Here is a 72,089-nt window from a genome sequence, read left to right as displayed (position 1 = left end):
AAAGTTTTCAAAATCCAATGACGTAAAACATGTACCTCTGTCGCTTACAATGCGCCTTGGACGATTATAATAACTAAAATATTTATCTAAAGCAGCAGTAACTTCTTTACTACTTGTTGAATTTGTCGGATAAAGTTTAACGAATTTTGTAAAAGCATCAATCACGACTAACAAGTGTTTCCGTTTAGAATTGTGTCAAATGGTTCAGGTTTTTTAGGTATATTAAACAAATTTCGTTCATTTACTCGAACGGGCTCTGCATAAATAATACACTTGAGACAGTTTTGTATAAATTTTTCAACTTTTTGTTTCATTTTCGGAAACGAATAATGTAAACATAACGTCATCACGGTTATTTTTTCTTGTATCAGTCTTATAATATTGTCCTCCATTTCTTTTGGCACATAAAGTGCTACTTTTCCTTCTCCGTTGTCTCTATAAATTAAACCATTTGAAAATTTAAAGTCTATTATTTCCTCTTATTCCATGCGTTCTTTTAAAGCTCTTATTTCATTGTCACGTTCTTGGGCTAGCTGTATTTGAAATTCAGCTTCACTAGTATCTATGCTACCAACTTGACATCGACTTAACGCATCAACATGTCCCATGGATGCACCAATTCTATGTTGAATAGTATAGTTAAAACTTTTAAGTTCTAATCCCCATCTTGGAATACGAGCTTTGTTTCTTCCCTAAAGTCAATGCAAGTGAATTGCAATCTGTAACAATTTTAAATGGAATACCTTCAAGATATACTCTAAATCTTTTCAACGCATAAATTATTGCTAGAGTTTCAAGTTCGAAACTATGGTATCTGCTTTCAGCACTTGTAGCAGTTTTTGAAAAATAAGAAACTGGATGAAATTTACCATCATCTTGATGCTGCAATAAAACTGCTCCGAACCCCAATGAACTTGCATCACATTGTAGTTATGTTTCTTTTAAAGGATTATAAATAGCTAACACTGGACTTTCAGTAAATTTAGTTTTAAGTTCCTGAAATGCACTAACACACTGTTCCTTAAAATCAAAGCTTACATTTTGTTTAAGCAGTTGTTGTAATGGGTTCACAATGCGAGAAAATGATGGTACAAAGCGTCGAAAAAAGGAAAAGAGTCCTATGCAAGAGTGTAATTCTTTTTGGTTTCTTGGTATAGGATAATCTTTTATTGCCTTCAAATGAGTATCTGTAAGTGAAATGCCTTTAGAAGTTACTAAATATCCTCAATATTCAATTTCGTGATAGCCAAATTTACATTTGTTACTTTAGGCCTTTTTCTGAAATACGTTTTAAAACTAAATCTAATAATTCTTTATGTTCCTCAAAATTTCGCGAAGCTATTATTATATCATCCATTAATATAATTAGTTGTTTTGAATCAATGAAGTCTTTTAAAATCATATTTATAAATCTTTGGAATACAGCAGGTGCATTTTTTAATCCAAATGGCATTCTTAAATACTCATATTGCCCATTCGTTACAAAAGCAGTATATTGAACAGATTCTGGAGAGATCTTGACTTGATGAAATCCGCTTTTTAAGTCTAATACTGTAAATATATTTTTCCCTTCTAAATATTCAATGCAGTCATCTATTAAAGGTAGCGGGTAATTATCCCTAACAGTTAATTTATTTAAACCTCTGTAATCTATACACATTCGCATTTTACCTTTTCTTTTAACTAAAACTATTGCTGAAGCATATGGTGAGTTACTAGGTCTAATGATCCCTTCCTTGATCAGCTCATCAATAGTAGTTTGTACCTCAGTTTTTTCTAAATAAGATAAGCGTCGCGGAGTGCAATAAAACGGGGTTTCGGTTGTCAAATGAATTTTCATTTCATAATCGAGCGGACAAACAGTTATATCCTTTGGTTTAAGGTAGGATTTTGTTATTATATCATGCAAAATTAATTTCTTAGTTTTATCTAATTTAAGGTTTATATCTGGTTCTGGCAAATCGGAAAAATATCAATGCAAAATATATCATTAGTATCTGCACTTTCATTATGACATCCGTTTACTAGAGATAAAGTAGGCTTCGAACAATCATTGATCGTATCTGCTGACATTATGAGTTAAATTTTTTTCATTTACAATACCACAAATTTTCCTTATTTGTATAAATTTTTCCTTGGAATATTTTAGTTTAAGTTTTTTGAAACAAATATTAAATTTAGACAGGAAATCTCGCCCCAAAATTACTGGCATGATCAAACATTCATCCGATAGCATGAAAAATTAATTGTTTTTATTTAATTTTCAAAATTTACTAAACAATCTAATTCATTTTTATACTCAGTTGAGCAGAGCTCACAAAGTATATTAACTTTGATTGGATAACGTGATTCCATAGTATTTTGATTGGATTCTAGTGTGACCCCTGGTCCACCTTTATGGTGATATCTCGAAAAGGCGTCCACCTATGGAACTAAGGCCCACTTGCTTTTAAAATACTCATTAACACCTTTCATTTGATACCCATATCGTACAAACAAATTCTAGAGTCACCCCTGGTCCAATTTTATGGCGATATCTCGAAAAGCCGTCCGCCTATAGAACTAAGGCCCACTCCCTTTTAAAATACTCATTAACACCTTTCATTTGATACCCATATCGTACAAACAAATTCTAGAGTCACCCCTGGTCCACCTTTATGGCGATATCTCGAAAAGGCGTCCACCTATAGAACTGAGGCCAACGCCCTTTTAAAAAACTCATTAACACCTTTCTTTTCATACCCATATCGTACAAACAAATTCTAAAGTCACCCCTGGTCCACCTTTATGGCGATATCTCGAAAAGGCGTCCACCTATAGAACTAAGGCCCACGCCCTTTTAAAATATTCATTAACACCTTTTATTTGATACCCATATCGTACAAACAACACATTCCAGGGTTACCCTAGGTTCATTTTCCTACATGGAGATTTTCCCTTATTTTGTCTCCATAGCTCTCAACTAAGTATGTAATGTTCGGTTACACCCGAAATTAGCCTTCCTTACTTGTTAATTGATAATTTATTTCCTCCAACACCAATAAAATTTGAATTTCCTGGACGTCTGCTTGCTCTTGTCAGCTCAACTGGAACATCAGATTCACGAATCAAACTAACCGGACTACCGGTATCAAAGAGAGAAATATACTTATTAGAAACTCCTTTTTCATTATTATGGAACTTAATACATACTTCATTGAAAGCGTATACTACTTCATAACGGTCTACATTTTCGAAATCGTTATTTGCAGCTACTTGTTGCTTAACTAGCTTGTGTAGGGATTTGGGATTTGAACATAAACGATTCTCATGACCCATTTCCCAGCATCGGAAACAAGATCGTTTTGCTCTCATAGGGTATGGACAGTTGGGCTTTATATGTCCTGCTTGTGAGCAATTAAAACAGATATTTGTGTGCACTTTATTTTCAACTTTGCTTTCCTTGAACGGTAGCTTAGAGATTTCTTCGCTTTCACGGCTCAAATATTTCCTTTCATACCGGGACACCAACATCTTTAACTCATTGAATGTTCGAGCACTTAAAAGAAGGGTTATATTGGAAACATTATTCTCCAAACTATCAATAATAAATTCAATCACTTCTGATTCAGTGATATCAGAACGTCTTGCAATTGATTGCATGCACACAATATAGCAATGAAGAGATTCATTCTTCTTCTGCCAACGATCAAAATGATATGGGTGAAAAAAGAAATTCATTTAGCCATGTCCGTCCGTCCGTCCGTAAACACGATAACTTCAGTAAATTTTGAGGTATCTTGATGAAGGTAGGTTCCTGATCACTCATCTCAGATCGCTATTTAAAATGAACGAAATCGGACCATAACCACGCCCACTTTTTCGATATCGAAAATTTCGAAAAACCGAAAAGGTGCAATAATTCATTTCCAAAGACGGCTAAAGCGATGAAACTTGGTAGGTGCGTTGAACTTATGACGCAGAATAAAAAATTAGTAAAATTTTGGAAAATGGGAGTGGCACCGCCCACTTTTAAAAGAAGGTAATTTCAAAGTTTTGCAAGCTGTAATTTGGCAGTCGTTGAAGATATCATGATGGCGACAAGCCTGCTTTCAAGAGGCAGAAAGGACCCAGTCCTAGAGCCGCGAGGCAGGGCAGTCGCACAGACAAGACAAGTAGGCCCAAAGCTGTAAGACAGATGGGATTCAATAGCGAGGTAGCAACTACCTCGAAAGCTGCGAGTCAGAGGGAAGTTCCAATTAAGGAAGTAGGAGATAAGCCAAAGGGAGATAACGCTAAGACTCCGGTTTTCTCAGAGGCGCTAAAGGGGGTTAACGCTAAGACTCCGGCTTTCTCGGAGGTACCAAAGGGGGATAACACTAAGACTCCTGCTTTTCCCGAGAAGATGAGTGATGTGGCAAAGCAGTCACTGACTGCGGCGCTGGTTGATCGTAGCAGTCCTTTCGGACAAATGACTACTGAAAGGTGGAGATCTGTGGAATGGGAGCTTATTAGCTTAATGCTTAAGATGATGCGGGAACAACCAAGTAAGCCCCTTCCAACCTTTGATTCGGGGGGATGGTATAATGGTGTGAAGATGATAGCGTGCGACAACATCGCGAGCTTTCGGTGGCTGGAGGCAGTGGTTCCAAACCTCCAAAGGCAAGACACGAACGCGCGGTTTGAGATGGTGGATAAAGCGCAAATCCCCACGGTACCAAAAGTTAAGGTATGGATACCATGCGTGATGAAGTCGGAGGATACACTGCGACTTCTGCAGAATCAGAATCCGAACATACCGACACAGGGTTGGAAGGTACTTACCGTATCTCGGCCTACCGAGGATGGTCAGTTCTACATCTTCCAAATAAACAAGCAGGCGGAAGATATTTTGTACACGCAGATTGGCAAAATGTCCTTTGGCACTGGCAAAATTTACATGCGACTCAGGAAAAGAAGTCCCGAGGATAAAAACCCTAACACGCTAGAGGTGGGCGAAGTCGAAAAGGACCTCAAAAGCCTAAGGGAAAAAAGACAGTTGGAGGTCCCCGACGTCACCACGAACGTGCTAGAAGAGGACCAACCGCTAAATGGTGCTGTGACTCGCACAGAAGAACACCCGGCACAACAGTCACGAGAGGCTGAAGGGGGCCTCGAATACTCTAAACCAAAAGGGCAAGGGGATGACGATGACGACAAGACGAAGGTGCTGGAGGGGGACAAACAGCCCAATGGTGCTGCGAGTCCTACAGATAAAGCTCCAACACAGTAAAGTGGCGTCGAGCGAACTCATCGGGAGGAAAGGTTTCTGGACTTAGCGCGTGCGGGTTTGGCGTTTACTTGGCGCAAACGGAAGGACGGGTGCGAGCTGTAGTAATGGTAAGGAAACAGCTGCATTCATATATGCTGCCTAATTATACCACTTAGGATCTCGTAGCGGTGGCCGTTGAGCAAAAGAATAAGCAGGCATTTATCCTGGGGTCCTGCTACATGGCCCATGCTGCGGAGTTTCCACCGATGGAGTGCAAAAGGCTAGTGCAGGAGGAAGGGCGCAAAGGGGAGTTGGTCATAGGCGCAGATGCAAATGCGCACCACAATGCGTGGGGAGGAGCAGATACGAACGAGAGAGACGAATCTCTTTTTTTTTTACATCCTGCAAACCAATTTGCAGATAGCCAACAGAGGAAATGTCCCTACATATATTGGTCCAACATCCAGCAATGTTCTGGATATTACATTGAGCTCCGAGCGTGATATATCAAGGTATGATTGGATGGTTCTTGATAGACCATCCTTCTCCGACCATGCGTATATCAGCTTCAGCATCCCCCTAAAGAGGGTAGAGAAGGGAGGAACCTTTAGAAACCCTAGGTCAACGAACTGGACTAAATTCCAGAAACATGTAGAAACAAAACTGGGAAGACCCAAAGGGGTTGCTAATGTAGAGGAACTGCAGGAGTCGAATGAATTCCTAACAAGGACGCTTATGACTGCGTATAACAAAGCTTGCCCTCTAAGAAGATTCAGAGGAAAAGCAAAGCCGCCATGGTGGAGCAATGAGCTGAGTCTTCTAAGAAGACAGGTAAAAGAAATGTTTAAGCTCGCAAAGACCGCGGAAAGCGAAGCGTGTCGGGACGAGTACAGGGATCTACTGAGGATCTACAAGCGTGAAATTACCAGGGCGAAGAGAAACTCATGGAAAGTTTCTGTACGGACATAGAGTGCTCCAGCGAAACAGCACGGTTGAAAAAAGTCCTAGCAAAGGGAAACATAGTCCAGGGACCAATAAAAAAAGAGAACCTGGAATGGTCACGTAATAGTGAGGAATCCCTTGAGGTGCTTCTCGATACACATTTCCCATCGGGAGACGGTTTAGAAGAGCCAGCAGACATCACTCACACTTCGATCACGGAGCTAGTAGTGCCGGGCTTGGTGACCGATACCAAGATCGAGTGGGAAGTGAAGACGTTTTCTAAGTTTTAATCGCCGGGCCCAGATGGTATATTCCCGGCCATGCTACAAGTCTCAAGTAGGGCGGTCGTGGAATGGCTTAAACTAATATTCGATGGGAGCATAAGACTGAATCATGCACCGCACTCTTGGAGAGCTGCTCGTGTAGTTTTTCTACCAAAGGCGGGGAAGATCGGTCACGTGTATCCCAATGACTATAGACCCATTATCTTAACATCATTTCTGCTCAAAACCTTTGAGAGGCTGATAGATGTGTACATAAAGTCCAACGTGGATGAAAAGCTGCTCTCCACAACACAGCATGCGTACACCAAAGGCAAGTCGGTAGACACCGCATTGCATAGGGTGGTAATAAGCATAGAGAAATCCCTGGAATATAAGGAGTATGCTCTGGGAGTCTTCTTGGACATTGCCGGGGCTTTCAATAATGTTGCAAAATGTGCGATTATGTATGGTCTTAATTACATTAAAGTACATCCTGCCTTAATCAGATGGATCGGCTGCATGTTAAATTGCAGAAAGATTACATCACAATGGGGATTGTACGAGGCCTCGAAATCAGTGGGCAGGGGCACGCCTCAGGGAGGGGTGCTCTCACCTCTGCTGTGGACGCTGGTCATCAATAAACTGCCCAGGCAATTCGATGAGGGACCAGTAAAACTTACGACTTACGCAGATGTCGTTGCAATTGTCATAAGTGGAAAGTGCCTTCCAACGATTATAAATAAATTAGCGGTACCCGACTTATGATGTTCTGGATCACCCTGGTCTACATTTTGGTCGATATCTCGAAAACGTCTGCACATATACAACTAAGGGCCACTCCCTTTTAAAGCCCTCATAAGTACCTTTAATTTGATACCCATATCGTACAAACACGTTATCGACTGGTCCACCCCTATGGCGATATCTCGAAAAGCCGTCCACCTATAGAACTAAGGGCCACTCCCTTTTAAATAAACATTAACACCTTTCATTTGATACCCATATCGTACAAACGCATTCTAGAGTCACCTCTGGTCCACCTTTATGGCGATATATCGAAAACGCTTCCGCCTATAGAACTAAGGACCACTTCCTTTTAAAATACGAATTAACACCTTTAATTTGATACCCATATCGTACAAACGCATTCTAGAGTCACCCCTGGTCTGCTTTTATGTCGATATCTCGAAAGGGCGACCACCTATAGAACTAAGGCCCACTCCCTTTTAAAATACTCATTAAAACCTTTCATTTGGTACCCATATCGTACAAAAAAATTCTAGAGTCATCCCTGGTCCACCTTTATGGCGATATCTCGAAAAGGCGTCCACCTATAGAACTAAGGCCCACTCCCTTTTAAAATACTAATTAACACCTTTCATTTGATACCCATATCGTACAAACGCATTCTAGAGTCACTCCTGGTCCACGTTTATGGCGACATCCCGAAATCGCGTCCACCTATAGAACTAGGGCCCGATCCCTTTTAAAATACTCTTTAATACATTCCAAATCATCAAACCCATGTGATACAAACACATTCCAGAGTTACCCTAGGTTCATTTTCCTACATGGTGATTTTCCCTTATTTTGTCTCCAAAGCTCTCAGCTGAGTATGTAATGTTCGGTTACACCCGAACTTAGCCTTCCTTACTTGTTTTAAATAAGTTAGTTCTTCGTCTACAGAACGAACGTTAGTATTAATAGCACTGCCTGTTTCCATGCTATTATAAACACAGTGACTTATTTGTCTATCAGAATCAGCTCCATACATACGATTCAAACTAACCTCGAGATACGTTAGGGATAGCACCAGCAACAGTAGAAATATTAGTAACAGAGACGGCAGGAGCGGAAATATCATTGATAGAGGTACTAATAGCGGAAAAATTACTGGCAGAGACACCATTAGTGGATACATCACCACTAGATTATTAAGTATAAAAACATATTTCACATAAATTACATAGTTATTTAAAAGTTGACAATGCTCAAGTGTATATTGTGCTTTACACTTGCATCGTTTTCACGAGCAAATACGAGGGCCGTGTGGAGTATCCATCAGCTGCCTTCTGCTCGAGCAATATTGGTACAGCAATCATTCCGTGAGTACCTTTTTAGCTGCAAACATCCCTTACCTTTCCCCCTCCCCTTCCAAACCACGTTCTCACTTCCGCTCCCACTCCCACTTCCACTCCATCCTCGTCTCCTCTTTTCACTTGCACTTCCACTCTCACTCCCACTGCCGATTGAAAATAAGCTAATCCCAAACCCACTTCCGCACTTACTACTCCCATTAGCATTCACACCACCACTCCTGGACCCAGTACGGCTCCCTCTCACACTCCCAGTTCCATTACTCTCCGTCTCTACCTCTCTCACTTCAACTCCTCAGGTATAAAGTCTCTATACCAAACTTCAATTTCCTTGATTTTATAAACGTCTACAAAACTATATGAAACTAACGCAGGTTATCAACTTTATATATAAGATATAGATATGCAGCTGAGACGTTGTCCTGCTGAATGACCATATTCCTCCCTGTGAAGTATCTACAGAAGCTATTGTAATACAGTTGCTTCTTCAACTTCTTCAAAAAAAAAAAAAAAAAACAAGTTTGTTTCTTCTTACCTCTCCCTACGACTCTCCCCGTTTGATGCCTCTCTCTCTTGAGTTTCTTGTCCATTCCACTTTTTCTTTTCTACTCCCACTAATTTTCTCTCCCTCAAACTTCTTATATTTTTCTTCCCTCTCCTTCCCTTCTCAAGTTTTCTCTCCTTTCTGTCATCCTCTCGCAATTTTTCCATTTTTATCACCATTTTCTAATCAAACATCTTTCCGTTCCCTCACCCAATTTTTATTTTTCTCACCGTCACCTTTCTCTTGTTCCACGTCAAAATCCCACTCTTATCTTTTATTTTCCCTTTTCTCTTTTTCAGCATATGGCTTTTTGTAGAACTCTCTCTTCTTTCTAGCTTTTCTTCTTAACCACCGCCCCTTTTTAAAACTTGCATATGTGAGTGTAAACACTCACTGGGATCACCCTGGTCTACATTTTGGTCAATATGGGTCCACATATGGAACTAAAGCCCACTTACAAACCATCTACGATACCTTACCAAACGAACGCAGCTATGATTTTTAAAATTGCTTCATTCAATCTTCAGCTACCAACAGATTTTGCATTATATTTTTTATATCAGGTTGACCTATTCGATTGTGTTTACGGATGGTATCAAATTAATGAAAGGGATCGGATCTGCTGTTTGTGAATAAAAGCGCGTTGCTGCAAAATTTCTAAGATCATGTGCAAAGCCTACGATATTAGTCTCACAAAATGGCTCATATCTATGAAGAGAGAAGACTTAAGGTCACTGCCTTCTAGCGTCACATTCTTATAAGTTAGGCGTCGTCAGTAACAGAAGGTGTAGGAAGTGCGAGCTGCAGGAAGAAACGGTTGAACACATTCTGTGTTCATGCTCTGCGCTCGCCAGATCAAGGCTCTAGCTATTAGGGGCGGCATTGTTGCTAGATCTCGAGGCAGCAATTAATCTAGGTCTTAGAAAACTTCTAGTATTTGCCAAGAGGACGGAGTTATTCTATAACATAAGTCTTAGCATCTGATTGGGGATCATTCATTTGGTCGCCAAACAAATTCTGGTAACACTATAAACACATTCAGTCTATGTGAGGTCTTTATTGACCGACCAATTCAACCTAACCTAACCTATTCGAAAGGCTGCCCTAATAAAACATTTCAAACAAATCGAACCATCCTGGTACAATTTCCGGAAATAAAAAGCGTAAACTTCACGGAGATCAAGCGCTGTACCAAATCTCAAGCAAATTGCATCACAAATTAGATTTTTTTTGGGAATAGGTCGGTGCATGGTGCCTGAAAGAAGAGTTTCTTATATGTTAACTTGGTCAAAGAGGTAGCCCCAGTAGCGTAGCTACCTTGGGTGGCACCCAGTGCTAAAGTTGGTGGTGTCACCCCATCGAAAGTAAAAAGCAATAAATTGTATACGATAAAGGTCATGGATCATTTATTATTTATAATATTTAAGAAATAACAAAATACAATAATAACTAAGACAGAAAAGAAATTGTTTACAATTGCTTTCACAGCTGCAAACTCAGCAATTACTTCATCGAAATTTTGTACTGCCTCGTATTCGATGGCTAATATACCAAGATTGCTATGCCGCGATTGGAAGCTACGAACACGCAAACCGTCATGAACAATTCATAAAATGAGGAAGAGATTCTGTAAAATCCCATTCTTATTCTTGATAGAACGTTAATGAATTCATTCTGTATATCTGGTGACAAATATGATACTTTTGAAGTTTTATATTCCCCCAATTTCATCATGTGTTCTTTCAACATTACATAATACTTTGACATAAGTTTTATTAATCTAAAAAATTGCTTTTATTTTCAGAGTCTTGTCCTTCATCATGTCCACGAAACGCCAAGTTTTGTTTAGCCAGAAATAAAGTTATATCAAGTAATCTTTTCAAAAGATGCTTCCACTTCTGCTTTTCTATATCCATCAATTGCAAAGCTGCATCATCTATTCTTTTATTCAATTTTAGTCTCATTCCTAAAGTTTTTTATTTCTCAAGAATTTCTAGATGTTCATTTGAACATTCGTGGTCAGCTACTTTCCGATTTAATTTCCACCATTTTTGAAATCCAGTCGTAAATGTTCCCGCATTGGTATTATTGGCCATAGGAAATAAACGACAGCAGAAACAGTACAGGTTATTAGAGTTGATGGAATAAACCATCCATGGCCGTAGATTTTTCACCATTAGGCATAACTTTATAAAACAAATCTTTTTAGAGATCACGAGCGTCACCTTTTATTTTGGTTCCGTTTCTAGAAACAGTAGGTTAGGTTAGGTTAGAGTGGCTGCCTCCGCTGTCCGAGCGGAGACTCACGCAGGCCGTTGTGGCCCGTTGTGCTACCACGCGGGGGCCCCTATTTCCTATTACCCTACTTTCGAAGAAGAGGAGGGTTTAGACCCCAGTGAGGCTAAACCAGCGCGTTTGCCTAATGAAACGCAAGATATCGTTTGGGTTTATAGATTCAAGCTCCGCAAGGCACCCAAAAGAGTGTCTGTGGAGGCATTGGTACCTGGTTTTTGACAGTGCGGGACAGTGGCACAGATAGTGCTCAACGCTTTCTATCTCCTCCTCGTCCCTACAGCTGCGGCAGAAGTCATTTGTCTGCAGGCCCATATAGGCACCGTGAGTGCCCATGAGACAGTGACCTGTAAGAAGGCCCACTAGTGGGCTTATAGAGATACGGTTTAATAATATCACCGATCGCGATCTCTTTTCATCCAGCTTAAGCCAGATTTGCTTGGATATACTACATGTAGGTTCCCTCGCCCATCTGTCGTTTGCCTGATCCGTGAAAAGAGATCGCAGGTGGTATTTGCAAGTGTTTAGAGGAGGGCTGGCCCAATCAGCGGAGGTTGTTGTTTGCAAGTTGGTGCCTTCCCTAGCTAGCTCATCCGCAGCGCAGTTTCCTGAGATGTCACAGTGGCCAGGAACCCATATTATGCTTAGGTTGCAATTTTCAGCTAGTTTGTTGAGGGTTTCTCTGCACTTCAATGCCACTAGTGACGAGGTGTTACTGCATTGCAGGGATTTTATTGCAGCTTGGCTGTCAGAGAAAATTGAAATAGAATTGGTTACCTGCAGGTTAGCCAGATAGCGGGCTGCTTCCCAGATAGCTATGAGTTCAGCCTGAAAAACACTGCAGTGATCAGGTAGGCGAAAGCTCTCGCTTAGATTGAGCTTCTCCGAGAATATCCCGCTGCCGACTCTGTTGTTTAGTTTAGAGCCATCTGTAAAAACGGAGATTTCGTGTGATCCCGGCTCCACGCCGTTTGCCCACTCGTTCCTCTCTGGGATTCTTGTGGAAAATTTGTTGTCCCAGCAAGGGGGCGATGTTGTATGATCCAATTTCAAGAAGGTTTCAGGGACTTGCTTCAGGATCCGGGTGTGACCAAACCTGCAATCCCTCCAGGGTTCGATAGCGTTGAGCCTCGTCGCATTGCAGGAGGCACGGTATCTGCCATATAGATCAGTCGGATTCCAGCAAAAGCTGCTCGTCCATGCCCGTAAAGAACTGGCCCGCAAACTCAGATACCGAGAGTGTATCGCTCTCGGCATCCGGAGTGCTGCGTGCCAGTTCGATATCGGCCCCATGTCCACTCAAGGTGTTGCATGGGTCCGTGAGATTCAATGTGGCGATTGCGGGTTCGCTCGAGGCGGTATCCCCGATCACCAGATCCTCCGGAGCGGTGGCGGTCCCTTCCGCAGTGCCATGGGCAGCAGATCCACTCGGGGTGTTTCTGTCTGACCCCTCGCCTTGCGGTACAGGCTCACCCTCGTCCGGTGTTTCCTCCTTCGCACCATCCCGTCGAATTTTCAACGTGATGGAGTAGAAGCCGTAGCTTAATACTCCACCACATTCGTCAAGCCAAGGGAGAGAAGCCTCGTTTATGATGAAACCAACATAACGCTGCTTCGCCCTTGTCTCGCCGACCCGGACTATCCTCCAATCGCTCGAAGGTAGCCCCGGATTCGACTCCGCGATGGTATCAAGGATCTCGCCAGGATCCGCTATGCCGTCTGGGACCCAGGCCCAGGCTCTCGGTCTGTTCGGAATTTCTTCCACACCGACCGCATCCAACCTGGCCCCAGGCCACAGCTGTCCCAGCAAAGCTATGGCGAGTTTGTAGAGCTTGCACGAGCGCTCATCGGCGCAGGAAACAAGCTTGACCCTACCCTGGTACCAGCCGGCATCACGGATAGTAGGAGCCGGCCCCGGATGCTTGGTCATCTGTCCTTAAAGATCTTGAGAAGGCCGTTAAGGACATCCTTCCAGTTATACGGGGTCATGTTCCCGTCCGGGTGACCGGACGTTCCACAATTAGATTTTATGAAGTAGATCGCTTCTTGGTCCACTTCCGGTACTCCTATGCCAAATTTTAAACAAACCGCAACATAAATAAAAAATGTTAGATTAGGTCAGCCTCTGGTCGGCCACTGCACCTAATTTCAAGGAGATCGCAATATCAATTTTTCTTTTATTTTAGAACAGGTCGGTCCTGGTTCACTTCCCGAAAAAAAGGAAAGAAAGCGGACCCAATAGTGAATCTGAAGCATTCCCAAGTCCCCATGAACACATACACAAAATCTGACCAAAATCGGTCCAGTCGTTTAGGAGGAGTTCAGTCACAAACACACGCACAGAAGAAATATATATATTAACATATTAAAAACTACATTAATAAAGACATATAAAATAATTGTATTTGCTGTCGTTATATAACAACATAAACAAGTAAGGACGGGATTGTCTTCGGCTGTGCCGAAAACTTCATACCTTTCATGAATGGGACTGAACAATAATCTTATCCCATTCGTAATATCCAAATAATGCGCTGTATAAGATAAGAAATATATAGTGAACAGAGTACACACCTAAACGATTTTAAGATAAATATAAAAAAAATGGCAAAAAACCCCCTTATCTGAACGATCGGTTGTATGGGATATATCTCCACATATAATAAAATTGTAACAGGTTTATGTCTGTACATTGAAGATATTCAAGAAAAACTGAGAGAAGAGGTTGTTATTGGACCAACGGAACCCAAATCTACAATTTTTAAAATTTTTGTCTGTCTGTCTGGCTGTCTGTCTGTATGATTGTCCGGGCATCACGTAAAAACTACTGGTTAGAATTGCATGAAACTTCACCATTCTATCACATGACGTCTAACTTAAAACTTAGGATAACCTTCATTTGGATATCTCACCCAGTTCCCGAGTTATTGCCCAAAATATGGACCCATGGTGACCAAGAAATGTTGTTTTTTACCTTTATTCCCACTACACACAAAAACTACTCCATTGATGAAACCTGAATGAAACCTTCACTATTATATTACTAGACGTCTATCCTAAAACTTAAGACATCTTTCATCAGGATATCTTATCCGGTTCCAGAGTTATTGACCCAAATGTGACCCAAAATTAGTTTTTCCAACATGTGTGTCAAACGAAAGGTAGAAATGAGTACTACATTGTGATGTGAGATCTATTTCAATATCTCAAATTATTTCGGAGATTTCGCACAAAATGTGAAGAGGGACAGTCGTAAAACTCATTTGTAAACTATGCCTATCAAACGCAAGGTACTGGGACTGGGATTAGGACTAGGACTGGGACTGTGACTGAGACTGAGGCTCGGAGTGGGACTGGGACTGAGACTCGGAATGGGACTGGAAGAAAATACATACCACCCTCTGGGACTGGCAATAAGATACGAAGAAGAATGAGAAAAACTTGAGAGAAGAGAAAAGAGAGAAGGAGACTGAGAAAGAGGTAGAATGAAAGGAAGATGGAGATAGATGAAGCGAAAAATACGGAGAGAGGTGTGAATACAAAGATTAGGAAAAAGTAGAGGGGCGAGGGCAGAGTTAGACGGAATAAGCTTATTAAAACGTATGCAGATAGACCAAATTTAGGGCAGAACAACGTCTGCCGGGCCTGCTAGTATTATATATAGCTCCGATCGAAATGATTTTTACAGGATATCTTCTATGATATATTAGAATATATATCACCAAGTTTCACGTGTTTATATTGGAAACTAAGGGAGAAATGGCCAAAAATCTTTCTATCTGAACGGTCGGTTGAATGGGATATAACTATATATAGCTCCGGTCAAAGTGATTTTTTCAGGATATCTTCTATGATATATTAGAATATATATCACCGAGTTTCACGTTTATACTTTCTAAATTGCGGCAGGAATGCCCAAAATCGTCTTATCTGAACGATGGGTTGTATGGGAGATATATGTTATAGTGGTCCGATCCTACCAGATCCGACAAATGTCTAATATAATACAAAAATACATCCTTGTGCCAAATTTCATTGAGATATCTCAAAATTTGAGGGACTAGTTTGCGTTCAAACAGACAGACGGACGGACAGACGGACAGACGGACATTGCTATATCAACTCAGTTCGTCGCCCTGATCAATTCGGTATACTTAATGGTGAGTCTATCTTCTATATTTCTCAACGTTACAAACATCGGACCAAAGTTAATATACCATTTCATGTTCATGAAAGTTATAAAAAGTGAGCATACCACATTCATTGTGATTCAGGATATACTAAATGAAATTTGACTAATACAAATAACCTGCATTAAGGCCGAGCCACAATAAGCTTTTTCATATAGATGCGTTCAACGCAATCTGATGCATACCATTAACATCGCCACAATCATGCAAGATGTTGCGTTTGAAAAACATAAAGAAGCTTCATACTTTGCAACTGAAGTTTATTTCGCTTGCCCATTTACATACAAAATACGTGGTAGCATATTTTGTCTCCTATTCATTTGTGAAATTGCAGTTTTTAACAGTGAAAAAGGTTAGAAGAGTACCAACGAGTGGGAAAAATAATTTCACTTGCAAAGTGTGAAAGCAAATGCCGAATTTTTTTTCCTACGCTTTGCTTGCAACAAAAGTTCGAAGTTGGCTACATTTTTATGGCAGATGGCGCCAGTGTCGTTCTATCTGCCGTTTACCATAAAAATACGCGCAATCTACTTATCATGTATAAGATTGCGTTAAACACATCTATATGAAAAACTGCATATGTGACGGTGCTTTTATTATTAAGTTTAGACAAACTGTCAGCTGATTTTCCAAAAACAGGAACTACTCTATGAATTTGCCGGCAAGCGCACAAAACAAGTTGACAACGCGACATGCAAGTATGCGCATATTTTAGCTGCCGGATGCTATAAAAAAGGATTTAAAAATAAGTTTTTGTATTGTTCAACTTGACTTTGACTTTGGCTGGAAATGTCATTGGCGGAAAGCAATTTAAAAATAGGAAATTAATATAGTGAAAGAAAGAAATGTGACGGGTAGTTAGACAATTAAATGAACAGCATTAATCTTAGAGTGAAATATATCACGTTCGTTGGCCTTTAATAAAATTTTTTATAGTTTGGTTGTAAAAAATGTTTTGGTTTTTATTGAACAGTAAAATTTTCTTCATATCATAGCGGCTCACAAGAAAGTAACACTTGTTAGCAAGTCTTATTTCAGCTGGACTTAAAATTATTTGCATACAAAAGCCCACAATGTCCTGGCTTCCCATGTAAACTGAATTTTTATTAGCTTTTTGTTCTGACTGCATTCACTACCAAATTCTTTATCAAGGCAAAGCAGAACTTGTTTAAAGGCGGCAATATTATTTTTGCAGCTTTACTTTGTAGTCTTTGTGGGGATTAGCTACAAAGTATCGTATAACGTCGATCTGCGATCGTGATATTGGACTAATTTTTGTCCTTCAGTACTCAACAAAGAGAAGTATTCTTTATTCAGTAACATGTTGCAATAACCCTTTTCTTGTAAAATTTTCACATATTATTTCCATCAGCCAACATGTCAAGGCACCTCTTCGCACTACGACAACTACCATCAACGCGCTTTGCGCCTATACAGAACGTGAAGTTATTTGTAGAGCCCTTCTTCTTCGAGGAGGTGCGACAGTTCATATGCTGTAGGTGTATTCGCTTCTTCTATGTTTCGGAGAGTATTGCTGAAGTTGTAGTCCTTGACAGGATATTAGCCAGTTTCCTACTGACTCCAGTACTATTCCGACAGTTGTGTTGTTTTGACCACGTCGAATATTTTAGGCACAGCTGGGACCTAGTCAAATCGTTACGCTAGAATAACAATATTACCATGGAAACGATTTTATTCGTCTACTAAAATTTTAGGTCCCTCTATATCCTTTGTACCCTCTTCTTCCAAAAAGCATCTTTGGTGGAGACAACCGTAAAAAAACTTATGTAGTAAAACCGGTACGTTTTGGGTACCAGCAATTTCAGGTATTAAATCGCCTGCAGCTCTTAACTTGTCTACTTTCTTCAAGTAATAAAAAACTAAACCGCACGCGATAGTACAGAAACTTTTTTATAGTTGACTTTCATGGATTCTGTATTAGCTGCATACCTTAACGAGTGGAAGTTCGCTCGGCTCCAATTTAATGCGTTGCAGGTTTATCTGCAAGCCTCTCAGTATCATTGCGATGTTTGTCCGCATTCAAAATTGTTTGCCTCTAATTTAAGGTTCTCAAACTCCGTTTCTACCTACTTTGTTTCTGGCACATTACGCTGTGCAACAGCCGGCTGGGTATTGGACCAAACCCACTTTTTTGTAGAGATTGAGGCTGACAAAGTAATGTCTCCGTTTTTCGAAGTTGGCCTCCAAAAAATAGATATCGGCTTTCGAAGTTCGAAATTCTACATTTCGAAATTTTTTTTTTGTCAACGCGTTCAGCAAATTAAAAAATTAAAAATGTGGCCGCGGACCGCCTTTTTCTTTTATTTGAATGGCTGCATTGTTTTTTTGAAAAATTACAGTACGAGCAATTCCAGTGCAGAGTATGTGCAGACATGAAATTAGTAGCCACTATCATGGGACTATCTGACTTTTCACCTCGTATAACAGCTGTTATACTAAATTTCTCAAAAAAAGAATGCAACCCTACAAATAAGGGAATACGGCGGACCACGACCACGTTTTTACTTTTTTAATTTGCTGAATGCAGTATTATATTAAATTTCGAAATGTAGAATTTCGAATTTCGAAAGCCGATATCTATTTTTTGGAAACCAACTTCGAAAAACGGTGATAGTACTTTTTATACTTAAGCCTCAATCTCCTGAAAAAAGTTGGTTTAGTCCAATACCCAGAAAAAAAGTTGATTATGTTGCATAGTGTTTTTTCATTGCAGTCCTTAGAACTTCTCTTGCTGAAGTGCGGATAAATACTGCCTATTTTCCCAGGCATTGGCTACGAAATATCAGTAACCTCGAATTTCGTCTCGGTAAATTTCATTTTCGATGACAATATATAACAGCAACTTGACCTTTGACATCAAGGGGATAAGCGTTCTATATCAAACTGTGCACTTATTTCTACTTTGCCACTCCAGCTTTGGAACGACTTCCTTTAACAATTTCAATGTTGCATTATCTTAGCACCTTATCAGCTTCAATTCACTGCTGTATACCGCTGAATCGAAGGATGGTGGCTGGTATTCGGTTCGTTCTGATTCGTTCGATTTGGATTCGGATCATTACACTCTCTACAGATCCCCATCTTTCGTTTGGAATTGCTATGAACTATTGACACAATAGTCAGGGACTGCTTCGTCTTTTCGTTTATTTTCAAAGAAGCAACCGGAATCACAGTAATTGTTCCTTTTAATATCTTAACAACAACTTCATATCTTCGCGGGATGCTAGCACTAATTATTTCTTCTTTCTGCTTTCGATGTACATATTTCATCATTCTATGCAACTTCCTCTTTCACTAAGCTTTAGAGGTTTAGGGTTGCAAGCCTTGTCATCGGCGTTAGCTTGGCTAATTTTTCGTAAAAGAGGGTTTTCGTCATTTATTCCTCAATTTAACTGCTACCATTAAGGTACCAGGCCGACCATCTCGGCAACTATTTCGTATGACTACATTGAACCCTCTGGGCCATAATGCCCCCCATCCCCTAGTTTCATGAGGAACTTGGGGTCACCAGAGCCTCGCCTGCTAAATACGTGTATGACAAATGCATATTTGTATGAGATTCGCCTCGTCTAGATGAGGTTAACAATTGGGTTGCGGAAGCTATGGATTGCGCTTTTCAACCCCTTGAATCCCATTACACAACAGGAAAACTCCAGGTTCACAATCAAGGGATATGATCAACCTTTTCATTGACCTTCTGCAGAAGAATAATTGAAAAATATTCTTACGTTAGAATAGGTAAAGATGCCGCTTTTTCCTTGAGGGTGGATTAATGGAAGAATTTATTGCCAACTTTGAAACGAGGAAAAGAGAATGCTTCCTCGTCAACCTCCTCAAAGGAGAAGTCCCCTCGCATTTAACGTGAAATCACAGCCTCCGAGAATATCCAACAAGGGGCCCGATTTCAAGGAAAGGAGACGAGACCTACATATATGCAAGTATCTATGATACACAGTACATACAGATGACAGCTTACTTTTCCTGCACCCCGAGGGTTTTTAATAACGACCGTGATAGGGCTGCGCAAGTGATACACGCGTCCACTCCCCTAGGAGTTACAACACTTGTGGATTGGATAGCCATGGTATTTTAGTCGCCTTTTACGAGCGGTATACCTACTGCGGGCATATCTTACTACACCTTACCCTCAGGGTGAATGTTAGAGTGTTTATGTCCTAGGCATGACCGGTGTAGCCTTTTCGAAGACCGTGAGAAAACTTGAATGACATAAAACGTTTAATCGTATTTGACTTCCGCCGAAGTTTCTGAAATAACTGCAAATTACCACCTACAGTAGTAATTATTACATTACATATATGACCACAGTAAAATTATCATATGACTGACAATGTGCATATATTTTTGCGTGAATGGTTGTGACAAAGATATTCGCCGATTACAAGAAAATAACAAAAGAAAATTAAATAAAAATTAAGAAGAAAAAAGATATATTTTTCATTGTCACCTGGCTGTCAAAAAAAATTTCACTAATACACGCTAATAATGGTTGGCAAACTTTTGCAATCCAACATAAATATACATATTGACTTATATAAACCCTTTCAAATAACAAAAGACTTAAGCGACAAACTTGTAAAATGCGCAAAGTTGCGAGCAAATACAAAAATAAAACCCACTCACATACAGAAATAGATAATATTAAACTAGCTATTAAATGCATTGCTTCATACAAATCTAATAGATACGACAAAAATTTGTTAACTAAACAAAAAACCAGATAATAATAAAATGTGACAATTTATTGTAATAGCGCAAATTGCACGCACATCATGGCGCACGCAAAGGGAGTGAGATAAATTTTCATGTATGAGTGTATGTGTGTATGTCTGTATGTATGTATTTAGCTGATGAAGTGTATTCAATTAAATGTATAATCACATAACAAAAACTAAAAGTGATGAAAAAGACAAGATGAAATAAATGCCCATATAAATTAGCACAACAAAAGCAATAAAATAATAGTAAAATGTCAGTAGTAGGTAACTGTAAAGTAGCGATTGCTACAACAAACACAGTAATTTGATATTTTCAACCCAAAAATAAAAATCTAAAAACTAAAAATAAAATAAGATATCAGCTAACAAGGAGGAACAGTTCGCGGGCCACAATATATTAGCTGGATTTTAGAGGAAATAAAACACGCCACATTATTACTGTCAGGTTTTCATACCCAGCTGTACTTGTACACAGGGTATTATAACTTTGATTGGATAACGGTTGGTTGTAAAGGTATAAAGGAATCGAGATAGATATAGACTTCCATATACCAAAATCATCAGCATCGAAAAAAAATTTGATTGAGCTATGTCCGTCCGTCTGTCCACGATGACTTGAGTAAAAATTTGGTACACGAGCTTATCTGGACCCAGGATAGATTGGTATTGAATATGAGCGAAATCGGACGATAACCGCGCCCACTTTTTATAAATATAACATTTTGGAAAATACAAAAAACCTGATTATTTAGTAAATAATATACCTAGAATGTTGAAATTTGACATGTGGACTGATATTGAGACTCTTGATAAAAAATTTTAAAAATATTTTAAAAATGGGCGTGGCACCGCCCACTTGTGATAAAATCAATTTTACAAATATTAGTGATCATAAATCAAAACTCGTTAAACCTATCGTAACAAAATTCGGCAGAGAGGTTGCCTTTACTATATGGAATGCTTTGAAGAAAAATTAATGAAATCGGTTAAGTACAACGCCCACTTTTATATAAAAGATTTTTAAAAGGGTCGTTGACGAATAAGATAAGCTATATCTTTGCAAAAAAGAGCTTTATATCAATGGTATTTCATTTCCCAAGTGGATTTATAACAATAAATAGGAAAAATTTAAAAAAATGAGCGTGGCACCGCCCCTTTCTTACAATGCATTTCCCAACGTTTCTGGAGCCATAACTCGACGAAAAATTTGGGGCGCATGTATGCCTTTTAACAGCATATATTTTCAGTAAAAATGGACTAAATCAGTTATGTCGCCTTCTTTTATATAAAAGATCTTGTAAAAGTGCGTAGCTGCAGGTAATGAGCTATTTCTAGTAAAAGTTGGAAAATTTCGTTAATAACCCTGCAATTTTTTTTTTTTTTTTTTTTGTAATAACGATTTTTAGTACAATGGTACCTGTGTGTTTATGTTTATTGTTCTGTTATATCTTTATTTTAAAATACACAGTAGGGAAATCCCCATATCTGAAGGAAAACTGCATTATTACACACTCAAGGTCATTGTTGTTAGCCTCCGTATCCTTTTTGCTTCTTTTAAACCAAAATTAATTCAGAATAGAACAATATGTATATTAATTATTGCGCAGCCTTATAACACTATTAAGCATACAAAACAAACAACAACAGCATTTCAAGTGTACAGCTGGGTATGTAATGTTCGGATTCACCAGAACTTGGACTTCCTTACTTGCTTCTGTTAAGTATAGTTTATACATACATATGTGCACACACATACACATTGTATATACGCATGTGCAGGGCGCTAGTTTGGTATGACCACTTCCTAAATCAGCAAAATTGCGCTAGACAAAATTCGACCTGCGAACCATCATCAACAACACAACCCACCACAATCATTTAAACAACAACACACCTAAACAAAACGAAATTAAATTTATTTTTTTTTTTTATTCACGCTTTAAACGAGGGACGCTCAAAAAGTGTGATTGCTGCTTTGGAGGAAAAGAAACACGACTGCGTTACCTGGAAAACCCTGGAGGTGAAGGAGTGTCATATTTGCGTTTCATCGCTCATCCACTCAACAACATGGCTTCCACAAAATGCATAGCTTTAAACCAGTCAACATAGAACGGGTTGCTTGTGGCACTTGAGAAAGTCAAAAGATTTTGTCGCAGTCAATCACGGCGCACTACTCCAACAAGAGATAAGCATAAGGAGATCCTACGTCTAGTCCACACAGAATCGGTAAACACCTTCGCTAGATCACGCTCGGCGAACCTCATTGTAAATATACACTACCCAATATCTGTAGAAGAAAAAAGTAGACGACCAAAGAAGACACACGTAACTCTGGCGCAACTTTTTTCTGGCTACTGTAACAAATTAAACTCTTACTTGTCCAGAATAAACCCTGACTTATGTAGTGTATCGCCTGCATGCGATGTGTCCCCGCATAGCACCAACCAAGTTTTTAAAGCCGCCTTCGATAGTACGAAAAGGAGCTGTCTATATGCCGACAAGTCTGAACTTCGTTCCCCTACAAAACTTATACGACTATGCAAAATGACGTTTAGCAACATCAGCAGCTCAGTCAGAATTGGAAAGACCCGAGCCGTTCGAAACTAAACGACTTTTTAAACAAGGTGACTGACTCCCTATCATGCGATGACTGACTCCCTATCATGATGTTGGACAAAGTTAAACAAGCTTCAGCACTTAACCGCTCTGGAACATTATTCTAAAAGAGCGTGTAATTACTGGCGTATATTCATTAACATCATAGGCCTTGACACCGGCACCGTAAGTTCGGCTTACTCTAAACTGAAAAAAATAGCGCAAAGGATTTATGATAGTGAATGAAGACAAGCGAAGTACCTGCTGTCATCGAGCAAAGAGTCAGCGGATATACGCCTTGGCAACCACGCTACTGATGGCAGCCATAATTTCGAAATAGTAAAATACTTCGTTTATTTGGGAACCAGCGTGAACACAAACAACAACATCAACTTTGAAATCCAGCGAAGGGTAGCTCTTGCCAACAAATGCTACTTTGAACTGAGAAGGCAATTGAATAGTCGAGTCTCCTCTCGGCAACCAAACCTTATGCTCTACAAATCACATATCCTGCCATATGGTGAAGAAGCATGGACCATGACAACATCAAATGTGGCGGCTCTGTGAGTGTTCGACGAAAAATTGTCTGGACATATTTAGGGGACTCTGCGCGTCGACAACGTCCAATAAAGAAGAAAATTTAATGATAAGCTCTACGAGCCATCAACATAGTCCACTGAACTTAGACACAGCGGCTAAAGCTGACTAGGCTATGTTAGACGAATGAAAGATGAACCTACAGCTAAGAAAATATTTTTAACAGAATCCGCCTATGGAAACAGATAAAGAGGGTGGTACCCACTAGAGATATACGCCGCCGCCGAATTTCAAAAACATCGGCGCGGCGACGGCGGCGATTTATTTTTCTTGTCGAAAATTGGTCGGATATGGTCGAAAGTGGTATCAACGGATGCACATCACTGGCAGTTATAAGAAACTAATTGCGAAATTTAACTCTTTCTAACTGTTCAAAAGTAATTTAAAAAAACAGGCGCTTTCGATGCCAGCTTAACACGGATTTTGCGTCACCCAATTCACCAACGATGCAAAATCCGTTAGTAGGTTATAGTGGCATAAACACTCCTTTCAAATGATTCCTACCTCATACTTAAGTTGGGGATAGATGTACGTATGAGAAGGGTTTGAAAATCCCTTGGGCTTACATTCAAACATCTGTTGTTTTTTTTGCGAAACTATGCAATAGCATCTGAAATTTTAATTTTGATTATCACACTTCATCCTTCAACACCCAATTCTCCCGGTTTGACATTTCCTAAAGTTGGCGGCCCTATCCAAAACTAGTACAGTCGAACTAGTGTGAAAACTGAAGGTACGCGGTCATCCATAATGAGCTCTTATATCATAAGGCCGGAAAACAGCAGTTAACATCTTTCAACTTAAAATTGGTTGAATTTCATTCTAAACTATCGTTTTGATTTAACGCAGACTATTGAAATTAATGTTGTGAACACAAATGTCTGCAAACTTTGGTATACATTTTAAAAATGTTATCCACGGTTCTTGTAAAGTTTAAATTATGTAGATGCGACAAGGATTATACGATTTTCACCCATGAGTACCGCAATGATATCCACCTAGACTGCTTATGATTTCGAAGGCAGCATCCTTGGCCGAATAGTTACTCCCTAACGTCTCAAGGTTTTTCTTTCGTGTAGCTCAGCAGCATAGCGCGACAAAAACATCAGTCAGAAAGTCTTCGGAGCAACACCTAGAAATTCTAGGAAATTGACGTCGACGAAGATATGAGTTCGAAGTCACAGTTCTATAGCTTCTGTGCTGGCATATGATTTGAGAGTCAGAAGGCGTGGTAGAGACTGGTGGTCGAGATTTCTAATGTTCGCACGTCGGGCATTGTAGCTCTTAGAAATAGCCGAAAAAACTGAAGACGCCCTTTGGCGCGATCAACATTAAGCCAGCATTGATGCTAATTGTTAAAACTGTGCCACGAGAGTCATGATTATTAGTAGATAATTGATAGCAACCGTAAGTCGCCTTTATGCCGACGACGAGCATTAGGGTTTGCTCAGAACATTCCTTCGGTGAAACTACGCTACAAAAGTGTGGCCATTTAATGCATTTATCCCTCACTCCTCAAATGTTTTGAACGATCCGCGAGATTTTGAGGCAAAACCGCCGGATCTGTCCGGATTTGCCGAAACGTCAATTTCCTTACATATATACAAAACCTTTAAAAATATATATATTTTTTTTAATTTTCGTATTTTAAGCCTCCCAGATACCCATCCGCAACTTCACGATATTGTTCCAGTTCGCCAAACATGCCATTGACGTCTGCAGTATGTATCCATATTCAGTGGTTGTGGGTAATGTACAGTATAGTCCAGCCATTCAGTTTAGAGGTTTACGCCGCCGCCGCCGAAAAAGTGATCGACATAAACCTTTAGTCCCCACTCCGCTGGAAGGACGAGGTGGAAACGATTTATATTCCCTTGGTGTTATCAATAGGCGCCAGTTAGCACAGCGAGGAAACGCCTAGCGCGCCTTGTTGGACAGCCATAACCGTTTAAACGGTTTAGCGCAAATTAAGAAAGTAAGTAAGTAACTCGATATTCGAACTCATTATCGAATATTCAAATTTATCGGTATGAATCAATCAGCGCTTGTTGCTGTATTTTATATTCACACCATAATTTTTCTAATTGTGTACCTACAAAGAAACAAATAATCATTAAAAAGCTCACTAGCGCGATGCCAACAAAACTCTCAACGGCACATAGGTTAACGTTAACGCTGGCGCTGAAGTTTGCAATAAGCAGAGCAAGTGTTGCTGCTGGCCACAAAATGCTGGTTGCTTGGTGGCTTCCGTGCTGCTTTCGCATTAAGTCATCGCTATTGCAGTTGTTGTTGTTGTTGTTTGGTGCTGGTGAGCTCAACGCTGCTAACTAAGCCTTTCCCTTTCAATTGAAAATGAGAAAAACAAAACAAATAAACAAAAGTGAATATAAATTCATGAAAACAAAGCAATTGTTAAGCATAACAACAATGCCAACAACAATATAACAAAAGCAGACAAAAGCAGCAACAGCAGCAAACAAATGTTGCTTGTTGCATGTAGCAGCTTCGCTTTGATTAAATATTGCTTAGTGTGGCGCTCTGCCGCTCCACCACGAGCATTGCAAAGTTCAGCGTTTGTCATGACAAAAAAGCTACAATTATATACATACATAACAACAACAACAACATCAGCGGCACAACAGCAGCCAACTGTTTGATGGTCTCAGGCGCTGGTCTCTTTTGGGTGCGAATTTTTATAAATGCCAGTTTCGCAGTACAAATCAAAAGATTCGTCTTTCGGTCGTGCAACGCTCAACAACTAAGCGAAAAGTGAGCAGCTTTCAAACGTGTAACGTATTTTAGCGCTTAACGGTACATAGTACTACATATTGCAATTACTTATGCTCGTCTTTCACACGGATACGCTATCGACGGACTAAATAACTTTTTTTTAGTGCATTGGTGTTTTTTGAAATTTTGTGTGCTTTTAAGCCTCGCAGCAACGGATATTGCAATTTTCTGTTTTTTTTTTATTTCTATGTTAAGTAAATTGTACTTTGTGCCACGATTTGTAATTGTGACAGCAATTTGCTAAATTAAAACAAAAAAATTTTAACTGAATTTAAAAAGCAAAAAAAAAACAAAATTAAATGTACAGCAAAGTTTTGTAATACCAAGCGTAACAAAATTTCCTGTGCTAATTTTTGTTGGTGTTGTGCTGTCATTGTTGTGTGAAAACATTGTTAACCAGCAAACAACAATTCTGTGCGCCTGCGCGAATTGCGCTTTTGTGTTGCATCAAAGGCAATGTTGAATGAAACTTAACTGGGATGTTGTCAGTCCTATTTGCTGGAATTGATTGATTGATTAAGTGCAATAAAGTATAGACAAAGTGAAATTAACTCATTTTACTCCTAGTCCTTTTTAACAAACGCTTCAACTGCTGCTTTATTGCGATATTACGCAATTAAGTGCTAAGCACTCTAGATCCACTGTGGATTGCTAAAAGAATACAAAATGTGGAGAAAATTATTTATTTGCTGCTTCATCATTGGTAAGTGTGAATTAAATGAGTTGGATATACAGGGTGTGGCAATTAAGTTCCAAACCAAGTTTCAGGAAAAATTTTACAACATTCTCGTTATAGGGAGACTATTATCAAATTTTTCCTGCAACTTCCTTTTTTTCTGTCTCCCCTAACGCTCACGTGCATAGCGATAGCTCAAAATTAACGAAAGGAGTCGGGTCTGCTATTTACTCTCTCGATCGATAAATTGGTAGATCCTACAGGCTGCCAGATTATAATCTGATCGAGACAGTAAATATCAGACCCGACTCCTTCCATTAATTTTGAGCTATCGGTATTATTATTAGGGCTGGAAGCACTGCGAACTTTGTGCAGATCTATTGTGCATGACTTTTTAGCCTAAATTTGTATGTGGAGGCTTTTGATATATCTAAGGACCCCTTCAGGTTTTTTACTCCATATCATATAGGGATTAAGAGTCGCACCACCTAGATGGGAGAGTATCTGCCTTGCCAGAGCAACGCATTCGCAGAGAATGTGAATCGGCTGAATAGAGCTCTGGACCATAGAATGCTGCTATAGCACCCTGCTTTGCTAGGTAATCTGCATGCTCATTACCTTCATGTCCCTGATGTCGGTGAACCTATCCTAACAAAACCTTGTTTTTGGCTCTAGGGCCATTCAGGATTTCTATGCAGTCATCCACTAGCTTTAGCACTGCGAACTTTGTGCAGATCTATTGTGCATGACTTTTTAGCCTAAATTTGTATGTGGAGGCTTTTGATATATCTAAGGACCCCTTCAGGTTTTTTACTCCATATCATATAGGGATTAAGAGTCGCACCACCTAGATGGGAGAGTATCTGCCTTGCCAGAGCAACGCATTCGCAGAGAATGTGAATCGGCTGAATAGAGCTCTGGACCATAGAATGCTGCTATAGCACCCTGCTTTGCTAGGTAATCTGCATGCTCATTACCTTCATGTCCCTGATGTCGGTGAACCCATCCTAACAAAACCTTGTTTTTGGCTCTAGGGCCATTCAGGATTTCTATGCAGTCATCCACTAGCTTAGATGAAACTTTTTAGGATTGCAAAGCACGCAGGGCCGGCTGGATGTCCGACATAATGAAGATGCTCTTTGAGGATAAGTCTCTCCGCAGACATCCTCTAACGCAGACTTATATTGCATGAATTTCTGCCTGAAATATGGTGGGGTAGCATCCCATTGGTATCGATTTCTTGAAGTTCGGCCCATAGATGCCAGCTCCCGTACTTTCGTCATCGAATCTCGATCCATCCGTGAACCAGAACTCTGAGCCAAGGTCATTATAAAGATTCCCTGTTTCCCAGTGGGTCCTGTCCACAATGGACATTTCAAAGTTGCGTGAGATTCTGAGCTTAGGGGACATTACGTCACGCAGTTGTAATGTGAGATTTCCTATGAATTTTTTTAATTTTATGCCAGATTACTCAGCGTCTTTCAGGCGGAAATTATGGCCATGAAGAAAGCAGCAGAAATACTGGAAGCAGTGTGCTTAAGCTGCAGTCGCAGCTTGATTGATATTGATAGTCACACAGTACTTCATCAAGAAGTGTTCTGGAATGCAAATAAGCATTGAAAAAGATTCACTCAGGCTGGACCATACATCTGGATTTCTGGTCATAAAGTGGTAGAACATAACGAAAAGGCCGATGTGTTGGCAAAGGAGGGTGCAACACGCGCTAAATCGACGATAGACGTCCCAATCCGTATGGGAGAAATCAAAAGGAGACAGCAGTGGCATATGATCCATTAAGCAGGAAAGCCGTGAACAAAAGGCTGCAAAATTTCTCAGATCATGTGCAAAGCCTACGATATTAGACTCAAAAGGGTCTCATATCTCTGAAGAGAGAAGTAATGAACACTGCCTGCTGGCGTCACATGCGTATAAGTTAGGCATCGTCAGTAACAACAGGTATAGGAAGTGCGAGCTGCAGGAAGAAACGGTTGAGCATGTTCCGTGTTCGTGCCCTGCGCTCGACACCCATCCAGGCAGCAATAAAGCTAGGTCCTAGAAAACTTCTAGTATTTGCCAAGAGGAGGGAGTTATTATATAACATATGTTGGTCCTAGCACCTGACTTGGGCACTTTCATTTGGTTGTCTAACAATTTCTGATAACACAATGGACAAATTCAGTCTATGTGAGTTATTTATTGACCGGCCAGTTCAACCTAACTTAAACTCCTTCTAACGCTGTTCCGGTGTTGTTGCCGGAGTATTCTCCGAACACTTTGAAGTCGCACTCTCAATCCGTCATCCAAACTCAGCTTTTATCTTTCAAGCAGAGCTATCTAGAAATAAAAGGCCTATTGCTTTATGTTTGAGAGCGCTTTTGGCACTGGACTTTCGACTTATGTCTTCTATGGACGTCGATAACTGTAAGAAGACGCTGCGGAATCCAGAAAACTCAGCAACAATTACTATCACAAGGGTACCGTGTCACAGAAATATAGACGGAAATGAAAAAGCGGATGAACTTGTAAAGGTCAGTGACTTTTGTTAGACATCACTGAGGTAGTCATAGTACATAAAAGTGACATTCTTACACATTTCAGGAAAACTGCTATTCAAAATTGGTACTCTACGGAGTCATGTAGGAACACCAAAAGAATTTGGCTAGACTACAATTATAAAAAACTGAGGATTTAGTAAAATTGTCTGGGAAAGATATATTTAAGATGACAGCCACAATCACAGGACACTGACCATTTGGCCCACATGCAGAAAGAATGGGATCAACTTTCAACGAAGCGTACATGAGGTACGGCCAAGAAGATTGTAAGGGAACGGTCATCCATTTTGTCTGCGAGTGTCCAGCCCTGGATAATAGCAGGTACCGAACTCTGGGCTGTTTCGTGATGTCCGACTTAAGAGAGGTATCAAAATTCTCCAAAAAAACACATGAACATGTTTATTCAACTAACAACTGGTTCGAGTAAAAATGATAACTAAATTGTTCCAGCAGAAGTGCATCAATGAGCAGAACACCAATCAACCAACCAACCCTTTAACTGTACACAACGACTCCAACATTTCTCCCATGCTTTAAAGTACTCTTGGTAGTCCTCCGAAGTTAGCCCGTTTAGCATCACGGTTACAGCTTCTTGGACCTCTTGTACGCCGCTTTTATGATTTCACTTGAGGTGCGATTGCATCTTGGGGAATAGAAAAAAAGTCGATGGGAGCAATGTCGGGGTTAAAGTGTGGTTGAGGCAACGTTGGGATGCCTTTTTTGGGTATGGGTTAGTGCATTGTCGTAATGCAAGATCCATCCTTGAGGAGTTCGGGTCGCACACAAAAACAAGTGCACACAGCCTCTCCAACTGTCACTGTCTGGCCAATGGGAACGTATTGACGATGAATGATGTCGTGGATATCGAAAAAAACAATCAACATTGTCTTCAGATGTGACTTTCACATCGTCGCTTTCGTTGGCCGCTCCACACCCTTACCCACCCACTATTGACTTTGTTTATGCGTCTCAGGCTCATACTCAAATATCCAATTCGCATCTTAAGTGACTACCTCCGAGGGTTTTTCGCCGGATTTCACTAAAAATTTAATCACAGCACGTTACTTGTAACGTGCTATCTATTTCAACTTTAAACCTTAAATAAAGGCAAGACGGATGATGACGAATGAAAAAGTGCTGCCAGTTTTTAAATTATAACTAAACTCCCAGAACTCAATTGCCACCGTTACAATGACAGAAACCGATTCTAATCGTTTATCTTCCTTGCCCTTATAATCTTCTTTTTTCTATATACACAAGTGTGGATCTCTGTGAGTTGTCCTCTTATAGTCTCGGATCGACAGCACAAATTAATATAAGGCCCCGAATTGGACTAGGCTTAGGCTTGAAGGGGTTATCCTACAAGAAAAGTACAGCACAAATTATCTAGGAATTAGACTAAACAGTGGAAGAGAGAGCGAATAAAGCCTCCGTGGCACTGTATGCATGCAAGAGGATGCTGGGATGGGGCCTATCGCCAAACTCTCTCATTAGGTATTTACTGCAATTTACAATCCCATACTTCACTATGGGATCCTTGTTTGGTGGACAGCTGTACAAAAAAATACGTATACCAAAAAACTAGAGGGGGTATGCAGATTATTAATGATTAGCATAAGGGGAGTCCTAAAAACTACCCACACCTAATGGCCAAAGATATGATATTAGTAACTGCAACAAGGCTTAAGGCCTCATAGCAGCTTGAGTGCAGGACGTTTGGCCATAGCAATGTGGCGCTATCTAATCTGGGCGACTGGACTACATGGTCCCATGCCTGAGCTTCGAAAGAGATATATGATATATATACGTTTATGCCGATGGTTCCAAATAAACGGAAGGGGCCGGCTCTGCTGTCTACTGCGTTAATCGAGAAATAAGCAGATCCTACAGGCTGCCAGATTACTGCTTTTTAGGAGGAAATTGTAGCCGTGAGGAAAAAATCGGAGATTATAGAGGATGCGCGGCCACCGTGGTGTGATGGTAGCGTGCTCCGCCTACCACACCGTATGCCCTGGGTTCAAACCCCGGGCAAAGCAACATCAAAATTTTAGAAATAAGGTTTTTCAATTAGAAGAAAATTTGTCTAAGCGGGGTCGCCCCTCGGCAGTGTCTGGCAAGCGCTCCGAGTGTATTTCTGCCATGAAAAGCTCTCAGTGAAAACTCATTTGCCTTGCAGATGCCGTTCGGAGTCGGCATAAAACATGTAGGTCCCGTCCGGCCAATTTGTAGGGAAAATCAAGAGGAGCACGACGCAAATTGGAAGAGAAACTCGGCCTTAGATCTCTTCGGAGGTTATCGCGCCTTACATTTATTTTTTATTTTTTTATAGAGGATGCGTACCTAAGCTGCAGTCGCCTCAATATATATACTGATAGTCAGGCGGTGATTAAGGCAATAATCTCACACAGTACTTCATCAAGAAGTGTCCTGGAATGCAAATAAGCATTGGAGGAACTTCGCTCGGGCCAAACCATACATACATATATACTTGAATCCCGAGAATGACGAAAGAGGGTAACAAAGAGGATAGAGGAGGATGAGTTGGCACTCGATGAATCGACTGTAGACGTTCCAATTCGCTTACAAGAAATCAAGTAGGAAGAGGGAAGTAGCATGCTAAGAGAGAGGGAAGCCCATTTATGGCAAGAGCCGAAAGGCGTCGTAGCTGTAGATAATTTATCTGTATCACGATGGCATATCTACTTACGTTTGTCAGAGTTCCGAATAATTAATTAGACGCACGCTAGTTTATTTAATGTTAAATGAAGAAAGTATTATTATTAGAAATAATGAATATACACTTTAATGTATTATAAGCGAATTATGATTGTGTTAAATACGACGTTTCGTTCTCAAGGTTCGAGACAGACTGCTTCGTCTCGCTCATTTCATTTCTCTCCTCAAATCGTCTTTTTTACTTAGTTAGAGTTGCCATGTCGGCTGACAATTCGGCCTTTCCTGACTCCAAATCGACCTCGATTTGATCAGGGTCGTCGTCGTCGTCGTATTCGTCGAGCTCGGGTGCACTGTGACACCAGGGCTTTATTTTGTCGGTACTAAATATTGAGCAGAATTTTCGATTTGTTATTTTTATACCAGGAATATCTTCTATGAGGTATCGGTCGTTTCCCAAGCTTCGGGTAATAACGTATGGACCGCGAAACTTGGGTTCCAACTTTCTCGATTCGCCAGTTGCTGCTGGCTCGTTCTCAATAACAACGAGGTTACCTTCAGTGTATGTTGTCGGAGTACGGTGCTTATCGTCGAACCTACGTTTCCATTTTTCTCGTTCGTGGTTAATATTTTCAAGGGCTTGTTGCCGTTTTTCGTCGATTGGTAGCGGATTCGGATTATCGGTTGTATCGTGAATAGCTGCAATTAGCTTATTTTGTACGATATCGCGGAGACGAAAATTAAAAATTAGTTCGTTCGGCGAATAACCTGACGTATCGTTGCGCTGTGAGTTGACTGACCATTGCACGTTTCGTAGATGACAATCCCACTCTTTCGGTTTATCGGTCGATGTTCGAAGATAATTTAATATGGTTTGGTTAGCTCGCTCAACCTGGCCGTTGGCGCGAGGTGTACGTACGGCGTTTTTAATATGTTGGATCGAATTTTTTCACAAAACTGTTCGAATTGCTTCGAGGTAAAACATGTACCTCTATCGGTGATGATTTTGACAGGCAGTCCAAAGTAGCTTGTCATATCGTTTAGTGCGTTGATTACCGCGGTGGTTTTCGTATTGCGTACTGGCTTCACTACCAGGTATTTGGAAAAACTATCGGATATTGCCAGAACGTAGCAATTTCCACGATTACTTTTGACGAAAGGTCCTAAGTGATCGACGTGAAGGATCCGAAATGGCATGGGATCAGGTTCACTATAATGCAGCCTACCTTCAGCCACACCGTGACGAGATTTGTTGTAGCAACAATCTGGACATGCTGCTAAATAATCTTTAACGTATTTGCGGATTTTAGGAAACCAAAAATGTGTCGAAATTCGTTGGATCGTTTTGTCGAGTGCAAAATGTCCCATTTCGTCATGGCAAGAATGCACTACTCTCCAACGAACTGATTTTGGTACAACGAATCGTAACCCATCTTTCGTACGGCGATATAATCGATGATCCTTAATTTCGTAGTCTTGTCGAATTTGGGCGTCTTGATCTGTTTTCTTCTCTTGCTTAAGTACTGATACTATCGATGATAACGTTGGGTCTTGCAACTGCATTGTCAAGAGCCAGTCTTCGGATGAAGTATTAACTTTCATTACCAACCCAGCCGGTTCTACGTCGTTTGACTGAAGTAGCACACCGGCAAGGCCAACACTACATGCGTCGGTGTGTACTTCATGCTCGGCCATCCTATCGTACAACGCGAGAATTGGAGCGTTGCTTAAACGTTCGATCAAGGTTTCGAATGCTTCTTGTTGTTCACGACCCCATACAAAAGATTCGTTTGATTTCGCGAGAAGTTTCGTTATTGGTTTCGAAATTAGCGCGTATTCCGGTACGAATTTCCGGAAGAACCCAGTTAAACCCAAAAATCGTCTAGTTTCCGTTATACTAGATGGTACTTTAAAGTTTTTGATAGCGATTATTTTCTTTTCTCCCGGTTTTATACCATTTTTATTTATTACGTGGCCTAAATAGTGTATTTCTTCAGCCAGAAAATTACATTTTGAAAAACGTAGTGTTAAACCATTTTCTCGTAAGATATTTAAGAATTTTGTAAGACGTGATAAACCTTCTTTAACCGTTTTACTTGGAATTATGACGTCATCCAAGTATACGAGTATTTCACCCGCTCTCATTTTCGCAATTATTTTATTCATTACTTGTTGGAATACAGAAGGCGCATTTACCAGGCCAACTGGCATTCTATTGTATTCATAGTGACCATCCGTAGTCACGAAAGCAGTAAACTTTTTCGCACACTCTTCGATTTCTATTTGGTGATATCCCATCCGTAAGTCCAATGTCGTAAAATAACTATTTCCCGATAGTTGTGCGAAATGTTCGTCGATTATTGGCATGGGATATGGGTGTTTCACCGTAATTTTATTTAGCGCTCTATAGTCCACGCATAATCGCGATTCCCCATTGGCTTTTTCAACTAACACGACCGGTGACGCGTAAGGTGATTCCGAATGACGAATTATTCGATTTGTTAATAGTTCAGATACAATATCAGATACTATTTTACGTTTAGCGAACGGCACTCTATATGGCTTTAAAGTTATTGGCTTATCGTTGGTTAATTCGATATTCATTTTCGAGACTGTGCATGTACCTAGGTCGGATACAGACTCAGAAAATATATCGCGGTTTGCTTCAATAATAGCTTTCAATTCCGATCGTTCATTCGTTGAGATATTCGACACGTTCTCTAATTTCTCGAAACTACACGTGTTGTTTTCTATAACCAGCCTATTTTTGTTATTACAAAACACATCTCTTCCGAGGAGTACATCTTCATCAATGTGATCATCGTTAACCACTAATAATACGGCTTGGTTATGATTTTTGTCAATTTCAAGTACAACTGAAATGTTTGCTTTACACATATATTCGCCTCCTGCGAATCCTCTTAAGACGCGTTTACATTCTACAAGTTTGCCCACTTTTTCGGCTATAGAATGACGGATTAGCGAACACGTACTACCAGAGTCGATGATAGCTTTTGTTTCGAAATCGTTTACTTTGATTACTTTTGTCAAGTTTGTATCTTGAATTACATCATTTATTTTATTCACCGTCGTATTTGGTTTAGGTTTTGCTTTCGCTTGTTTACAGTTTATTGCTTTATGACCTGTACGTTTACAAGTCTCACATCTTTCGACACGTTGTGGTTCTGAACAATTTATTGAAATATGTCCCGTTTTTAAACAATTATAGCATTTAACCGATTTAGGTGTTTCGCGTTCACCTACTTTAGCGTTTGCTGGTATTTCACGTTCACCAACATTTTTCGTTTGGCTTTTGGACGTAGCCGTATATTCGTCGATTTTCTGTTTATAGTTCAGCGGTTCGTATTTTATGTTATTGTACACCGAATAAATTTGAATATCGCGTAGCAACTTATTGCAATTTTCGTAATCGTTCGAGATCTTTTTACGGAGATCATGGTCGTTAATGCCGTTTATTATGTACCGCGCGATAGCAAATTCAGGAATTCCTCCTTTTGTACCCATCGACAACATTTTGTAATAATAGTCTTGCGGAGATTCGTTACGTTGGCGACGCGTTCGTCCCAATTTTATGTGTATATCCGCGACGTTTTCAACGGTTGCAAAATCAATACAAAATTTCGCGACGAATTCCGACCACGATTTAAAAATATTTTGACAATCAACCCAATATTTCGCATGCCCTTTTAATTTTTGCTGTACGGCGAATAATAACACTTGGTCACTCCACTGATATGCAGTACGTAGCATTTCGATTCTTCTTATAAATTGATTTGCACTTAGTGATGTTTCATTTGACGGGTCGAATTCGGGTAGAAGTGCTATCACTTCATTCACATTACTATACGGATTTTGTCGTATATTTACATTTGAAAATGGATGATTTTGTTGCATATGAGCATGAACACTATTCGACTGCATATTGCTTCTTATATTCGGTTCATTATAAAATCGCGTTTGCGTGAAATTTTCGTCATAACACAACTGAGCATGCCCATTATAAACAGACATGGGTGGCATATAATTTAGATTGTGAATATTCTCACTATTCCAATAAGAATGCTCGTTGACTTGCATATACGGGTGCACGTCATTTGCTATTGATATATACGGTGGTTGAATATTTGTACTCATTCGCGATGAATGTGCGTGTGTATATGATACACTAGTTGGCGGCACGCACGTAAGCGGTACCGAAACAAACGAATTTATGCAACTTGTAATTTGTTCGGACTGTGGTGACGAACCAACCGACGGACGAAATTCAGATACTACTTGAGTGCTTTTGCTTTGCGTTGGCATTTCACACTCACGTTGCGTTACACTCACTTGCAAATCGGTAATTGTTTTTTCTAATTCATTTATTCTTTGCATTAGCATCGTTTCATTTGCACTCATAAATGTATCATTTGCGTTCGCGTTCGCGGTTTTGTTTACATTTTCATATTCTTCGAGTCGTTCGATTAAAGTGTGTTTTTTTCCCGTCTTTGCAATTCCGCGCTCGCGACATCTGTTGCGCAGATCATTAACTGTCATACTACGAAAGTTCATGTTTTTGTCTAATTAGAAATTGAAAATGCGAGTTCAGCTTTTACGAGTTGAGAAGTTTTGCGATGTTTTAAAATGGTTGAAACGACGCTCTTGCATACAACATAAACACATATATGTTTTAGTATAGGAATATTTTCGCTATCCCTTTTGTTTTTATGATGAAACTCTAAAGTCGTAGAATTTTCAATTTAACCGACCGTTCGTTGCAAACTCGACGCGTTGCACGTTCGTATGTACATATAGACGCATGTACATTTATGTGTGTATGTATACTATCGTTTCTTTTATTTTTTTCGTGTTTTGCAATTTCACAATTTCGACGCAATTTTTCTACTTCGTTGTACGTTTTTCGACACGGTTGGACTTTTTTCCTCGTACATATGTACATATATGACTATTTACTATGCACGCTTTCGTTTTTCAATGCATTTTATCATTAACACAACACTTCTTTTTATTGTTGCAAAGATTTTTCACATTTGTTATAATATGCTCGAATTATTATTAACGCGACAATCCTTATGTGGCATAGGTTTCGCACACTTCTGATATTATCACGATGGCATATCTACTTACGTTTGTCAGAGTTCCGAATAATTAATTAGACGCACGCTAGTTTATTTAATGTTAAATGAAGAAAGTATTATTATTAGAAATAATGAATATACACTTTAATGTATTATAAGCGAATTATGATTGTGTTAAATACGACGTTTCGTTCTCAAGGTTCGAGACAGACTGCTTCGTCTCGCTCATTTCATTTCTCTCCTCAAATCGTCTTTTTTACTTAGTTAGAGTTGCCATGTCGGCTGACATCTGTAATAGCTAAACTAAGAGATGCCAAGCTATGTACGCTTTTAATTTATGAGAAAAGTTGTATAGAAACAGATCCTTAGGGTAATCCGAATCCCATCGTTGAAGATCACCTCAAAACCAATGTAGCGAACTCATTTCATGACCTTGACCTAATAACTTGTATGTCTTTATGTGAGTGCAAGTAGAAAATATTTACGTCCTAACGGTTTGAAATAAGCTTGAGCAATTGATTTTATAACGAACACTTCGATCGGTAAACTACTTTGTGCTCAAATTATGCTAAATTTATATTGCGTTTGTAATTTTTTGGTCATAATTTTTAATAAAATATTTAAGTGAATAAACAAATAATGAACGGAAGCTGCAAAGCAGCTGGATTTACACTGGATAGCTTTCCATGGTGAAAATACACTCAGAGTGTTTGCCAGATCACTAGGCGACATCGCGTAGAACATTTTTTTCTTAATTGAATCAACTTTTTTCTAAATTTTGATTTCGTTTTGCCTGGGATTTCACCCCAAGACCTTCGGTGTGGTAGGCGGAGTACACTACCACCACACAACTGATCGATTTTAAGCCATAATATCAGTTGTCCCATTTATATCAGCTAATTGAATGCGTTTTTTAGAAAACTCAGAGCAACACCATTTTCGGCTTCATACTTAAGAGTGTCGTCTTTATGGAGATAAAGTACCATATGAATCGCTTAGCTTCTCAAAGACTTCAGTTTTTGGCCCACTAGTAGACCTCTGTACTTGTTGTTGTTGTATTAACGATAAAGACACTCCACGAAGACTTTGGGGAGTCTTATCGGTGTTGATGGTCCTTTACCGGATATAGATTAGGCACGTTTCGGTAAGAAAGCACCATTGAGGTACTAGCCCATCTCAGGAACGATTAATATGACCACATTAAACCTTTTAGGCCATATCGCCCTCCCCACCCCCAGTTCCATAAGAAAATTGGAGTCGCCAGAGCCTCGCCTGCTAAATATGTGTATGATACACTCATATTTGTAACAGGATTCCCCTTTGGTGAGTTTTACAATTGGGCTGCGGAAGCTTTGAAGCTATAAAGCTTTGTATTGCGCCTATCAACCCCTTGAATGTACTTCTTGTCATAAAGCTAGGTTACAACATACATGACTAGAAGAGACTGAGTGGTTGATATGCCTCCACTGGAAGCATTTCCTCCTATACTGATAGCTTTTCGACAAACGAACAGGTCGGTACGCGGTTTTTGTTGTTATTGTACCGATAAGCACACTCCCCGAGGGCTTTGGGGAGTGAAATCGATGTTGATGGTTCTTTGCCGGATGCAGATCCGGTAACAAGCACCATTAAGCTACTAGCCTGCTAAAGAAACTGTATTCGCCACGGTTAGGTGAGGTTGACAATGGGGTTGGAGAAGCTGTAAATTGCGATAGCAGCCCCTTTAAAGGGTTGAGCTACACAATCCCTTGAATCAATTTGGTATTTTAGTCGCCTCTTACGACAGGCATACCTACCGCGGGTTTATTCCAAGCCCCCTAACCACCTGAGGGGTGTCGCTAGGCGGTATTCTGGAGTGCCTCATCTCTTTTGGTTGTCACGTAGCTACAGCGTTTTCCAAGCCAAGGTTTCAGCTATTTTGAAAGGTAGACAATGTCTATGAGTAAGTTTTTAGAAAAGTTTCCACAACTTTGAATAAATTAAACTTGCTCTGCGCTAGCGGCGATTTCTTCAATAGATGAACAAAACAGATACAAATTTATTTAGGCTCACGGTCATATGGGTTCTTTATTATAGACAAACCAGACTCAATCCTTCGCATGACAACTAATTTTTATTCGGGAAATGACCCAGGGACCAACTTGTTCAAAAAGAGGAAAAAAAAGATATCGGGGTAGAGATAGAAGGAAACAGAGAGGTGTAAGGGTAGAGTTAAAGAAAAGGAAAGGTAATGGAAGAAAAGAAGGCTACAAGTAGGAATAGAGTAAGTACTAAAAAAATCTAGAAATGTTTGTGAAATTATGTATGTAAGTCAGAGTTAGGAAGGAACACCGATTGTAGTGTACGCTGCTTTTAAATTAACTCAGTAATTTTTTTAAGGCCCAGCCTTTCAGTGCAAATATAAACTTCAGTTAAAGTTGACTAGAGTTTAACCCTGCCACTTTGGTCGCATAAGCTAAGATGAGCGTTAAAAAAGTATGTCATTGACCAAATTTAAATGGAGTTTACGCCCGCACTAAAAAACCTGGCCTAAGTAAAATTATTCTCAGATTGCTCATTTTTGATAACCCACTGTGTATTTTTTTTCTTACAGGCATTTTAAGTGCGCGCTCTGAAGTAACAAGCGATACCAAATCAATTGCAATCAGTGCCGTCGAGCCAACGTCATCTGCAGCAACACAATCAGATGCCAACACATCGCTTACGTCAATGCTAGCAAGTTCGCCAGCAACAGACGAAACAGCAAAAGATAAACGACAAATTGGCTCCAAAGATGAAGCTGTTTATGCAAATCATCGCTCAGACAACGCCGATACAGATGATCCGGAAAATCCACAGGAAACAATTTATGGACCAAAACCAAATCAATTCATTATACGTCCCATTGCACCGCATGAACACCAACAACATGAAGATCATCAAGAACTGCAATTACGTAATTATCCGGCGACAGTAAGGCCACACAGCACACAATCGTTGGAACAAAGTCAAGAGGTGAGTGAATGAGTGAGTGATGCATTAAGGCAAGTTGGTTGTGACGACAAATTTTATTATTAGTGATTTTTGTTGTTATTGTTGTTTCTAAGCTACGTTTACTTTTAAATAATGCACATTACTGCATACAAAGTCAACTACAAAAATACACAATTGTTAATTAGATAATTTGATGCTGAGCTGTTGTATTAGATAAAGATTTCAAATGTAAATTACAGCCACTGGAAACTATCTACATAAGTTTAAACAACAACAACATAAATATGTAAAGTGACGAAATTAGATAAGCTTGACTCAAACTCATTTTATAGCGCGACTGCAGTACGAGTAAATATTTTTATTTTTTGTAATTTTTATTAAAAATTGTTCGTTGCATTGAAAGGCTATTTATTATTGAGACTCATCCATTCCTTTAAGTGAGATTCATTCACTGATTGCAACTTATGCAGTGGCGTAGTGAGGTGGCATCTTGCTGCGGGCGCTACTCACAGGGGGGCTCTAAATGGTCCTCTAAGCAGAATTTCCTTAATAATTTGTATTTTTATTATAATTGATTTCTGGAAAATATTGATTTCTGGAAAAAATTTCTATACTAAAAAATGCATGCATATATCCGGAACACTTGCGACAGATTGTGGAATAATTGTAAGCATATATCTTTTTTTCTCACGTTCAACGTTACGATGGAAATTATTAAAATATTGTATCGAATTTTGGAAAATTCCCCTTATTTGCAACCTTCTACTAACGCTCGAATCACTAAACTGTTGAATAAATAACTCCACCATTCAATAATTCAAAATGGCCTTTATTAAAGTACTTCACAATAACACTTCTACTTCTCAACATATAGCGTGCTTAAAACAAACTGATACCTGCTTACTCAGCTTTAACTCCTTTTATACTCTGTGATGTCTCGTTCGCATACTTCTAGGCGTTTATATTTCTAGAATTTACTACTCGTTTGCCAGCTATACTGGGTTCACACCCCGGGCAAAGCAACATCAAAATTTTAGAAATAAGGTTTTTCAATTAGAAGACAATTTTTCTAAGCGGGGTCGCCCCTCGGCAGTGTTTGGCAAGCGCTCCGGGTGCATTTCTGCCAAGAAAAGCTCTCAGTGAAAACACATCTGCCTTGCAGATGCCGTTGGGAGTCAGCATAAAACATGTACGTCCCGTCCGGCCAATTTTTAGGGGAAATCAAGAGAAGCACGACGCAAATTGGAAGAGAAGATCGGCCTTAGATCTTTTCGGCGGTTATCGCGCCTTACATTTATTTTATTTACCAGCTATAATACAGATGCACGATTATTATAGCTTCTCGCATAGCCACATGCGCGTGTATATGTGAGTCATACTTCCACAGATGATTGCCTACTTTGGGAGTATATCAGATATATTCATGTGTTTGTGCGTTTCTCTCCACTGCTTGTATGGACATATGTAAAGATATAATGATTGATTTGTTGGTGTGCATACAAGTCACTGCTTAGTATTGGCTTAGAGATGATAGTATCCCTTAGTGTTGCTCATATTCGTCATAATATGCTTTAACAAAAACTGTCAAACGTGAATCTGAAACACGATGGAGCGCCATGATACAAGCGTTTAACGTTATTGTCGATGTAGAACAATTAGCAGAGGACACTAATGCCACAAGTAACACCAGAAGCGAAGCTACAGTTCTGTTGCAAAATATACTAAATTTTAGTTTCATAACATTAGTTCATTTCATTGTGGATAAAACAAGTGTGATATCTTATCCGTCAACTGCTTGGCAGGATATTCAATATGGCTACTTTTTCGCATTTTGGCAGCGTTTTGACAGGGAGTTCAATATGGTGGCGCATAGGGCCAGCTATCTTCAGCGGTTGATAGAAAGAGATACAGAATGAGAAAGCGATAGTCAAATAAAAATCAGGTGATCCATTATATTTGTAATTTTGACGTCTATGCAGAAGTTATCACACTTGTTGTATCCACAATGGTTCATTTCTGGCATGGCGGAACGATACAAGGTGGCAGCATGGGACAACTGATCATACCCTTTTTTTATTTGATTTGATACATCAACTTTCGGCGTAGTACGATTTTGACATTTGTCCATTGAATTTACAAAAACAAAATACATGGAATTTTTATTTATGTTTGTAGGTATGTGACCATGCTGCCACCTTGTATTGTTCCGTCATGATTTCTGGTATGAAATCTAAGAAAGCGCCACAATTTAAGTTGTCAAACAATATAGTAAACAACGCTTCTATGAAAAACTTTATTGTGTCGGCCATAATTTCGAAGCATTATAATATTTGGTATAATAATTGGCGTCATTCTGTTGGGAATAATATAATCTACCATTTCAATAGAATCGCATCATTCCGTCTGACTAAATTATCGGTTTCGAAACAGGATACTAATTTTCAAGAACAATGGCTATGGCTGTATGCAGTACTCGACAAGGCCTATCCGAGGTGAACCCCAACGGAGCGAACTCTTTTATTGAAAAGCTTTTATACCAAATCTACGAGCATCTTGATGAATAGGACTTAGTTGACGTCACTTTCAAGTTATCAAATCCTTCTGCGCTAGTTACAGCGCACCGCTTGATTTTGTCAGCGGCAAGTCCATATTTCAAGAAACTCTTTAAAAGCGAGAAAGGCATTTGCCCTCTCATCGAAATCACCAACATTGACAGCAACACGTGTGAAGATTTAATTGCCTTTTGTTACACACCGGCAAAACGCTCATAAGCATTGAAAATGTGGAGCAAATGTTGAAGACTGCGTTGATTTTGCAGCTGGAAGACGCGGTTGCTATTGCTGTTGACTTCCTAATAGAACGTATAACCGATTATAAGTTGGAGCGAGGGTATATCCTAGAGCGTGAGATACAGTGTGCATTACTAAGTGAGACAATTTTGGAATATGAAATAAGCTATTTTATGAGTGTAATCAAATGAACTGAATTTTTAAATTTCGACGCTACCAAATTGAATATCCTATTAAAGAGAGATGATTTGAATATAAAAAGTGAGAAAAACGTGTTCGAGGCAGTGAGGTATTGGTATGAGCACGATGCTTCTGCACGTGAACAACTACTACCCGACTTAGTTGCCTGCCTACGTCTAACACAGTTTGATATCAATTTTCTTTTGACTCGTATTCGACCATTATCGGGATGTGAGGTTGCAGCCTTGGAGACGATAACCTGGATAAGCCATCCTTCGGCCCGTTCTTCCTTATCTGTAAAATACCCAAAACCGCGTCGAGGGAATAATTTAATTTCACAAGAAACACTTCTGGCTTTAAACATACGCGATGGCCACTTCAGAACCAATTTTCAATATAACAAAACCGAGAATTTATGGCAGAAATGGATTGATATTCAAATAGATGTCTGCGGTTTCTGTGTAGTTTTTATGAATGACAGTAGCTGGAACTTCAAAACAAAAATCTTTCAAAATTTGCCTGCTATGAATCAGTCGCGATATTGCCATTGTGTAGTATTATTAAATGATAATATATATGCAATCGGAGGAAGGGCGTTAGGTGCAGCATCGGCATCAGTCGAAATATATTCCATTTCCAATGGCTGGAAGAAAATAAAAAATATTGTGACGAATATTAGTGACGCTAAGTGATACTCACATCACTAATCTGATACTAAGTAAATATAGCCACAACAACAATAAAGCAAGCAGTCACTTGTATCTACATAAACGAATCAATCATTATGCCTACACATATGTACGTACACGCAGCGGAGAGAAACGCATAAACACATGCTTATACCTTATCTGAAATGCTCACAAAAGTAGGCAAGTATTTGTGCAAGTATCACTCACACATACACGCGCATTAGAGAAGCTATATGGTGCATCTCTAGTTATAGCTGGTAATTTTATAGCTGGTAACTAAGTTAAATTCTAGAAACGCCTGGAAGTATGCGAACGAGGAAATCACAGAGTATAAAAGGAAGTAAAGCTGAGAATAAGTTAATCAGTTTGATTTAAGCACGCTATCTGTTGAGAAGTAGAGGTGTTATTGTGGAAGTAGTCTAATAAAGACCATTTTGCATTATTGAATATTGGAGTTATTTTTTCAACATTTTAGTGATTCGAACGTTAGCAGAAGGTTGCAAATAAGCGGAATTGCACTACATTCGTTACAATATGATCACTCCCCACTATAATGCTGGCGCAGTTGTTCTCAACGCAAAAATTTATGTTATAGGAGGATATAATGGCAGTGACTTAAAATCTGTTGAATGCTATGATACTACAACGAATTGCTGGTCGCGATGTACGGATATGAATGAAGCGCGTTATGCGCCTGGTGTAACTGTGCACAATAGACAAATATTCATTGTAGGTGGCAAAAATGGAAGCATTTGCATCTCAACAGTGGAACGTTACGATCCGCAAAGAAATGTTTGACTAAGATTTGCGCTTTGAGTATTGCACTTTGTACGGTTGGTTGTATTTCTTTCGACAACCAATTGTGGATGGTTGGTGGCCATGATGGAGGAGAATATATAAATAACGTTTCACTTTATGACGAGTCAAATGATAAATGGCTCGATAAGAATTCAAATCTGCTTGCTGGTGATTACTATTTTTTTTAGAGCGCTGAAAGTTTTACTTCAAAGTGAATAACAAAAGTGCGGAAAATTGTTTTAATTTTTTAAAAAGGTGGATGTTTTTTGAGAAACTTATGGTTATGGTACACAGCGATTTAATAAAAATAAATCTTTCACATAAAAAAATGCTCGTAGAATCGGCTAGAGATGTTGGTCTTTCAACAGAATGTGAAATTTCTAACGTTATGGACTGTTATTCCTTTTATAATTCCTATAATATATTTGTATCAAGATAAAAATTATTTTCGGATTTTTATTACCTGAGTCTATATAGTTAAACTCGGACTATTAAAAATAAAAGTCCGGAAATAAAAGTTAAATCCGGAGTTTTATTATTTAAGGCCAAAATAAAAGTCCGGCTTGATAACAAAGAAACGGCTGATCCGAAATAAAAAAAATTTAAATCGGATAAGCCGTTTCTTTGTTATCAATCCGGACTTTTATTTTGGCCTTAAAAAATAAAAGTCCGGATTTAATTTTTATTTCCCGACTTTTATTTTTAAAAGTCCGAGTTTAACTAGTTCTATCGAACTCAAAAAATATAACCCAGCGGGTCAGGGGGTTAGAATATACCCGCGGTAGGTATGCCTGTCGTAAGAGGCGACTAAAATACCGGATTGACCTGAAGGTTTAATGTGGCCATATAAATCGTTCCCGAGATTGTCGGGCCAGCACCTTAATGATGCTGTGTTACCGGAGCGTACCGGATCTGTAAACGGCAAAGGACCATCACATCGATCACTCCCTAAACCTTCGGGGAGCAACCGTATCGCTACAACAACAACAACAACTCAAAAAATAAAAATACAGATTTTGCCTTTATATGTGGACTTTTATGGAAAAAGTTCGAAAAATAAAAATGATGCATTATTCGACATGATATTGCTATAGGGATACCTGGGAACTCAAACATTTTCACCTAGGACAATTTTTTGACCAGGACTTTTTCGACTACGAAAAAAAAAATTTTTCCGTCCTTGGTTATGAAGTGTTCTCGATCGTCTCCAACAAGAAATACGTACAAGATTTAAACGGCTAAATGACCTTAATTTTAAATTTGGATTTATTTTAGACGTTGCCAACCCCCTAATCCAGGGTGTTATGCGGACCGTGCCTATTGGACGATTTGCAGCCAGGGGATAAATTCGGCTGTATTCGAACGGAGCCTTCCCGATACCGGGCCATCTCGGGAAGCATTTATGGCCTTACCGCAGTAAGGGGCGCTGCTGTGGCGGACGGTTCTTTCCCCGCATATAATACTGGACCGCTGAGCCCGCCTTGTCGGGCAGGTGGTCGTACGACCAAGATGAACAACTCATTACCTGAATGTAATAAGGAGGATGTAAAGAGGAGGACTGAGTCGCAATCCAAGGACGACAAATACGAATTAAGCGATGCGTCGGACTCGGGGAGCGAGAGTAGTGCTGATTCAATGAACTCCGTGTTGGAGAAGCACACAAATGAAAACGGAGTAGAAGAGTGTAGAAGGGTACGGAGCAGAGGAAGTAAAAGAGCTCTCTCGCAGTACCGTGCAGCACTAAGAATTGTACAACGCTTGGGAGCAGTGGTCGACCCAACAGAAGTGGAGATCGAGCGCTTGGAATGGGCCCATGAAGCGGTAGAAGTAGGTCGAAGGCAGTTCAAAAGGTTTGCTGCGAGAAACCCTCGGTTCTGTAACCGGTACGAGGAGGAAGAAGCGTCGAATGGCAGAATGAAGAGGCAACGTTCGGCAGAAGGCGACAAGCCTGCTTTCAAGAGGCAGAAAGGACCCAGTCCTAGAGCCGCGAGGCAGGGCAGTCGCATAGACAGGACAAGTAGGCCCAAAGCTGTAAGACAGATGGGTTCCAATAGCGAGGTAGCAACTACCTCTAAAGTTGCCAGTCAGAGGGAAGTTCCAACTACGGAAGTAGGAGATAAGCCAAAGGGAGATAACGCTAAGACTCCGGCTTTCTCGGAGGCGCTAAAGGAGGTAACGCGAAGACTCCGGTGTTCTCGGAGGTTCCAAAGGGAGATAACACTAAGAATCCTGCTTTTCCCGAGAAGATGAGTGATGTGGCAAAGCAGTCACTGACTGTGGCGCTGGTTGATCGTAGCAGTCCGTTCGGACAAATGACTACTGAAAGGTGGAGATCTGTGGAAAGGGAGCTTATTAGCTTAATGCTTAAGATGATGCGGGAACAACCAAGTAAGCCCCTTCCAACCTTTGATTCGGGGGGATGGTATAATGGTGTGAAGATGATAGCGTGCGACAACATCGCGAGCTTGCGGTGGCTGGAGGAAGTCGTTCCAAACCTCCAAAGGCATGGCACGAACGCGCGGTTTGAGGTGGTGGATAAAGCGCAAATCCCCACGGTACCAAAAGTTAAGGTATGGATACCATGCGTGATGAAGTCGGAGGATACACTGCGACTTCTGCAGATTCAGAATCCGAACATACCGACACAGGATTGGAAGGTATTTACTGTATCTCGGCCTACCGAGGATGGTCAGTTCTACATCTTCCAAATAAACAAGCAGGCGGAGGATATTTTGTACACGCAGCTTGGCAAAATGTCCTTTGGCACTGGCAAAATTTACATGCGACTCAGGAAAAGAAGTCCCGAGGATAAAAATCCTAACACGCTGGAAGTGGGCGAAGTCGAAAAGGACCTCAGAAGCCTAAGCGAAAAAAGAGAGGTGGAGGTCCCCGACGTCACCACGAACGTGCTAGAAGAGGACCAACCGCTAAATGGTGCTGTGACTCGCACAGAGGAACACACGGCACAACATTCACGAGGGGCTGAAGGGGGCCTCGAATACTCTAAACCAAAAGGGCAAGAGGAGGACGACGACGTCAAGACGAAGGTGCTTGAGGGGGACAAACAGCCCAATGGTGCTGCGAGTCCTACAGATAAACCTCCAACACAGTAAAGTGGCGTCGAGCGAACTCCTCCTAACCCTTGAGGAGGGTTCGTTTGACGTGGCGCTGATCCAGGAGCCGTGGCTCTCATCGGGAGGAAAGGTTTCTGGACTTAGCGCGCGCGGGTTTGGCGTTTACTACGCACAAACGGAAGGACGGGTGCGAGCTGTAGTAATGGTAAGGAAACAGCTGCATTCATATATGCTGCCTAATTACACCACCGAGGATCTCGTAGCGGTGGCCGTTGAGCAAAAGAATAAGCAGGCATTTATCCTGGCGTCCTGCTACATGGCCCATGCTGCGGAGGTTCCACCGATGGAGTGCAAAAGGCTAGTACAGGAGGAAGGGCGCAAAGGGCGGTTGGTCATAGGCGCAGATGCAAATGCGCACCACAATGCGTGGGGAGGAGCAGATACGAACGAGAGAGGCGAATCTCTATTTTGTTACATCCTGCAAACCAATTTGCAGATAGCCAACAGGGGAAATGTTCCTACATACATTGGTCCAACATCCAGCAATGTTCTGGATATTACATTGAGCTCCGAGCGTGATATATCAAGGTATGATTGGATGGTTCTCGATAGACCATCCTTCTCAGACCATGCGTATATAAGCTTCAGCATCCCACTAAAGAGGGTAGAGAAGGGAGGAACCTTTAGAAACCCTAGGGCAACGAATTGGACTAAATTCCAGAAACATGTAGAAACGAAACTGGGACAACCCAAAGAGGTTGCTAATGTAGAGGAACTGGAGGAGTCGAATGAATTCCTAACAAGGACGCTTATGACTGCGTATAACAAAGCTTGCCCTCTAAGAAGATTCAGAGGAAAAGCAAAGCCGCCATGGTGGAGCAATGAGCTGAGTCTTCTAAGAAGACAGGTAAAAGAAATGTTTAAACTCGCAAAGACCGCGGAAAGCGAAGTGTGTCGGGACGAGTACAGGGATCTACTGAGGATCTACAAGCGTGAAATTACCAGGGCGAAGAGAAACTCATGGAAAAGTGTCTGTACGGACATAGAGTGCTCCAGTGAAACAGCACGGTTGAAAAAAAGTCCTAGCAAAGGGAAACATAGTCCAGGGACTAATAAAGAAAGAGAACGGGGAATGGTCACGTGATAGTGAGGAATCCCTTGAGGTGCTTCTCGATACACATTTCCCATCGGGAGACGGTTTAGAAGAACCAGCAGACATCACTCACACTTCGATCACGGAGCTAGTGGTGCCGGGCTTGGTGACCGATACCAAGATCGAGTGGGCAGTGAAGACGTTTTCTAAGTTTAAATCGCCGGGCCCAGATGGTATATTCCCGGCCATGCTACAAGTCTCAAGTAGGGCGGTCGTGGAATGGCTTAAAATAATATTCGATGGGTGCATAAGACTGAATCATGTACCGCACTCTTGGAGAACTGCTCGTGTAGCTTTTCTACCAAAGGCGGGGAAGATCGGTCACGTGTATCCCAAAGACTATAGACCCATTAGCTTAACATCATTTCTGCTCAAAACCTTTGAGAGGCTGATAGATGTGTACATAAAGTCCAACGTGGATGAAAAGCTGCTCTCCACAACACAGCATGCGTACACCAAAGGCAAGTCGGTAGACACCGCATTGCATAGGGTGGTAATAAGCATAGAGAAATCCCTGGAATATAGGAGTCTTCTTGGACATTGCCGGGGCTTTCAATAATGTTGCAAAATGGGCGATTATGGATGGTCTTAATTACATTAAAGTACATCCTGCCTTAATCAGATGGATCGGCTGCATGTTAAATTGCAGAAAGATTACATCACAATGGGGATTGTACGAAGCCACGAAATCAGTGGACAGGGGCACGCCGCAGGGAGGGGTGCTATCACCTCTGCTGTGGACACTGGTCATCAACCAACTGCTCAGGCAATTCGATGAGGGAACCGTAAAACTTACGGCTTACGCAGATGACGTTGCAATTGTCATAAGTGGAAAATGCCTTCCAACGATTAGTTCTTTGATGGATCGGGCGCTTCGGGATATTCATACCTGGGCATCTAATGTCGGGCTGAAGGTCAATGCGGAGAAGACGGATATGGTCTTGTTTACAAAGAGGTACAAGGTCCCAAATTGGACCAGGCCTAAGTTAGGGGCGGTGACCTTACAGGAGAAACCTTGCACAAAATATCTAGGAATCATCCTAGACAGTAAGCTGTCATGGAAGCTCAACTTGGAGGAGAGGGTCAAGAAGGCCTCAACGGCTCTCTATGCATGTAAAAGAATCCTGGGGTGTACGTGGGGCCTATCGCCCTCTCTTTCTCATTGGGTTTTTACAGCGATTGTAAGCCCTATTCTATACTATGGAGTTCTTGTTTGGTGGAAAGCCACACAAAAAACAACATACCTCAAAAAATTAGAGGGGGTATGCAGACTATCGATGCTTTGCATTACGGGAGCCCTGAAAACAACCCCGACGGCTGCACTGTATGCCATTCTGCACATTCCACCTGTAGACCTGGTAGCAAAGAACAAAGCGTTAACGACCGCAACCAGGCTCGATGCTTCGGGGCAGCTTGAGCGTCGACCATATGGCCATAGTAGTATAGCGTCCTCAGTCACAAGACGAACAGACTACGTGATTCCCTACCTGCACTTTGAGGGAGATCTTAAGGCCACAATAGAGGTGGACGGTTGGCGCAAGGGTGCGCAAATGGCGGACGAGGCGATACATGTGTACACCGATGGTTCCAAAATAGTGGAAGGAGTAAGGTCTGCGGTATACTGCGCTGATCCGGAATTAAGCAGATCCTACAGGCTGCCGGATTACTGTAGCGTTTTCCAAGCGGAAATATTAGCCGTAACCAAAGCAGTAGAAACCCTGGAAGAGAATAGCTTAAGCTGCAACCGCGTTAACTTTTATATTGACAGTCAAGCAGCAATGAAGGCAATAATCTCGCATAGCACAGCATCTAAATGCGTGTTAGAGTGTAAGCAGTCTCTGGAGAGAATCGGGACAGGGAGAAGCATACATCTATATTGGGTCCCAGGGCATATGGGAATATAAATAAAAAAAAAATAAATGTAAGGCGCGATAACCTCCGAAGAGATCTAAGGCCGAGCTTCTCTTCCAATTTGCGTCGTGCTCCTCTTGATTTTTCCCTACAAATTGGCCGGACGGGACCTACATGTTTTATGCCGACTCCGAACGGCATCTGCAAGGCAGATGAGTTTTCACTGAGAGCTTTTCATGGCAGAAATACAATCGGAGCGCTTGCCAGACACTGCCGAGGGGCGACCCCGCTTAGAAAAATTTTCTTCTAATTGAAAAATCTTATTTCTAAAATTTTGATGTTGCTTTGCCCGGGAGTTGAACCCAGGGCATACGGTGTGATAGGCGGAGCACGCTACCATCACACCACGGTAGCCGCCGCATATGGGAATAGATGGGAAAGAAAAAGCGGACGAATTAGCTAAAAAGGGCGCATCCCTTGAAGCATGCTCCGTAGACGTCGCAATTAGATTGGGCGAGATTAAGCGAATGCGAGAGGTGCACATGATCGACCAAGCAGAAAAGGCGTGGGTTCAAGCGCGGGGCTGTAAAGTGTCGAAGATTATGTGTAGGTCTTACAACCTTAGGTTGCTTCTATCATTAAAAAGAGAGGACTGTAGACTCATGACGGGTATTCTGACTGGACACTGCCTTCTGGCGTCACATGCCTTTAAATTAGGCTTGGTCAGTGATAGCAGGTGTAGGAAGTGCGGGTTGGAGGAGGAAACGATCGAGCACGTTCTGTGCTCGTGCCCTGCACTTGCCAGGCTAAGACTCCAGCTATTAGGAGTGATACAGCTGTCAGATCTAGAAGCAGCAAGTGGCTTAAGTCCTAGGAAGCTGCTAGTATTTGCCAAGAGGACGGAGTTATTTTACAACATAGGTCCTGGTTTTTGATAGGGTTTTTCAGTTTGGTCGTTAAAACAAACTTCTGGTAACACTACGGACTCAATCAGTCTATGTGAGGTCCTCATGGACCGGCCAGTTCAACCTACCTACCTAGACGTTGGAAATTGTAAGAACTTGTGTGAATTTAATAATACAGATGTCGATGGAACAGAACTTTTTATCGAAATATGTGACTGCAAAATAAAAAATATTTTTCCCCGGGCGCAAGTAAACCTCATTACGCCACTGAACTTATGTTGGTGTTAGTGTATGTGTGTGCAACTAAATGCTTTGCTTTTAATGCGCAAATTTGTACTCAGGTCGTTGTCGTGACTGGTTTTATTTGCACGATTCTTAAAACATAATATTTTCTTAAAGTTTTCTTTTTTTCTGTCTATTTCAATGCGTTCAAATAGAATTAATATATCGGCAAATCCGCAAAATTGAGCGAAGTTAAATTACTGTGCTAAACTATGACTTTTCTCTAGTCTTGAATGCATAGTATTGGAATTTGTTAAAATATCGTTACGAGATTAATCGGTTTAACGTGGCAATGCGGGCGAAATTTGCCCGGGAAAGTCATTTAATGTTACTATGGGTTCAAACATAATACAGACGAACGAAGAATTCGTCGCAAATAAGGACTGGTGCAAAAAGTTCTGCAAACTAAACAAGGAAGGAAGGCTAAGTTCGTGTGTAACCGAGATTACATTACTCTCAAAGCTATGGAGACAAAATAAGAAAAAATCACTATGTCGGAAAATGAACCTAGGGTAACCCTGGAATGTGTTTGTATGACATGTGTATAAAATGGAAGGTATTAAAGAGTATTTTAAAAGGGAGTGGGGCATAGTTCTATAGGTGGACGCCTTTTCGAGGTATCGCCATAAAGGTGGACCAGGGGTGACTCTAGAATTTTTTTGTACAATATGGGCATCAAATGAAAGGTGCTGATGAGTATTTTAAAAGGGAGTGGACCTTAGCTCTATAGGTGGACGCCTTTTCGAGATATCGCCATAAAGGTGGACCAGGGGGACTCTAGAATTTTTTTGTACGATATGGGTACCAAATGAAAGGTTTTAATGAGTATTTTAAAAGGGAGTGGGCCTTAGTTCTATAGGTGGTCGCCCTTTCGAGATATCGACATAAAAGCAGACCAGGGGTGACTCTAGAATGCGTTTGTACGATATGGGTATCAAATGAAAGGTGATAATTAGTATTTTAAAAGGGAGTGGGCCTTAGTTCTATAGGTGGACGCCTTTTCGAGATATCGCCATAAAGGTGGACCAGGGATGACTCTAGAATTTTTTTGTACGATATGGGTACCAAATGAAAGGTTTTAATGAGTATTTTAAAAGGGAGTGGGCCTTAGTTCTATAGGTGGTCGCCCTTTCGAGATATCGACATAAAAGCAGACCAGGGGTGACTCTAGAATGCGTTTGTACGATATGGGTATCAAATTAAAGGTGTTAATTCGTATTTTAAAAGGAAGTGGGCCTTAGTTCTATAGGCGGAAGCGTTTTCGATATATCGCCATAAAGGTGGACCAGAGGTGACTCTAGAATGCGTTTGTACGATATGGGTATCAAATGAAAGGTGTTAATGTTTATTTAAAAGGGAGTGGCCCTTAGTTCTATAGGTGGACGGCTTTTCGAGATATCGCCATAGGGGTGGACCAGTCGATAACGTGTTTGTACGATATGGGTATCAAATTAAGGGTATTAATGAGGGTTTTAAAAGGGAGTGGTGGTAGTTGTATATGTGAAAGCGTTTTCGAGATATCGACCAAAATGTTGACCAGGGTGCCCCAGACCATCATCTGTCGGGTACCGCTAATTTATTTATATATTTAATACCACGAACAGATTCCTGCCAAGATTCCAAGGGCTTTTGATTTCGCCCTGCAGAACTTTTTCATTTTCTCTACTAAATATGGTTAGTGTCACACCAATTTTACAAAGTTTTTTTCCAAAGTTATATTTTGCGTCAATAAACCAATCCAATTACCATGTTTCATCCCTTTTTTCGTATTTGGTATAGAATTAGGGCATTTTTTTCATTTTTCTAAATTTTCGATATCGCAAAGGTGGGCGTGTCGGATTTCGGCAATTTTTTATACCAATACAAAATGAGTTCAGATAATTACGTGAACTGAGTTTAGTAAAGATATATCAAGCGGAAGGACAGACGGTTGACTGTGTATAAAAACTGGGCGTGGCTTCAACCGATTTCGCCCTTTTTCACAGGAAACAGTTATCGTCCTCGAATCTAAGCCCCTACCAAATTTCACAAGGATTGGTAAATTTTTGTTCGACTTATGGCATTAAAAGTATCCTAGACAAATTAAATGAAAAAGGGCGGAGTCACGCCCATTTTGAAATTTTCTTTTATTTTTGTATTTTGTTGCACCATATCATTATTGGAGTTGAATGTTGACATAATTTACTTATATACTGTAAAGATTATAACTTTTTTTTAAAGTGGGCGTGGTCGTTCTCCGATTTTGCTAATTTTTATTAAGCATACATATAGTAATAGGAGTAACGTTCCGGTCAAATTTCATCATGATATCTTCAACAACTGCCAAATTACAGCTTGCAAAACTTCTATTCTGCGTCATAAGTTTAACTCACCTACCAAGTTTCATCGCTTTATCCGTCTTTGGTAATGAATTATCGCACTTTTTTGATTTTTCGAAATTTTCGATATCGAAAAAGTGAGCGTGGTTATAGTCCGATATCGTTCATTTTAAATAGGGATCTGAGATGAGTACCCAGGAACCTACATACCAAATTTCATCAAGATACCTCAAAATTTACTCAAGTTATCGTGTTAACGGACGGACGGACGGACGGACATGGCTCAATCAATTTTTTTTCGATACTGATGATTTGATAGTCTATATCTATCTCGATTCTTTTATACCTAAACAACCAACCGTTATCCAATCAAAGTTAATATACTCTGTGAGCTCTGCTCAATTGAGTATAAAAGTGTTCATAAAGCAGTTACAATTACTTTTTTTTTACTTTTCATTCATTAACAGGAGTTTTTACGTAGTTGGTCCCAAGTTCGGCGCATAACCCAGTTACGATTTAATATGTATTTACAAATTTGTATAGCGACTGGCTTGATCCAAGGCAAACTGAGAACAAAATTGTTTAATGACTATAATGTCGCTACATACAAATTTGAGGAGAATTAAGTTTCAAAATTCAGCGACCCTGTGACTTAGTTTCGAAATTACTGCTACACTTTTAATTATGGAAAACGTGCAAACATAATACATGCCACATTATAAAGACATTACGTCAATCTATGTTCACACATGGTTAACTGTGAAAATGTCATTTGCAATGTTAAATGAGATAAGGCAACAACGCGCGCGCAACGCTCACTCAATTTTCGTGGTTAATTATATCCGTGTTGCCAGAATTTTTCCATAAAAAAGACTAGATAGACAAAAAAAAAGAGTCGGCTATACATTAAGGGACCAATTGGTTTTATTCGGAAACCAAAGGGGTTTCACCTTTTAAATTTGGCACATAGGTTCTCAGGGAGTTCCCCAACGAGAATCAGTGAGTAATTTTTAATTGTTATTAATAATTTACTAGTAATGAGTTGTTACAATTACCGTAGTATAACTACCACTTTTTATCTACATACGAACACTTTCACAAGAATTTTATACATAAGTACACTCTATAATGTTTATAAAACCACAAACAACTATTTTCCTTTGTTTAAATTTAATTATTGTTGTAAAATTTAATAATTTATTTGTTTACTTTCCGCGAACACAAGCATACAGCCATTTTATCTAATTCACTGCTTGCATGGTGCTACCAGATGCTTTAAATTGTACCAAGAATGAAAAATGTTTTAAATAGTACCAACAAGGAAAACGGACCTTTTTCATTCAACTCCGTATATTTATTTCACGAAAAATAGAAAAATTTTCGCCTGCCGCGCTTTTTATTTTTTTTTTAAATTATTTACGTATATTTTATAAAAAATCGCCCGATTTTTTTAATTCCAAATTTTCGACTGCGGCGCTTTTTGTTTCTTTTTAAATAAATTACGTTTACTTCATAAAAAAAATAGAAAATCTGGAATAAAACATGGCGCGATTAAAATAGATTGAGTCGTTTCTTATTTATACATATTTTGAAGTCTGGTAGCACCATATTTGCAAAATTCACTGCGTTTTCTTGCATTTTTTTGGTAACTTTAATATTAAATTGTGATCAAACTATAAGCCTCCTGTGGGTGGGGGTGGTGTTTTTAGAAAGGGGGAGTCATTCCCTCTTGCAACAAAACTTGGTAAATGATATATCATTGAGGCAATACTATTTTGTGCTACGATATAGCTTATTATTCTAGCCTACGACCCTTTTAAATGTCTTTAATATAAAAGTAGGCGTAGTCCTTAATCGATCTTGCTCATTTATACTATTTATACGATATTTTAATTTTTCTTCGAATCATGGCTCCCAAAACATAGAAAATTGCTTAGTAAACAAAGGGCAGTGCCACGCTCATTTTAAAAAATGTTTAAATTTTGTAACTTTTTGTTATAGTTCCATTTAAAAAGTAAAATACCATTAATATTGAGCTCTTTTTCGCAAGATTATAGCTTATTATATTCGTCTATGACCCTTTTAAAAGTCTTTTATATAAATATGGGTGGTTCTTAAACGATCTCGTCCAGTTTTTCTAGAAATGTTTCCTGTTATAAGCAAAATATGTGTACCCAATCTTATCACAATTTTTCTTCGATAAATTGCTCCCGAAACATAGAAAATTGCTTAGTCATAAAACGGGCGCACGTTGAGGTATTTGATCAATCTAGCTGGCCAAAATCGATTTTTCAAAATATTCCAATTTTTTTTAATATACTCCGTGGCGTTCCTATATGTCCACTGAATAATTTACATACCCCCAAAACCCATTTGCAACGTCAACGGAGCTAACCGCGCACATTTAAAGTTGTATACAAATTGTGTGCAGTTTGATGTATTTTTGGATTAAAAAGCAATATATCCTTCTAACCTAAATACTTGTTCACTTGTTTAGCCTTAATCAAATCTAGTTACATTTTCTTTTAGGACAGGTAAGTGTGTTTTTAATTCAAGTGCTAAATTTCTTATACCGCATGTCTTAACTGATTTATTCTACTTGTAATACTACAATTTTTTAAATTTTTAAATTTAAATTAAATAAATAAAAAAAGCTTGTGTTTGTTTCAAAGTTTAATAACAAAAACGGCTGCGCATACCCGCAATTTTTTGAGTGGTAATCAATTTTGTAAGAGACTGAGACCCTTCTTGGCAAAAGGTGGCAACCTTGTGAAAACATCCTCAGTGGCACCACCTAGGTGAAAAATCTTAAAATATAATACTCTATCGATGTACCAAATTTGATTCAAATCGGTTCACCCGTTTCCGAGATGGTAGTGGATATACAACGAAATATAAAAAAGGTGAGGTGGCAACCCCAAGTGGCAACCCTACTTAGCAGTATCAATAGAAATGCGGAGTAAAATACCTTTCGTTTGATACCCATATTGACATACATATCTCATGTAATGCCAAAAAATTACCCGGGTCCCTTCGAAACCGAGGGCTTGAATTTACTGCCAAATATTTCCCTTCATAACAATGAAGTGAGAAGAATACTTTTTTAACAGAAACATGTGCTGTTTTAGTGAGACGGGGCCAGACCCAATTTCAAGAAATTGTATTTTGTCCTATTTCTTGTTATAATTCCACTTGGGAAAAGAAATATAATTGATATAAAGCAAATATATATAACTCATTTTATTCCTCCACGATCCCTTTAAAAATATTTTTTAAATAAAGTCGCGTGGTCCTTAACCGATTTCTTTAAATTTTCTTCGAAACATTCCTTATTGTAAAGGCAAGCTCTCTGCTCAATTTTATTATGATAGGTTTAACGGTTTTTATTTATGATTAATAATATTTCTAAAATTGATTTTATCACAAGTGAGCGGTGCCGCGCCCATTTTCAAAAACGTTTTCAAATTTTTATCAAGAGTCTCAATATCACTCGACACATCAAATTTCAACATTCTAGGTGTTTATTTATTATTATCAGGTTTTTTGTGTTTTCCAAAATGTTATATATATAAAAATGGCGTGGTTATCATCCGGTTTCATTTGGTAAAGATATCTCAATATTAGCTCAAGTTATCGTGTTAATGGACGGACAGACGGATATTGATGATTTGGATATATGGAAGTCTATATCTATCTCGATTCCTTTATACCTCTACAACCAACCGTTATCCAATCAAAGTTAATATGCTCTGTGTGCAAAGCACGCGGAGTATAAAAAAGATAAAATAGCAACACTGCTGAATATGCAGATATCAAAATATAGGCAATTTTAACAGCTAAAGGTGCGTCATGAACAAAGTACAGCCTTTTTCTTGCGAATCCATGCCCACTCGAACATTTTAAATAACTAAGCTAATGCAATATTTTATAGCTCAATTAATTTCTGAAATTACTTGTTTAATAACCAACATAAATCAAGAGAGATACAAATTTTTCTTTGAATTGATTAAAAATGAGGTTTGTCGCTTAAGTCTTTCGTTGGGCAAAAAGTTGCTCGTTATGCTGGCTTTGATAAATGGTATGGAAATTTTCATGCTGGTTTACCGCAACAAAGTATAATAATTGTAACGCACAAAATAAATTGATTTGATTAATTTAAGGATAGATAAATTTTTGTTATGATTAAACTGATTCCATTCTTTTTTTTTTTTTTGTAATGAAATGAAAACAGCAAGAAAAATTGTTGATTTAATCAGATCAGATATAATCATTTTCATTATTATTTTACCTTGACCGCAAAATAAGACGAAAAATTAAGTTGTTGTATATATGTTTGTATGAATGCGTGTATGTACAGATGCGTAGCAATTATCATGCTATCCTATTTAGATATTTCGTGTACCTCAATACTAAAATTGTAGAAGCAATTTATGAAATGAAATGAAAACAGACACCTTCATCTACTTTAATGCGTGTAAAACGCCTATTTTCTATGCGTGTCTACAATAGCGATTAATGTCAAAGTAAGTCACGACCATTCATGTTTTCGGCAAGTAATCATTGAAACAAAAAAGCAATTATCTTCAATGGTAAAAAAAATAAAGAAAAGAATGAAAACAAATTTAGTCATATTACCTAATACATACTATCTTACAACATGTGCAACTAAATATATACAACAGACATAAGTGCTATGAAAATATGGTATTTAAATTCTGTGATTTCACTATACCATAAACAAAGCTAAAAACTTAACAACAAAGCCCGACCATGATTAGAGCATGAATAGCTAAAGACTTCACCAACTTTGAAAATTACTCCTACTCACACTCAAAGTAGGCGAAGATATAAACGTTTTGGCTAAAACAATCGACCAAATTGTGGGAATCGCAAAACGCTAATTCACATTCATACAGAGTCATCCAAAAGCATATTGGCACGCATTGGATTTATGTGCACTTTCATGTAAATATGTGTGTATGTGTGTATATTTGCATGTATGCAGATGTGTATTTGGGTCAATTAAAATCCATGTTAACGAACTTTAGGTTAGTACTTGCGTAGATTTACCATTTTATGCAGTCACATTTTGTGCTTATGTATATATTTTTAAATACATCTGCGAAAATTCTCTTGATGACTATAGCAGAAGCCCTAACCAGATGGATAGGTTGCATGCTTAGTTGCAGGAAGATATAGAACTTCACAGTAGGGGTTGTATGAGGCTACAAAATCAGTGGAAAGGGGCATGCCGCATGTCACCTCTGCTGTGGATGCTGCTCAGGCGGTTCGATGTTTGACCCGTCAAAATTACGGCGGGGGAGTGAAGAAGGCCTCGATGGGGATTGAAAGAGTTGATAAGCGCAATAGAAAAGCTTTATAGCTTCAGGGCTTCCGAAACCCAATTGTCAACCTCACCTACGCGGGCGAATCTTGTTACAAATAGGAATGTATCTTAAACTATTTAGCCGGCGAGGCTCTGGCGACCTCAACCTCCTCAAGGGGCGGTATGGCCTAGAAGGTTTAATGTGGTCATATTAATCGTTCCTCTGGTGGTCGGGCTAGTAGCTTAATGGTGCTTTGTTACCGGAACGCACCGGATCTATATCTGGCAAGAGACCATCAACGCCGATAACACCCCCAAAACCTGCGGGAGTGTCCTTATCATTAATACAACAACAACAACACGGCACTTTATATATGTTAAAGAATGCTAGGGTATAAGCCATCTCTCTCATGGGATATTTACCGCAACTGGAAAGCCCATTCTCTACTATGGAGTTCTTGTTTAGCGGACGGCCACTCGAAAAAGACAGTACCTTAAAAATGTTTAGGGGGTATGAGGGCTATCAATGCTCATCCTCATAAAGGGAGAACTTAAAACAACCATGAGACTCAATGCCTCGTGTCAGCTTAAACGTAAACCATACGGTCATAGTGGTATAGCGTAATCAGATGTTGTGCGGACAGACTACCTAGTTCCCTACCTGCGCTTCAATGGTTCTCTTAGAGCCACCATAGAGGTGCAAGGTTGGCGCAAGGACGCTCAAATGGCGGACGAGGCGATACAAATGTATACCGACGATTCCAAATTAATGGAATGGTACCAGTCAGTGCAACCTAACCTAAAGGATATTCGAAGTTGCTACATTTAAATACGCTTACCAGATTATTTTGGATGATTCTTCTAGTTTGACATTATTAGGGGCTGGTGAAACAACGGTGTTACACGCATCCTCTATATCCGGTGACAGTTGATAAGATGCTTCAGTAAGTACGGCGAACTAAACTACCACCTTACGCAGATATTGAGTGGGCACGGCGGCTTCAAGGAATATCTACATAAGCGTAGGACAGAGGAGGATCCTTTATATACTAACCGCCCCATCGATTTGGAAAACGCGGAACGCGTAATGTTTCACTGCCCTTGTTTTCTTGCCGAAAGACTTTCTGTACACAGAGTTTTTGGAGAGTAATCTTCGATTAGGAATTTCGTTCCCCTAATGTGCAGACAAATAGATTGTTGGGCTGCTGTGAGTAAGACTGATTTCATTGGGCCTCTTGAGGGCAGTGCGCTGTCCCAACGTCCAAGAAAAAAAGGTGTTTTAGGAAGAAGTCATTTTTTGTAGGGTTGACGGCCCTTGTTGTTTCTTTGGAGTTGGCTGGAAAGTGAATGTATGTGTATTTAAAATCGTGAAATATTTTGATTAAGTTCATTTTCACGGCATAGAATTTTAAAATGCATTAATTTTAATGAAAATGGTTTTGACTTTTTTATTAATTTTAAATGGAAATATCAACTACACATCTACAATCTACCCACATCTAAACTGTCGTTAATCAACCGTTTTGTTCGCAAAATCCAGCGCGGGCTCGGCTTCAATCACTTTGTTCCTCGCCACATTGCGACCTCATTTATAAGTATCTACAGTTACCATACACATTTTATCTACATATAAATAAATTTTATCATCTTATGAGGGTGTGTATGTATGGGTGCATAATTCCTGCAGTGAACATAAAACTAAAGAGGAAAAAACAAACTAGTTCACATTCTACTTTTGACTGATATCGAAGACTCCAAAAAAATATCTAGCATACACCAACTGCTAATTCAAATTTTTGGCATATGCTCCTGGGTTGGAAAACTCTCATGTGAACAGCTTAAACTTGTTGGCCATAATATGAGCTGAGAACTTATCCTACCTAACCTCATCATAACAGAACTATGGTTTTTAAATAAGAAATACATTTTGAAACTAGTCATTGAAACTTTTACAACTAGTTTGATTGGTTGCGGGATATATGTTTTTACTTATAATTTTAGATGCCACAAAATTCTCACCGAAATATGGTTAATCTTGTTTGAAAAGAACTTACGTTTAGCTAAGGCGTTAAAATTAGTGTATGTTTTGTTGTTGCTCGTGTCGGATGGTTAAGTGCACTGTCTAAATGCGAATATCTAATAATTTGTTTGCCACATTAACTTTTAAGGTAATTTAGAGATGAGTGTATGCTACACCTTAAGGTGCTCGAAATATAATTAATACACCCAGAATAAACTTATGGTACTGTATGTACCTTAGAGTGGCCAATTTTGTCAAACTAAGGCTGACAACAGACAGGCGCGAAAATGAGACGAATTTTTCATTATGCGTTTTGTTTTATACCTTCAGTAGTGGAATTCACTAACTTTTTTAACCACACTTAAATAAAAAAAAAAAATAAATAAATGTAAGGCGCGATAACCTCCGAAGAGATCTAAGGCCGAGCTTCTCTTCCAATTTGCGTCGTGATCCTCTTGATTTTCCCTACAAAGTGGCCGGACGGGACCTACATGTTTTATGCCGACTCCGAACGGCATCTGCAAGGCAGATGAGTTTTCACTGAGAGCTTTTCATGGCAGAAATACACCCGGAGCGCTTGCCAAACACTGCCGAGGGGCGACCCCGCTTAGAAAAATTTTCTTCTAATTGAAAAACCTTATTTCTAAAATTTTGATGTTGCTTTGCCCGGGGTGTGAACCCAGGGCATACGGTGTGGTAGGCGGAGCACTCTACCATCACACCACGGTGGCCGCTTTAACCACACTTGCCTTCCCTTTATTTGCGATTTCGTTATTCAGTAATACTTATATGACACTACTTTATTTTCGTGTATTTTTTCTTGTATTTTATCTTCAATTTTTTGTCGTTCTCGCTCCTAATACGGCTTCAGTATTGGTGTAAGTGTGTAAACTATATTTCAAAAAACTAACGAAATACAAGAAAAATACAACCTAGTTCATTAAAAACAAACGAGCCAGTTTGTATTTCGATAGCTTTTTTTGACATTCGGCCGTTTTTTCTTTATTTTTTTCTGACAAATGAAAATTTTGTTTTTAGTTTGAAGATTTGGTGCATAAAAACACAATTAAAATCAACTTTCTTTTGAAAAAAGTGAACCATTAGAAACCGAAATAATTTTCGCGTGCTATTTGCATTGTTTTTATTGTTAAAAATGTTTATGTGTTCAATTTTACTATTATAATTTTGTTGTATAACGCCCCCAATCGCTGTGTTAGATGCATCTACTGTTAAAGATAATTTAGCATCTTTGTTGAAATGATTTAACAATATCGTAGATGCAAATTTATCTTTAATGCATTCAAAAACTTCATTCGAATTCTCGTCCCATACCAAAGATTTGTCACGTTTCTTACTTACTTTGTTAATTAGATCATAAATTTTGTTTGTAAATTCTGCTAGTTTTGGAATGTATCTATGATAATAATTTACCATCCCAATAAATTTTTGTGTCTGTTTAACTGATTTTGGACGTTCGAAATTGCGAATAGCTGATACCTTTTCATCAGAAGGTCGAATACCTGTTCCAGAAATGTTATGTCCTAAAAAATCGATACTAGGTACACCAAAAGTACATGTACTTGGTTTAATGTTTAAACCGTACTCTGTAAGGCGTTGAAAAAGGATATATAAATCTTTTAAATGTTGTGCTTCGTCTTTACTTGCAATAAGTAAGTCGTCGATATAAGCGTATACAAAATCTAAGTCACCTACTACCTCATTTATGAATCTTTGAAAGGTTTGTGCAGAATTTCTAAGTCCGAAAGGCATTCTCATGAATTCAAACATACCGAAAGGAGTTGTAATAGCAGCTTTATAAATATCTTCTTCAGCCATAGGAATTTGGTGATATGCCCTAACTAAATCTAATTTTGAAAATATATTTTTATTATGAAGGTTCATATAAAAATCTTGAATGTGAGGTAAGGGATAACGATCGGGAACAGTTACAATATTCAATCTTCTAAAATCACCACATGGACGCCAATCATTCAACTCTTTTTTAGGTACAAGGTGAAGTGGTGATGCTACTGAAGAATTTGAAGGCCGACAAATGCCTGTTTTAACTAAGAAATCAAACTCCGTTTTCGCGACTTTTTATTTTACCGGATCTAAGCGCCTGAGCTTAGAAAATGGAAGACTACCTTCTGTTACAAGTCGATGTACTGTTGTATGTTTAACAGGTTTAGTATAATCTGGCTCTGAAATAAGTGACGGAAACTCTTTTAATAATTTTGTAAATTTATTGTCAACCACAAATAATTTAGGCAATGGAATATCACAAAATTAGGATACTGTATTAACTGAGAGATTGGTTAATGGATCTACTAAACGTTTATGTTTAATGTCAATAAGAAGACCATATTTACAAAGAAACTCAGCGCCAATTATTGGCTTGGCTATATCCGCAAACAAAAATGTAAAGGGAAATTCACGTCTTAAACCTAAATTTACGTTTAAAAGCATTTTCCCATAAGTGGCAATTGTTGAGCCATTAGCTGCATTGAGAATTATGTCTGAACGTTTCGTATGAGGAAATTTAAACGCGGGTAATACCGAAATTTTCACTAAGAGAATGTCTTTCTATTAAAACTTTTTTGAGTTCACTAAACTTGTTACTGAGGGGAGGGTTTTGGGTAAAAGCTAAAATTGTTACTATTACGTCTTGTGGAAGTGCTGTTATAATGTGTTCGTATTTGGTATTCTCTTGAGTTATATTTTTGGTGCTAAATTGTGTTTCACCGTGTATAAACCACGCTTCTGGACAACTAGTCCAAAATTGTAGAAGTTTGACAGATGTAGCACAAATTTCAGAATTATTTTGATTTGCATTTGGATTTACTAATTCTTCTTGAGAAGAATTATTCTGTAAATCAATAAGCGAATCATTTAAATTTTGTGTGAATGTAGAAGTGTGTGTATTGTGTCGTGGAGAATGAAACATTTTAACTAAATTGAAGAAGGAATTTACAAATTTAGTAAAATATTAAATATCAATATTAAAAATATTTATATTCTACTAGCAGACCAGGCAGACGTTGTTCTGCCCTAAATTTGGTCTATCTGCATACATCTTAATAAGCTCGTTCCGTCTAACTCTGCCTCCCCCCTCTTATATTTTTCTTAACCTTTTATTCACTCCTCCCTCCGCCTTTTTCGATTCATCTATCTCTATTTCGTCTCACTCTATCTCTTTCTCAGTCTCCTTCTCCTACCCTCTTTTCTCTTCTCTCAAGTTCTTCTCTTTCTCCTTCATCTCTTATTGCCAGTCCCAGAGGGTGGTTCTAATCCCAGTCCCAGTCCGTCTCTGGTCTTGTTCCCGGAAAAAAGGATCGTAAATACAGGCAAATTAATACACCAAATTTCAGACAAATGGAATAGGACGTACATAGGTACATATATAGGTATGTGGGTATTATTAATTCATGTCTTTATTTCGGCTTCGCATGCTTATTTATCAGTTTTGCCAGGTTGATGCTACTAAATCGAATATTACAATGGAAATTACTTTAAAGCTCTCAGCAATAGCTTTCATTTGCTATCCATATTACACACACCTTCTAGGGGTATCCGGGTCCACGTTTTGGCCTATATCTCGAGACCCTAGTCACACAGCGATACAAAAATTACTCTGCACTAAATCACACTTCAACAGCTTCAATTTGATACCCATAATGTAAAAACACATCCTAGTATTTCCCTGATCCACATTTTGGCCTTTATCTCGAGACCCTAGTCACCCAGGGATATGAAAATTACCCTGTACTAAAGCACTCATCAACAGCTTTCATTTGATATCCATTTTGTATAAACACATTTTAGGGGTGCCCATGTCCACGTTTTGGCATATATCTCGAGACCCTAGTCACCAATAGGTATGAAAACTACCCTGTACTAAAGCACTCATCAACAGCTTTCATTTGATATCCAATTGTATAAAAACATTCTAGGGGTGCCCTGGTCCACGTTTTGGCCTATATCTCGAGACCCTAGTCACCAATAGGTATGAAAACTACCCTGCAGTAAAGCACTCAGCGACAGCTTTCATTTGATATCCATATTGTATAAACACATTCTAGGGGTCCCGGGTCCACGTTTTGGCCTATATCTCGATACCCGAGTCACCCAGGGGTACGAAAAATACTCAGTATCAAAGTACTCATAAACAGATTCCATTTGATACCCATATTGTACAAACACATCCCAGGATTACCCAAGTCCACGTTTTGATCTCAAGCTCCTAGCCAGAACGGGATAAAAAGTATCGTATGCCTGTTCCCTGGTTATAAGCTACCTCTCCACCAATTTTCAGCCAAATTGGATCATCCGTTCTTGAGTTATGCGTGTAACTAACACGACTTTCTTTTATATAGTATGTTTCTAAAAAAAATTATAACTCAAGAATGGCTATACCGATTTGGGATTTCAAAATCAACTAACCATCTCTCCTTCCTGTATCTTTCCTAAAAATTTAATGGGAATCTTTCTATCCGTTCTCGAGTTATGGAGTGACAATCAAAATGTACACTTCTTTTTATATATATAGATAATAACTATTTAAATAAACAATATATATATATTTAACTTAAAACAAACCAACCTCAAAATTCTTCTTCCAAAATTTTGTTCCCTTTTAAATTGTGTAATTGCTTTAATATTGATTGATGAAATTTGACGATGGTTTTAATATTGTGCAATGGCTTTAAAATTGATTGATGAAATTGGACAATGTATTGTGCAATGGCTTTAAAATTTATTGATGAAATTGGACAATATACTGTGCAATGCAAATCACGTATGACAGTAGTTTGTGAAAATGCACTCCGCTGCTTTCAAAAGTTTAGTTTTGCAGTAGTCCTTCTCCCTTTATTGAAATTTTCCAATTTTCGTTATACAATGTTTGGTCATTGGTGCTCCATTAAATTCATACAAAACTAAACTCAGTTGTCACTGTTATTGGTATTTTTTAGTTTTAGTTGTTGTTGTCACTGCTCTGAATTCAATTAAATACGCGTTCTATGTATGTAGGTATATGTTAATGATTGGATCGCTGATCGAACTGTTGTTGATGTTTTTAAAGCTTATATTTTTGGTATTTTTCTTTCACTTCTGGCGAAGAGAATTTGCAATAATACAAAAACAATTTGCTCTCCCGTTAGTTTTTTAAGCTCTTTTTCTTTTAATATATTTTGCTCGGCGAGCAGTTACAATCAAATATGCATGCCGTTTTGTCTTCAGTAATTCAACTCACGAGAGCATTTCCGCTGCTTTTATTTGATTATTACCGTTGTAACGGTATGTGCTAGAAATTTCTTTTTCAATACTGTTTCTTTTAACGTCCACGCTGCTCACACAAAAAATTCTTTCTAAAAAAGAATTGGGATATTAAAAATAGATAAGATCCGATTCTCAGACCTGCACAATATGCTCACACAATTTCATAAAAATCGGTAGAGCCGTTTCGAAGGAGGTCAAACACAAACAATGTGACACGAGAATTTTATAATATAAGACTTTTCCAGCAATGCAGAAGATACCCGAAGCAAATGATCATGATCCTGAACTAGTCCCTACACTGAAAGAAAAAGACTGGTAAAATCAACCGAAATACGGGTCAGTTCAACCGAAATTTTTGTCAATTTTTATCTATCGCAACAAGATGTTGAATCAACTGCGCACAAATCGTTGATTCGTAATTGACCGTTTTAGTAGTCAAATGAACAAAAAAAGTTGTTGCGAGAGCTTTGTACGAAAGTACCTATGTTGCGGCATTTGCAAGGCAGATGAGTTTTCACTGAGATCTTTTCATGGCAGAAATACACTCGGAGTGCTTGCCGAACAGTGCCGAGGAGCTACCCCGCTTGGGAAAATTTTCTTCTAATTGAAAACCCTTATTTCTAAAATTTGTATGTTGCTTTGCCCAGGGTGCGAACACAGGGTCTTCGGTGTGGTAGGCGGAGCACGCTACCATCACACCACGGCGGCCGTCATATACATACGTAAATATGTGCTACATATAGTACACAGCATACATAAATACAAAGTAGAGAGCGCAGTGAGCGTAAAATTCTCTTTGAAATTTGCTCATGTATTGACTGTTGATCGCTGTTGAAATGACCAGTGAGATCAGTTGTGTTAACAAAAAAATCAGTTAGATTGATTAGGAATCTGTCAATTTTGCAGAATTTTGTTAACTTAAGAGCGACAATTTCTCTTCTGTTGAAATTACTAAACTATTTTGTTCGCTTGACAAAGAAATCGGTCGAATTAACCATAATTCGATCAATTTCACCGAATCTCCGTTAAGTCAAGAACAACAGACCGATTTGTTGATTTTACTAGCACCAGTGTATATGATCCTTATAAGAATCTCAGAATAGTCCGATAACGAAAACGTACCCTATGTGTTTCGAAGATAATCTCGATATGATCCAGACATGGTGGTATCGGAACACTCCACAAATAGTGTGGAAATAATCCCTAGAACAATCCAGAAAACAATCCCATCACAGTCATCAAATGACCGTAAATGACATTGAAACCAATCCTAAAATTATATTCCAAATAGTCCGGATATGATCTTTAAACAATTCCGAAATGTCCTGGAGCTAGTTCCGATCTGATCCGACACTGTCCCGAAATTATCCGAAAGCAATCCCGAAATAATCTATAATAAACAACATAAAAATAATCACAAACAAAGGCGCGAAATGATATACTGATAGGTCCGAAACGATATTAAAACCAACCTAAAACATTCTCGAAACTATCGCGAAAACAGTCCCGATATGAAAGAATGATAGCCCTCGCGTCTGTAATTTATCCGCAAACGACACCAAACACAGTCCTAAAAGATTCTCGAAACTATCCCCAAAACATTCCAGATATGAAAGAGTGATGGCCCTCGCGTCTGGTATTTATACGCAAATAGTCTCAGAAATATCGATAGCGAGATTACCAAACTAATCCCAAAATAGTTCCGAAGTTATAATAAAACATACCCAAAACTATCAGGGTATAGTCACGAAGTGAACCCGAAAACAATCCTGAAAGATTCGAAAACAATCCTGCAATTTTTCTGTTAATATTCTCTAACTATATGATCGTGCCAAAGTCCCGCAATGATCTTCAACTCCGTTTCTATGATCCCGAAACAATCCAGAACAATATTAAAATGATCTGAAAACAGTCCCTATCTGGTCCTCAAAAATGAATCCGAAAGCAATCCTCAAACAATCCTGAGGTACTCCCGAAATAGCCCTAATAATCCCTAAATAGTCGCAAAATTATATCACCAATTTTTTTAAAACAATCCGGATTGAATCCTCAAAGTATTTTAGAAAATGTATCGATATATTCCTCAAATCTCACGAAATTACAGTGAGTATGTCGTGAAATGGTTCTAAAGTGATCCTAAAAACAATTGTGAAATTATCCCGATATAGTCACGAAATTACACCAAAATAGTTTCAAAATCATTCACAAACAAAATGATTTCAAAATAATAGGGATTTAGTCCCGGAATTTAATCCGAATCATTTCCAAACTTATCCCAAAGCAATTGACGAATGATCCCTAATTCATCCCACAAGTATCACTAAATGATGATGGGATATTCCCGAAGATTTTCCGAAACAGTCTTGAAAGATCGTGAAAACCTTCCCGAAGAGCTATCGATTATTCACGAAATTGACCCAAACTTCCGAAGTGATCCTGATAACAATCCCGAAATTATCCAGATATAGTCACAAGATTATACCAAAATAGTTTAAAAATAATTCCGAAACTAAATTAAGTCATGGCACAGTGAATATCTATTAAATACGAGTATATACTGGCTAAGAACAGACAAACTGGTGGGCCATGTCAAAAGCTCTGTATCAGAGCAGGTACACCTCTGGAGGGTTGGAATAACAAAAACTTTACTTGATTTTTATTTTTAATACAAATTTACTTAAATAGCGAGCAACATTGATAATCTTGCTAAAAGCTCCTTTATTTTTCTCATTGCAGATACAACATTTTGCGTATCTACAAGACATCAATCGCAATAATCCAAAATCATCGGCAAGCGCCTCTGAGCTAACGGGTAAACCACACCAAACGAAAAAATCTTCCAAATCGGGCCGCGTGCACTTAGCGCCCCAAACATACCGCAATAATGCGGAGGAGGCCGAACAACGTTATGCAATTGCTATACAAGCGCCTAATCCCACCTCCGCTCAAGCGCCACACTATGCAGCACCACCATTACAACAGATTGCTCAACGCTATCACCTGGCTGCACCACAACATCAACAACAATATTTAGCACCTGTTGGTCAAACTGGTTCACCGCAGCAACCTTATCAGATAATACCCGAAGAAGAGTTTCTTAAGCTTTTGGAGGAAGAATTACGCGCGCGAGCCTACCACGAAGCTCAATATCGTCAACAACAAGCTGCACCAGCACCACTACCCAGCAAAGCGCCGCAACCCACGGAACGTGTAGGTCAAGGTTTAGGTCTTTACCGTCAACAAGCACCACAACAGCAGGCACTTGCAGAACAGCCAGCACAACCTCAATATGTGCAATACGTGCCGCGTCATCGTGGCGGCCCCAGGTATTTGCCCCAACCACAATCGCAAATGCAGCTACAGCAAAGTGAACCGCAAACTGCCGAACCGGCACAAGAAGCTCCGCAACCACCAGCACCACAACCACCTTCACACATACCACCGCAGCTTGCTTATTACCAGCCACAAGTGAATTATAAAACTTTACAAAATCATCCACTAGCCAAATCTTCGCTAGAGAGTGAAATCGAAAAACTGCTCGCCGCGAATAAGCCATCAATCTCCCATTTGACCGACAATTCTAACGAACCCTCTGGTGTGATACATCATCATGCGCCACAACAAGAACTTCAGCCACATCCAATACCACGTCCGCGCCCACGTCCATACGCCGTACAACAGAAAGTTTATACATCACAACCCACACCCACACCGCTAGTGGATGCCAACAATCAACCATTTATACCATCTCTCTTCAAATTCAGTAACTCGCAGCAACCGCAGCCTATTTACGCCACCCAAATACCGCAACACATTGTTGAATCGAAAAAATTGGGACCGGTTGTATATCCACCTACTCAAGCGCCGACTGCCGCACAACAGCAGCAGCCTACACAGTATTTCTATCAGGAACTTACACCCACAGCAAGACCTAAAACTCAACGCTCGAAACAATATGGTTCAAAGGTATCTACATCCTCACCAAAGTTGCGCGAAAAAGAACCACCAAATTATCCCAATGTACCAGCTGCTGCTAAATATCTGCATCCACATTTATATTATGAACAATCTAACGGACAGAATTCACAACAACAACCCACTCAGTTTCACCCCAGTCCTTTGGATCCAAATAATCCCTCTCACGAGCAGCAACAGCAGCAACAGCAACCACAGCAACTGCAGCAACAATTACAGCCGCAAGCACCTTCACCGTTACCACAGCAACAACACCACGCACCACGACAGTACGTTCCATCCGCTCCTTCCCAATCAAGTATTTTTGTTTCACAAGGTACAGGCATTGCTACACCTTCTCGTAGCACCTCAGCAGTCAAACCATCAAAGTCCATTGAAGATGTACGTCAATTACAATTGCCCCAACCTGGCGGCAAGCCCTTGACTCAAAGCGAATTCCAGGCATTGATTGACGCAGGTTATCCCGTCACAGCAGTGCCTGTACCAGTTCCGGTACCATATGAGCAATACATCAAGGAACATCCTGAGTTACGCAATCAGCCCTTAGATTATGCGCAGCTTATGCAACGCATAGCCCAACAATATGGTCCACGTAGAGGATATCAAGCTCAACCATCGGAGCCATCGCCAAATATTGCGCCTGATGATGGACAAACTGCGACGGCAATGGGTGGTGGAAGTATAACATACTTACGACCAGTGGCGGAACAAAAGCGACGCCCACGTGACGAGACGGAAACGGCAGTGGCTGGAAAGTCGAAGGAAGCCAAGCAATGATGTGCGAAAAAGTATATAGTATAGATAATTTAGTAGCAATAGTTTATAGTGTAAATTTATTTGTATAGTTTCTTTTTTGTTTGTCACGAAAACGAACCTTAATTTAGTTATCCCGAATCAATACGAAACAAATCGATATTTAGCATAAAGTGAGCAGCTTCGAAATTAAAATAAAGAATGTAAGTCAAACTATATCAGCAGGTCTAATGGCTAACGTTACTAACTCAACAGTAAAAAGGAACAGGAGCCCTGCAAAAATCGCGAGTACTCCATGCATGCATGTATGGAGTACTCGCTATGGACCAAGCGGGTGCTCCAAAATTAACTACAATTCATACAAAAATATAGTCCAATTAACACTGCGATGTCCTAGGACTGGACCATGTGGTCCACTGGAGTACTT

At 39.5% G+C, this 72,089-nt stretch overlaps 1 protein-coding gene across 1 annotated transcript; it reads left to right on the top strand.

The window, feature by feature from the left end:
- Positions 1–26,246: 26,246 nt before the first annotated feature.
- Positions 26,247–71,880, top strand: LOC137252542 (transcription factor SPT20 homolog). The gene is made up of 3 exons (XM_067788433.1): positions 26,247–26,999; positions 39,893–40,293; positions 69,671–71,880. Exons 1-3 carry the CDS (start codon positions 26,963–26,965, stop codon positions 71,684–71,686), a joined length of 2,454 nt encoding a protein of 817 aa, XP_067644534.1. The 5' UTR covers positions 26,247–26,962; the 3' UTR covers positions 71,687–71,880.
- The last annotated feature ends 209 nt before the right edge of the window (positions 71,881–72,089 follow it).

This window comes from Eurosta solidaginis, chromosome 5 (assembly GCF_040869045.1).
Source record: "Eurosta solidaginis isolate ZX-2024a chromosome 5, ASM4086904v1, whole genome shotgun sequence".
Taxonomy (NCBI): domain Eukaryota; kingdom Metazoa; phylum Arthropoda; class Insecta; order Diptera; family Tephritidae; genus Eurosta; species Eurosta solidaginis.
This window is presented reverse-complemented; position numbering and strand designations above follow the sequence as displayed.

Bases quoted from the DNA above. Each gene is read 5' to 3' on its own strand.
- LOC137252542 (XM_067788433.1), top strand. From the start codon at position 26,963: ATGTGGAGAAAATTATTTATTTGCTGCTTCATCATTG. The intron at 27,000-39,892 runs GTAAGTGTGAAT...TTTTTCTTACAG, and splicing joins TATTTGCTGCTTCATCATTG to GCATTTTAAGTGCGCGCTCT. The intron at 40,294-69,670 runs GTGAGTGAATGA...TTCTCATTGCAG, and splicing joins CGTTGGAACAAAGTCAAGAG to ATACAACATTTTGCGTATCT.